General features: G+C 39.0%; 2 protein-coding genes across 5 annotated transcripts; both read right to left on the reverse strand.

Moving 5' to 3' along the window:
- Positions 1-547: 547 nt before the first annotated feature.
- On the reverse strand, positions 548-12,162 carry LOC133856965 (probable glucan 1,3-alpha-glucosidase). Its single transcript, XM_062292035.1, has 6 exons — positions 10,420-12,162; positions 4,045-4,318; positions 3,716-3,851; positions 2,651-2,861; positions 2,332-2,538; positions 548-1,125 (listed from the first exon to the last, which is right to left on the reverse strand). The coding sequence occupies exons 1-6, from the start codon at positions 12,010-12,012 to the stop codon at positions 757-759; spliced, it is 2,790 nt and encodes a 929-aa protein (XP_062148019.1). The 5' UTR covers positions 12,013-12,162; the 3' UTR covers positions 548-756.
- An 18,089-nt stretch (positions 12,163-30,251) lies between these two features.
- Positions 30,252-57,572, reverse strand: LOC133857335 (uncharacterized). Of its 4 annotated transcripts, none has more exons than XM_062292560.1 (10): positions 57,048-57,572; positions 56,569-56,666; positions 56,424-56,469; positions 47,444-47,526; positions 47,297-47,355; positions 47,064-47,125; positions 33,996-34,055; positions 33,698-33,730; positions 30,520-30,585; positions 30,252-30,431 (listed from the first exon to the last, which is right to left on the reverse strand). In XM_062292560.1, exons 1-10 carry the CDS (start codon positions 57,546-57,548, stop codon positions 30,384-30,386), a joined length of 1,056 nt encoding a protein of 351 aa, XP_062148544.1. In that variant the 5' UTR covers positions 57,549-57,572; the 3' UTR covers positions 30,252-30,383. The 4 variants fall into 4 exon arrangements, with proteins under 4 accessions (XP_062148544.1, XP_062148543.1, XP_062148547.1 ...); XM_062292559.1 differs by having other exon boundaries at positions 47,291-47,355; XM_062292563.1 differs by lacking the exon at positions 47,064-47,125 and having other exon boundaries at positions 47,291-47,355; positions 47,448-47,526.
- Positions 57,573-60,948: the final 3,376 nt, after the last annotated feature.

Here is a 60,948-nt window from a genome sequence, read left to right on the forward strand (position 1 = left end):
GGCAAAACTCAGCTTTTATACACATATATATATATATATATATATATATATATATATATGATGTGCATTTTATTTTCATGGGTGTCACACCTTTTTTATACATGGTTAAATTTCATACAAGCTTATGTGTTCCAAATCCGTGGTCAAATGGAAGGAGAGGGGAGATACTTAAAGAATTAAATTGGAAGTGAGCTGCTCCCGACTTTGGGAAGCACAAAACGAGGTAAATTATCGAAGGGTGCAATTCAACCTATAAGTACGATTAATAAAGCAAACCGAAGCAGCACAGAATATTAGACCACCTCCTGCTGCCCCTGCTTTTGAAAGTAAATGCGAGTAGAGCTTGCCGATGGAATTTGCAAAATCGACTTCCACAAATTCAGCTTAACAAGCGAAAATAGTAGTCGAGGCTTGTACGATTCAAATCCAAAGATTTTTTTTTTTCTTTCTTCGTAGAAACAAATTTTTAAGTAGCTCTTTGATTCTGATTTAGAAGTACCAAGGAAAATATTAAGTTAGTAATATCACCAAAGATACTACAGCATGGGGGATCCAATCGCTTTCTCGTACCTCAATCCGCCAACAAAATTAATGAGTGGAAACAAAGGAAATTGCCTATGGAATTGGCTATGTGCATGTCTACAAATAGTAACATGGCCTTTTTTGTATCAAGTAACTGAAGTTGCACCTCTAAACATAGTCTTGAGTTTTCAGATTTCCCCATGTCCACTCAAAGAGTCCTGAACTTGAATGTTCTTACAAAATTTTTATGGTCCATTCATCTCCAATCCGGACACCAGGCTTGCGGATAGTTACAACGGCTGAGCCACGTCCCCATTGAAGCCATAGTGGCCCCAATTCAATGCTAACCTTTTGATTTGTTGGCTCAATTAAAGCGCTCTTTGGCCCAGGAGCATGTCCTAGCAGTACAATCCTCTCAACAACAGATTCTGAAGAAAATTGGGATTTACCGGGGGAAGTGGTTGCTAGATTTACAGACGTCAGTTTGCCACCTGAGAACACAAAGCGGCGATGAATGTAGGCACCATGCTCAAATTCAAAGCTTTTGCCATCATCAACATAGAGTTCGCCTTCAGCTTCTTGGGAGCTATTAAGAGCTATCACCTAAAGTAGACACGAGAAATTAGCAATAGCAGTCCCGTATGATATTAGTAAAGCTAATAGCTTGAGATAAAAAGAGTTGCTGTTAGCAACAACTGTTGTTATTAGCGGAAGTCATGCAGAAAAGACAAATGCTTCATCATTGAGAAATGGATTCGAAGCTCCAAGTTCCACATCATTTTCTGAATCAAGTGTAACCGCTTAATGGTTCAATGATTATTGCAATAACCAAAGAAAATCCACATGTTATTCAATCTTTCCCAGATTTCAATGCAAAGATGCATTAACAAGCACCATAATAATTGAATAAATGTGCAAAGTGACAGTAAGGACTAGTTCCAAAACCCAATAATTTTTCACGATCTTAATCCATTTTATAAACCATAATTAATAAAGTGATACACCCTTCAAACAAAAGTTATAACATTTTAAAGAGCACCTAACATTGATTACTGCTCAGAAAATGATCAGTATCTTGTTTGTCCAGAAAACATTACTCTTAAGACAGCTTTGACATTTTCTTGTTCTTATGTCAAATATGAGAGGAAAATTAGCATTCAAAATTTTTTGGGCCTCTTTGGAGAATTACCACATTCAACCAGTCAAAATATTCGACCCTGCTCTCATAGTCAGTGAAATAATTAGTAAAAGACACTTTTTCATATTTCCATGTACAAGACAAGGCTTAGGTATGGGCACTAGATGTGTCCACCACATGACGTCTAAAACCCAATTTTGCATAGAATTCCTGCTAACTGAATACATCAAATCTCGAAGCATGCACCAAATTCAACTAGCCACTTAATGAAGACTAAACCTGATTTCTCCCATGTAACTGCAGAATGTTGATACTTAAAATTCCTGTGTTTAACAATCATATGTTTTCTGAAGTGGAAAGCAGGCACGACTACTTTATTCTCCATTAATAACGTACCCTTTTATTGTTGTAAATGTATCCTCAACTCTTAAGATACAATAAACAAACCAAAAGTTAAGGCCTGACATCTATAACCAATCTCTTAATATTTGAATGGAAAATATGAATCAGTCACATGCCAGAAAGAATAACACTATGTTTTTCTAATTTTCTAAGCGGCCTGTTCAATTTTAATTAGGCTTCTCATTAACGGTAAAGTTTCCTTATCCACAAGAATAAATATTTATTTGTGCTACTAATTTAGGTAAGTTATATCAGCATCGAATACATACCAGAGTGTATGGATCATTCACCATCTGTGTGGAGCTCCGCCGAAACCGGTCTTTCCTTGATATGATGGTTCCGGCCCTTTGGAAGGCGGGAATACTGTCTTCTGAGACAGCCAGCTTGTGGGTCATGCCTCCCTTATATGCAGTTCCACTTCTCAGGTCATACCAGGATTGTTTACCAGGTAAATACACTGATGCGTGTTTAGCTCGCTGAGAAGGTATCCAATAGTTTAGTTTGTGATAGCACAAAATGTTAAGGAGACAAGAGGGAGGATAACTTTCTAATTAGATATAACACTAAAATATATGGTCACAGCAGTACCTCAGTATAAATCCCTTGCACCATAATACTGTTTCCAACCATGAAAGCCTCATCATTGCTGAAAGTAGCTTCCTCAGAAGGGAACTCCATCCATAATGGACGGATAACAGGAACACCACTACTGTTTGCCTCTCTGAATAATGTGTAGAAATATGGCAGCAATGTGTAGCGGACATGTATGGCATCTCTTATAAGTTCTGTATTTCGTTCTCTGCAGTGATGTAAAAGACAATGGGTTTATTATATAAATAACAAATCTTTACTTATCCAACAAAACAAAAACAGCAGATCTTTAACACTGGGCTGGCTGGAACTGAAACTGATGCACACAAGGTTAGAATGACTAAAAGTTGTTATTAAATTAGATGCCCAAATTGAGATATTTGTAGCATATGCAACTTCAAACATTTAAAATGAGGTTTTTAAATGACTTTGGACAAGCGCTATTCAACTCAAACACTTGGTCAAAGGGTACCGGACAATAATTAAACACGTCTGCTCAATTCAATTTGAGCCTGCATAATAACCCCAAGAGTCCATGAAGATTATTATTCTAGGTATGAAACATTCTAAAATAACACGTTAGCTAAAAACTTTATCTCCCTGCAGTCTTTATATTCATTTACAATTATATTCTCCCAGATAGAGTAGATCATGTTATATCATTGAACTGGTATGTCTTTATAAGTTCCGGAACACCAAATAGAGAGTAAAAAATGTAGAAATGCAAACAAGGCTTAGTACACTGTCTAAATAACTTTCTTGGCAGAATTTCCATGGAACAAACTTTTTTAACAGATCAAATAACGAAATATAGCATACTAGACAATGCCATCATGGCACAGTGGTCAATGCATCAATTGGGTGGGGTTGAGCCATGCTTCTCATTCTCACCATTAACCAGCAAAGTCTATGTACTACTAACAGTACTTTGGTAGGAAAATTGAGTTACTTAAGTCTTGAACAGTATTCTAGCAAAAAAGAAAAAGGGAGCTTTTTCTTTTCAAAATTTCTTGATAAGTAAGAGAAAGGCAAACTTTGCTTGAATAGAAGCAGACATCCTACCCAAATAACCATGGTTCACGTCTTTTTGTGTCATGATGGGCATGGCCTCTAAAGAAAGGATAGTAAGCACCTAGTTGATACCAGCGAACTAATAATTCAGGCTCAGGATTGCCAAAAAAACCACCAACGTCTGCACCTGCAGAAAATCATACCAACAATCACCATTTGTAAGAAAAAGAAACCTTCTTTTTTTTTTGAATTGGCAAGTAAAACACACCCAGTGGGTCTTAAATACATGACCTCACTCTTCCCCTCACACTTGCAAGCGAGGAGGTGCTATTTGAGCAAGAGCTCATTGGGTTTTCTTTAGACAAATAAATCAAACTTACCAGAGAATGATATTCCAGTAAGACCAAGTGTCAAAATCATTGGGACTGAAACCCTGAGATGATCCCATTCCGCTGAGTTATCTCCCGTCCAAACTGCTCCATGCCTTTGACTTCCAGCAAATAATGCTCTTGACAAAACAAAAGGCCTATCCTTCCCATCTCCACGTTTTACAAGCCCATCAGCTGTTGCCATGTGGAAGTAGTAACCATAGGCATTATGTAGCTCCCGATGCTCAATGCCTCCATAATGCAAAGCATCTCTCGGCATTGTCAGCTGGTCATAATAAAGTTAAGGCATAACCTTCAAAATTTTCTGAGGGAGCAGTATTATCTTTTTTTTTTTTTTTTTGATAAGCAAAAATTTATTGAAAAAAAAAAAAAGCGTAGTATCTTCTAAGTACACAGGTAGTATACTCAGGAGAGCCAAAGCTAACCCGCGAAAACTCAACATCAACCACAAAAACTAAACCCTAGAAACCAAAAGAACACCCAAAAAATAACTCACAAAAGAACCCAAACAAACGCACCCACAAAATAAACCAAGAAAAAACCACCTAGAAACCGAAAGAGAACCCGAGAAACAACCCACGAAATCCACCAAGGCATACAAACCTACAACATGTGGGCCTTGCCTTTTCTACACCTAGAAGAAGCTTTAACATTGCCATAATTGACGGAACGTTACAGATTCTGAAGCTCCCTCTTTTTTTTGTTCTTCTAGCGCTCAATCATCTCGCCCCAAATAGCCCTAAACTTCTCGCCTTGATCCTCATTCACCACCCACTCCGCAGACACCCTCTCCCAAAGCTCATCAGCCTTCTTCCAATCATCTATCTCCCAATTGTGGTCAAAATCGACAAGCAGATCCTGGGTTTGGGAGAATCCATTTCCTTCAATGGATGAAGGAACAATGCATCCACTCAAAGAGGAGGGAGATCCTACCACCCCGACATCGTTTACCTCCCGAGGCAAAGCAGGAACAAACCCTGAGCTGCTAGGCAAAGGGGCATCATCAATTAGTGATATTCTTCAAAATCTATATAAAGATTTTTCTTATCAATTTGCGTGGTCGTGCTATCTTCTCTGTATTAGTCCCATTTTATCAAATGTCTCCTAGAGACCTTGTAATTAGTTTAGATTATCCAGCTTCAACACTAACAAAAGTAGAAAACCTCAATCTCTCACTTGAGCATATGGTCATTTCCTCCAATATAAAAGTAAATTACTGTTTAAAGGTAGTTATGACAAAATAGGAAAAAAATAACATAGGGCCGACATTTTTAATGAGTGATACAATTGACCTTTCAAAAAGAAAAATTCTATATTCAACTCTTTTAAACAACATGATAATGTCAAGATACTCAATTTGTCCCAAAATAGATGGAAGTTTGCCATAAGACACTTTTTAATGAATAATAAATAAATAAACAAAATCTTCCTTAAATGCCCCTACGTAGACAAAGAAAGGTGAGTTCAAATTTGAAAAATAAAAAAGTGTTTCAAATTTAAGAGTAAAAAAAAAATGGAGAAATATTTTCTTTTTTGGAACTCCCATATAGTTTTTTTTTTTTTTTTTTTTTTTTTTGATAAGTAAGAAAAACTCCCATATAGTTTGTGATAATCCAAAAGGGTAAACGCCTCATCTATTTTAGAACGGAGGGAGTAACACTTTTTTTAATGCTTGCAAAACTAAATTCTTCGGTCTCTTCTAGCACTCTTCTAGCACTCTTCTAGCACTTGCCCTTCGAGATCCGAACAAATTTCTGCCACTATATTTAAGAACCAAATATGAAAATTGTAGATTTTGTCTAATCCCTCCTATTAAAAAGAAAAAAGGAACAAAAGTAAAAGGCATTCATCCGAATTTGCATCCGATTGTTTCTATAGTTTTCAAACAGCTACCAATTATCAATTGAGCAAACACTTCTCAGAACCAAAACATCACCTTGAAAAGACACATGCAAATTTACTGGTGCTTCATTACTAGCAAAATTAGAAAATAAGTAGACTCCATAAGTTTTAGCATGTAATTAGCACTTCCTTTGATTCCTATAGAATTGCTAGATATACTGGGCACATATTACTTGCTGGCATGGTGATGGTTTCCACATAATGCACATACCATGTATAGACGAGGCTCACTTTCAAGTAGATAATCTTGGTCCCATATCACATTTTTCATATGAAGATTGTCAATTTAGTACACACCATCGTGTTTCTTTTCCATCTAGGTTGGTTCGTCAGGTTTCTAACCCATTTGAGTTAGTTCATTCTGACGTATGGAATACATTTAGTGTTGCATCCAATAAATTTCAGTATTTTGTCCCCTTTGTTGATAACTACTCTGGTTTGACTTGGTTGTTCTTAATGAAAAATCGTTCGAGTTAATGTCCAATTTCCAGCTTTTTCGCAAAGATATCAAAACTCGATTTAATCAGAAAATTCTAGTGTTACGATTTGACAATGACAAAGAATAAGTTTTGCATTCCTTTTCCTTATTCTTATCTGACAAAGGCATTGTACACCAGAACACTTGTCCTCACACGCCACAACAGAATGGTGCTGTTGAGTGCAAGAGCTAACACTTGCTTGATGTTGCCTGAGCTCTCCTATTTCATATGCATGTACCCAAACGTTTTTGGAATGATTAAGTGCTAACCACATGCCATCTCATTAACAGAATGCCTTCCATTCTCCTTGATGGAGCCTCTCCTTATTCCATCTATAATTTCCTTCCTCTCCAGTCTTCCCTTTGCCTACTAGAGTTTTTGAGTGTTTGTTATGTTCACAACCTTGGACCAGGTTTTAACAAACTTGATCCTCGTTCCACTAAGTGTGTCTTTCCAGGTTATTCACGAACTCATAAGGGCTATTAGTGCTACTCTCCAGTCTTCCAGTGCTACTTTACAAGTGCTAATGTTACTTTTGTTGAGTCTCCATCATATTTCTTTGGAGCTAATTCTCTAAAGAACTATCAATTCGAGTTGTCTTCTCTATCTTCTATCTCTTTTCCGACTCCGAGTTCCTAACCTTCCTCTTTTGTTCACGTATCTTCCCCCCTGTCGTTGCCTCCAGAGGCTCCAGCTCCATTTCAGGCATATTCTAGCATCGACGGCCGATAGCTCCAATGATCCATTGGTTGCAAATGAGTATAAACTATCAAATATCATCCTGATGGTTATGTTGCTAGCCTCAAGGCTCGTCTGGTTGCTAAGGGCTACACTCAAACCTGTGGTGCTGACAATGATGAGACATTTTCTCATGTGGCAAATATAAGATCTCTTTTATTCACATGTTGGTTTCTTGTTGCCAATCTAGACTCTTTATTTATTAGAGGTAAAGAATGTCTTTGTCAATGGTGATGTACTTGAGGAGTTATATATGGAGCAACAACCTATGTTTGTTGCTAAGGGGGAGTGTTGAGGCAGTGTCTGCAAATTGAAGAAGGCATTATATGATCTCAACCAGTCACCAAGAGCATGGTTTGGAAAATTCTCTAAATTCGTAATGGACATTGGTCTCCATCGGTGCCAAACAGATCACTCAGTGTTTCACTTACATACTGCTACTGGGTATATCATACTACTAATTGTCTATGTAGATGAATGGCATTATGATTACTGGAAATGACTTTGGCAATCAACAAACTAAAACAATTTTTACAACAATGCCTTCACACCAAAGATTAGGGCAAACTTTGGTACTTATTTAGAATTGAGATTGCAAGGTCAAAGATAGGCATCAACTTATCTCAGAGGAAGTATGTACTTGACATTCTCGACGAAACTAGATAGTTGGGTGCTCAACCAGTTGATACTCCTAAGGATTCAAATCATAAACAGGTAGGAGAATGGAGAGTTATTCTCGAATCGTAGCAAATACTGTCGACTAGTTAGGAAACTCAGTTATCTCACCATCACAAGGTCATATATCTCATCAGTTAGTGTGGTGAGTCACTTCTTAGAGGCTCTGAAACTTTCACATTGGGACGCTGCTATTCGTATTGTTCAATACCTTAAAAGAGCCCTAGGACGAGGCATACTATTTAGAAAAAATGGTCATCTTAGCATGGAGGGCTTCAGTGATGCAGACTGGGCAAAATCACCTTCAAATTGAAGGTCCACTGTGGGATATTGTACCTTTTTGGGAGGAAATCTCGTAACATGGAAGAGTAAACAGCGTAGCGTAGTTGCAAAATCAAGTACAAAAGTAGAGCATAGGGCTATGGCTCAAACTGCTAGTGAGCTAATTTGGTTACAACACTTTCTTCGAAAGATAGGCTTCCCAACACCTATTCCTATTCCACCATTTTGTGATAATCAAGTTGCTCAATAAATTGCCTCCAACCCTATGTTCTATTAGAGGACTACACACATTGCAGTAGATTGTCAATTTGTCCGAGATGAAATATTGAAAAAAAGTAAAGCAAATTTATTAAACACGCAAGGGACGCAACTCAAGTACCCGGGAAGTATACAAGAGAAAACACCAAGCAAGATTGAGAACAAGGAAAAAGAGCACAAAAGTCTACAAAGTTAGAGGCTTGATGTTGCTTGATGTTCCTTCGGTGCTGGATGGTAGTTTCAGGAAAAGATTGGTTGAGTCTGCGGGTGGTGTCCAGCCTTTCTCTCCTTTGGAGTGGTCTCTATTATGTTCCACGGTGGGGTTCAGGTCCAAGGGGCAAGAGGATAAGACTGGCTTTCTCCTCTGCCCTTGATGAGGAGCATATTTAGGAGGATAAACTTGTGGGTTGAGAGCTTTAGGGGCTTAGGGGTTTGCTTTGTTTTGTGGGATGTTGTTTGGGGCGGGTTGGTGTTGAGGTGTTTGTTTCTCGTATACTTCGTATGTACTATGGGCGCCTTACACTATTATTTATAAAATTTTGCACTTACTTATCAAAAAAACATCAACATATGTTAAATGAATCCAAGAGTACAAGATGCAAGTGTCTATAGGAGCCAATTTGCTCACGCCTTAGATTTCAGGACGCATAAAGACATAAATTGTCTTACTTGTCCAACTGCTAGGAATGCCTGACCTAGACAGGCCAGAGATAAGAGATCTCACATATTAAAAGATGCCAATGCAAAATTTTACAAATCTGAAAATAGGAGCAATAGAAGTATACCCAAATAAGTAAATCTTTTTCAAGCTCAACCAGTTAGAATACAATAGGTTATTCCCCCTGAATCTCATTTGGAATGAGATTCTTCTACATTGGAGGTTCTGCTAGTGCTGAAGAAAACCCCAGCTATTTCAAATGTAATGAGACAAACACTCTATACACTAAGTCAAAACAGCAATATAGGAAATGTTCATCCACTTATTCAAATTAATTCGGAGAAAATATATCTTAGCCCCCTAAACTACCACCACACTTTCACTTACGCCTACAAACTTTAAAAAGTGACATCGAGACCCTTTATACAACCATCACATGTCAAATTATACACCTACGTGTTTTTCTCCCCAAAATACCCTAGAAGTTATTAAAAAAAAATTAAATAAAAAAATAAGGGGGCTAATATGAAAAGGGCCACCCATTTTTGGTATTTTCAATTTTTTGTTAAACTTTTTAATAATTTTAATTTTTTTGTCAAATAGTTATTTTTTAAATAACTTTTAAGGGTATATTGGGGAGAAAAATGCAATAATGTCTAATTTGAGGCAGGGTGATAGTATTCCGCCCCAATGTCACTTTTAAAAATTTAGAGGCGTAAATAAAAATGTAGTGGTAGTTCATGGGCTAAACTACATTTTCCCCAATTAATTTCAATTTGATTTTCAAATGACCTACTAAAAAAGTTGATTATTAATTAAGATCTTATCCAATAAGCCTCTCATACAAAAGAGCCACTTCAATAGAATCAAAATCATTCCAACCTTATGCTCCAAAAATTTATAGAAGATGTCCATTATTTTGAAAAGAAAAAATGTGTATACATATAAATACGTAAATTGGGGGGGGGGGGGGGGGTGGGGTGTTGTTGACGGGGTAAAAGAAACACACAGCATCAAAAAGGAAGAGCGTATTCCTTTTATCCTTCTATCAATGGCACGGAAAAACTATAATAAGGATTCACGTATGCAACTAATTTTAAATGGAAGTGGTTTAGCATGCCCACTATCGGACTGATTAGTTGCATGTATTGTCATACTAAACCCTTCACATATCCACTATTAAGCATTTCAATAGTGGAGATGACGAATGAATTCAATCCCAAGCATTTCATTCATGTTATCTAGCAAAAGTCAGAATACTGAGATGCATTCACAAGCCAGCCACCATCTTCGAGTATTATTCATGACAACGAAATAACCAACCAACAAAAGCATGGAAGAGGAAGAAAGACAGAAGTTAAGCGAGTAGCATACCTCTGGACCATTAAACACAGAGGGCTCATTCATGTCGTTCCAGATATACAGTGAAGGCGTCGAACCAACATAGTTCTCAAAAGAGAACCTGTCAGCCCACCATGACCTAATCTCCGGACTCAAGATATCTGGGTATGACGAAGAACCAGGCCAGCACCACCCATCGAAATCGCTCCCACTCGCATCCTTGACATAATACCCCTTCTGGGTGGCCTCCTTGTGCACATGATACGAGTCGTCCCTCTTAATATGAGGATCCACAATCGTAACCATGTGCCTCCCTTTGGCAGCCAACTTCCCCTGCATCTTCTCCGGGTGCGGGAAAAGCGTCCTGTCCCAAGTGAAGTACCTCTTTCCATCCGCGTGCTCGATATCGAGCCACAGCACATCGTAGGGGATGTTGTGCTCGTCGAACTTGGAATCCACATGCTCAACATCCTCCTCATCCCTGTAATTCCACCTACATTGGTGGTACGCTGTGGCGAACAGCTGCGGCATCGCTGGCATGCCAGTCACACTCGTGTACTGTTTAACGACGTCCTTCGGCCCTGGACCCATGAAGAAGAAGGCGTCCACAATCCCCGCCTCGCTCATCCACAATGTATCGATCCTGCTCTTCTCCGACGGCAGCGCAATCCCCGACTCCGCATCAGCCCACCCGGTTGCCATCACATCAATCTGCATCTCCGCCGCATTCAACCAGAAGAACCCCGAAGTTCCGCGGGACTTACCATGCGAAATCATGAACGGAATGGAGCCGTAGATGCCGAAGGGCGAGTCGTGAATGTATTCGAACACGTCTAAGTTGAACAGCCTATAGGGTTCAGAGTCCTCCAACCCGGGGCCTCTGGTGGGCTTGAGAGCGTGGCTCGAGGCGTGCTCCGGAATCCCGTACACGAAATCGGCGCCGTAGAACGACACGTCGAAGCTGATCGACTGCGGGCCGTATGGCCTCGTGTCGGTGTGCGTTCGAAACCTTTCTTCCCAATCCTCGCCTTCACTCTTCGCTCGCAATTGCTCGAAATCAAACAGGCCGTGGGAATTGAGGGAAATCACGCGATTACCATTGCTCTTCTCGCGCACGTAAACCTCGAAAGGATCGTGGCGGAGAACCGCCTCGTAGCCGTCCGACAAGTACACGATCGAGGAGGGCCCCGCGTCGCCGTTGATCGTCGCCGTCGAAACCCTCTGGAGCCAGAGCTTCTTGCTGGAGAATTCCGGGACGATCACATCGGGGACCTCGAAGCGCTTCTTGGGTGGGCCCAGAGAAGGATCCTCGTCGATCCTGAGCCGTAGGATCCCGTCCTGGTAGGCAGAGAGAGCAAGAATCAAGGGCTTGATTTGGTCAGGGTCTTGCTCATGGTGTGGAGTCTTGGGGACGAGCTTGGCGGTGAGGTCGCCGTTGGAGATGGAGACGTCACGGGCGATGAGGGAGCAGAAGCCGGGCTTGCGGGCACGGGCGTGTTTGCAGAAAGGGGTCTGGTTGCAGTTTCTGAACTCTTCTTTCTTCCAGGAGAGGACTGGGCTGAGGTGAAGACCCAGGACGAGGAGGAGGAGGAAAAAGAGATTGAGGTTTTTCATTGGGGGTTTCATGGGTGACTTGGCATAGTACGGTAATGGAGGAAATTAGAACCCTAGAAATGGAGTAAGAGACGAGGAGGAGAATGGGGATCCGTAGCTGTGGAAGAGCAGTGGACTGCAACTGAGCTGTAGAACGGCTTGTGTGATCCTTTCGGTAAACGGGACCTCCGGATAAAAAAAAAAGTTATTTTCTGCAAAATATTTGAAAAACTACAATTAAATTAATTTAAAAAAAAAAAAAAAAAAAAAAAAAAAAAAAAAGGGGGTAAATGCCTTTTTTTACTTCTTTGCGTTTTTAACAAACTGATTCTGTTTGTAAAAAATAAATAAATAAACAAACAAATAGATTCTGAACTTTTTAAAAGCGATTAAAAAAATATTATTTATTGTTTTACTTTTTCTGTCCATGATTTGTTCAAAATACTAGGGTTAAATGCATTTTTTTGGTACTTGTAATAAGGGTCATTGTCAAATGGCCGCCTCGATTTCAGAAAGTATCATAAGTGATATTTGTCGTTAATTGAAATACCCACTTAAAACCCCCGTTCAGATTTTGTCTATTTTTTTTTTACGGTTATCCATGTCACCCTCTTAACATCGTAACACGTCTCGTATGCCACATTTTTAGGCAAATCAAAATATCATATAACATTATTGTGTATCACAAGTGGTACCTATGTTTTGAATGCTACATATGGTGTAGAAAATAATAATAATAAAAAAAATGTTAAGTTTTAACTCTTCTCCCCAAATCACACGAACTAGTTATCAAGAACATTTGTCTTTTCGATTGTCTTTCCAAATCGACCGATTTTGTAATGGTAGCTTGTGTTTTTACTTTATCTTCCCAAATCGTAAGAATCTCCGTAAACAGATCCAGTGTTTACAACATGTCACCTCAATCATAGCTTGATTTGTTTTGGGTAAGAAAAAGGAAATGCTGGTCTTTGGATTCCAATGATAGATAAAGATGAAGTCATCTTCGTGTTTTTCCTCGGCTTGGTGTGGTATGGAGTCTTTGGCAAAAATTGTGGCTTAATCACACCATTGAAGACTTCATGAACTGAGAAAAACCATGGCAGATGATTTTGCCAATATGATCCAAAGAAGGTAAGTTTTTTTCCCATAAGGGAAAATGTCCATATTGTTGGGATTGTAAGAATTGTTATTGATATGATAAATCTCCAATTTTTTCTCTTTGATGCAGAGAAATTCAGCTTGCCCTTTTTTTCAATGAATGGACCCTTCAACTTCTAATAGCATTTGTGAGAGAGGTCTTACATGTGCTGTTGAAAAAGCTCAACAACCTAGACCATGAAAATGAGACACTCATGGAAACGGTTAAAATCTTAGAGAATGAAAATGTCAAATATATGGACAAAGTTAAGCAACTGAAGATGCAGCTAGAGAAGGAAGGTGACATATACACAGAAAGAGTTTAGTTTCTGGAGAAGGAAAATGACATATATAGGGCAAAAGAGAAAAGGTTAATCCTAACTTTGAAGTTGTCATTGTTGGTTTTTTATATTGCACTTGGTGCCTAACTTTAACTTGCAACATAATTGAGTACTTTGACTATTGTAATATTTTTCAGTTGAAATATGTATTGAAAGTTGAACAATTTCCCTATTGAAATTGTTAGTGTTATGGGCTTCATTCTATTGACAAAATCATTATCATGTAACGATGCTATCTTAACAAGGATAACGTATTTTTTCAAAAGTCTTCAGATATTCAGAATTTATTTCTCTAATATGAACAATGCCTTCCTATAACAAGTATTAGTGTCACAAGCTTCAAGAAGACAATTTCAGAGTTCCAGTAAGATTCTGCGAAGTTTCTAACTCAGCAAAAGTTGGATCCCTTGTTCCCATCTGGACGATCCAGTGAAGCATCTGGATGCCCTCCTGTGTCAAGAAGATTTTGATAGCCTAGCGTGCATCCGTCCGAACGTCAAGGCAACACCATCCGGCCGCTCTTCAGTGTTCGAGAAGAATTCGGATTTCCTTTGCAGACACGGATCAGGAAAGACAACTTGCAATCGTCTGGACACGGCCTTAATATGGAAATGTGTGAAGCGCATTATGGAAATGCAGTTGCACAGTTCATCATCCAGACGCTCTAAGCCTCCGTTCGGACGCTGCCTAGAGAAATCTGAATCAGTGGCAATTTAAGGCTTCTAAGCCTATAAATAGAGGCATCTAGGCATGTATTATTTACAGAATTCGGTATTGAATTCTCTAGAGCTTAGAGAAGGTATTTAGGTAGAAATTGTAAAGATTTGCTAGCTCTCTAAGTGCTGCCATGTGTGTGGTTCTTGTTCGTGTGAAGTCTAACTTAGGGAGGAGCTCCTCCCTAAGATAAAGGAATCCATTGAATACCCTTCAGGTAGGAAACTTGGTTGGGAAGCGTTCACGTTGGGTTATATGTCAGAGTGTAAGGTACAATCGCTACATCGAGGTATATAAGTGTTGCTGCTTTATTACTAGCTTTGTCTTCTGAATAGTGAAATTCTTGGGTTTGGCTGCCCCGGAGTGATTTTTCTCTTAATTGAGTTTTCACTTCGTTAACAAAATATTTGTCTCTTTTAAATTCCGCACTTTGATATTTTGTTACATATTATTCACACACACACACACACTGTAAATTAGAAATCTCTATATTTTTCAAAAATGAGTTGTTTGCAATGATGTAAATGTAAGGCATAAAATGTTGAATACAACAACCTGTCTAGAGCATGTTCATTAAAAGACAACTTGTGTCAACATATAACGTTATTACATCCAATATAGTGTTCGAATGATCAACATTTCAACTTGACATAAAACCTTTACAACATAAGTTACTGTTCAAATGGTAACCCTTGACAAAAAGTTGTCACAAAAAACTATTACATAACCCCACATAGATGTCACATAAAACTGTTCTATAACCCAACATAGATGTCACATAAAAATGTCCCAAAAGTTGTCACACCTATTCTACCACAAAACACACAACAATAGCCACAGTCCTACTGTGTGATTACTTTGACTTGCTTCTGAACTAATGTTAATGTGTTCCACTTCCTGTGAGCCTTCAGCCTGCACTAGCATTACCACAAAATAAAAGTCATTATTCTACTATATTTAAATGAGATAACATGTACAACCATAACCATTATAGTAACCATCATTCCCAAATAATATTGATGATATTGGTCGGATCCCCCTTACCCCTAGGCCTCCTTGGTTTTGATGATATTGGTCGGATGCCCACATGTTGGGGTTCATGCTGCTAACACCAACATTATTACAAAGTAATGCATGTTAGTAGCCACCATAAAATAAAAACAACCTAAGTGTAAAAGAATGAATTCAAAATGAAAAGGCTGCAAAAAAACATACAACCACTCATGTGCCTCTGGGCTCCACATTGTACATGGATTGTACTGTAGGTGAGCCTCCATTCTGCTTGAGTGTCGTTGGTGTTAGTACCAATTCAAACGGGTAAGAATTACTGTAAACATTTACCAAAAAATAATTGAATGTATTTGTTATAAACCTCACATCAATTGTAGTCTTAGGCTTCTTAACCCTAAACCTTTTGGATCACTTCTTCATGTTAGTGTTATGTGGTTGCTTGCAACCTCTAGCATTGTGGCCCTTCTCACCATAGTTTCCACATGTTACATCATACTCATGTCGAGTTAGCTTACATTTTCTTGTGGTTCATTTTCCTCAGGGCCTCTACATCTCAACTTTTTCGGCTCACCCCTTTGTTTCCTACAAAAATGGGGTTCTATAGGTTTAATATCATTATCAATAGACCACTCATTAGGCTTAGGCATATGATGGATCTCTGGAGCATATGACTTCCAGTGCGTCTTCATCAAGTACCACTTACCAAGTTATGTCTCTGGAACTTCCCTATTAGCATATATAGCACAACATGCATGAGGATAGGGAATACAATTCAACCGCCACCTACCACATCAACAACTTCTTGATCTCAAATTGACCACCCTCCTAGGCTCATTCTAATGCCTGAGAAATCCTAAGTTCTTAAAATCATTGTATAACTCATTAATATTGTGAAGGAAACAATGTCAATAAGCTTTTATAATTGTTTTAAGAATATCTCTGAAATTTAGAACCTTCCTGATAAAGTTTCAACCATTTTTTAAATCTATGTTGAATTTTTGAGCTTAAAACTTTGACTGAACTGAAACTAAGTCAAACGGACATAGATTGAGTTAAAAACTAAAGTCTATTATGCTTGTATTTGAATTCTTTATCTTGTTGTAAAAATTCAATAGAAGTCAATGCCTTGACTTTTCAGACAAGTAAAATTGACCATTGACCCCCCTTAAAATGTACCTTTTTGATTTTCATCTTGCTTCTAAAATTGGACTGACAAAAATGTTTTTGAATATACTTGGACCAAATTTAGTAAGCTAAATGCTTCTAGTGAAGATCAGTGCGATTAGAAATCAATTCGGTGAAAGTTGAATTTTACTCAAAAAAAGATGGGGTCTTAAGTTTTCAACTGTCGATTTAAATTAAAAACTATCAAAAAAATATCACCATGCTTCTAGAACATTTTTGTGTGCAGAAGTCAAGAGTAATGATGAATAAATAAAACATCTCAAGATATCACAAAAGTAATCATGAAAGGAAAGAAAAATCAGTAAAGCAAGTACAAATGCAAAAAGTAGTTTAAAGATTTTTTGATTTAATTTTTCAAAATAAACTTTTTGGGTAGATCAAAACTGGGGTCCCTTTATATAAAACTTAAAAAGCAATGAGTATGGCCCATGGTTTTCCCAACCAAAATGGCCAAATCTAATTGTGTGAGATTGGAGTCCACTCCTAAGTTGCCACATCTTCTAGAAAAGTCTACAAACTAGCTTGCCAAGTTTGCGCATGGGCTAGGCTATTTGGGCCTTGTGAAAAGGTATTTGAAGCACCCTTTTAGCCCATAAAAAAGAAAGTACCTATGGATCTCAAAATCAGCCCGATACTAGCTCATTAAGCTCATAAACTAGGAAAAATTGTTTTTAGTAGTTACCTTAAGTTCCAAGGGCTCAAACATTTTTCTTAGGTCCAAACTATTCTCTAAAACTTCAAAAATAAGTTTTAGAATTTTATGAGCCTATTTGATATTGTTTCTCTAATTTACTCATTCAATTGGGCTACATGTGAAAATAACTTCTTTTTTTAGCCAAAAATTCCATTTTATTTCGAGCTTTATAGTAATATTTCATCCGAAATGAATAATATTGACCGAAGCCGTCCCTTATTATGATGCTAATATGAGCCGAAGTTGTCTTCTATTATGACGACATGCATGACATGAGTTTTAGTGATGTTTTACGAGATTTTGTGCCAGACATATTAATATACCTATGAGTCTTAATGGGAAAGAGCATAGGTATATTATTATTCGACTAGATTGCATATGATTTAAGTGATGTCTAGTTTGGATGTGCTCGTATACTTATATTTTTCGAAGTTGTAGAATATATATAAGCTTATATGATCAGGTTTTGCTGTCAATGGTTTTCATATATGATCAATGTTATGTCTTGCCTGTATACTTATATTCTCTGAAGTTGTGGAGTATCTGTATGCTTATGTATGATTAGGATATGATGTCATTGATTTTTATGTTTGGATGTGCCTATATACTTATATTCTCCAAAGTTGTGGAAGATCTGTATGCTTGTATAACCAAGCTATGAGGTCATTGATTTTATACTTAGAAATGCTCGTATGCTTGTATTCTCCGAAGTTGTGGAATGCTTGTATACGAGTATAGCTGAGGCACTTGATATATATGTATGAGTATATAATGTAGTAAGACTTTCCTATTTATGTACCTGTATTTACTCTTATCATCTACGAAACATTTTCAAAACAAAAGTATCATGTTGATAGTAGCTATTATTGTAAACATACGGTAGAAATAAAAGGATTGGCTCATTATGAAAACTAGTGCATAATATACTCCAGAGTTGGTGAACCCATATTTTCACCTATGCGAACGTGGCTGCCGCCACGATTGTGTAGATGTTGATAATTTGGCTGCAAGTACCACAGACGTTGAAGAGAACCATATGGTTATGTACTTGGGATACTACGACTGAAACTCGTCATTGGGGTCGTAGGTTGGTCGGACTCAAATAGTTCATTTCTTGTAAAGACTTTTGTATATGGCTTGTGTCGAATGTGATACGTATTGTGTACAACCATTCTTTTGTGTAATTAATATCTTAATTAAGCTTTAAACAGATAAACAATGTATTGGCTCTGTTGGTGATGTGAATTTTAATTGTACTCGTAAGTGCACGAATCATTTGCAGTTAATGAATTGCAAGTGCGAGGTCGATGCCACAGGAAATTGTGTTTTTGAAAACAAAATTTATATCTAAATCAATCTAATCCTAACCTAGTTCCAAAAAAATTGAGAGATTGATTTTGTGAATAAAATCAAAAGCATAAACAAAATTAAAGTGAATGTAATCAAGTAAAAAAAAGCACTAAGGTATTGGAATCCGCACTCACAAATTCATAGCAATATATTCCCATGATCAATAATATTTTCCAAAGTTCTCACAATAAATCTTAAGTATGTTTTACTTTTGCTTCAAATATTTAGGGATAGTTGCACCACTGGTCCTTGAGGTTGGCCTAAATTACAAATCACTCCCTGTGGTACTATAATTACAAATCACTCACTGAACCAGTTTTCCGTCCACCAAGTAAACAAAGTCTGTTAGTAGATTACAATACAAATGATATTTAGAGGTTGTCTCACTATTTATATAACATGACAAACTAAAGGATTTTGTTAACTTTGTGGATGAAAAATGGGTTTAGGGAGTGATTCGTAATTATAGTTTACCACAAGGACCGTACCCTCAATAAACTTTTTGTACCAAATAGAGTGATTTGTAATTTAAGCCAACCCCAGGACCAATGGTGCAATTTAAATCAAATCATCAAGTGTATCCGTAAATCACTGTAAGATATTCAATTTAAATCAAAACATCAATTATATCCGTAGAATAAATCACATGATAATAATGTTGCTAATTATAAGCGAAGCTTCATCCTCAACCTTAATTGAGGGTTTAGCCTATCATGACTAAGAATAATATACTAACTTTTGTTACAAACATCAAAATTAAGAGGACTTACAAGAAGAAAGCGTTGCAAGCTAAAAAGAAGATACACGAACAGCCCAAGAAAATTCTGAAATTTTGCTTTCATCCACCCTTTTTACAAGAGAAAAGAGCATATTTATAAACTAATTTTTTGCTAGGTTTCCCCTGATACTCTTTCCTTAGTAAGACTCTTGTACGCTGTCTTGGCGCCCAGGTATGGAAAGAATTTATGCATGGAAAGAATTTGTCTTTATTGGTGCTGCTTTTTGTGCATGGGTCGCGTGGAATCAATGCTGCTGAACGTCCTCCTCTTCTCGTCCACGTTGCTGCCAGGTTTGGAAAGAAAGATACGCGTTTGTGCTGCTATTTCCCAAAAACAAAACCCATGTCTCTCGGTCCCTACATTGGAAGGAAATCTGTGCCTGTATATATATATATTTTGACACCCGAAAGTCGGTGCTTCCACACTTCCACTCTCGTTCTTTTCAGTGCTCCAGTTCTGGAAAGAATCTAACACATGCATGGCTCTAGCTCTTATTAATCTTCCAGCAAAGACGTGTATCGGTGCTCCAATTATGGAAAGACAAATAGTATATTCGGTACTTGGTTTCCTGGACAGAAAAGTCCACGTACGTGTGTTTCCTTTGGTTGCTGCCCAGTTTTTGCATGGATTATGTGCTGCCCAGTTCAAGTGTCTCCTTCGTTAGGGAATTTTGGTGCTGCCTTAAGGAAATAAATCATGAGCTGCCTTTTTTCTGTCAGCTCAAGTCCAGTTTAGGCTTAAAGTGCATGGCCCTGCACTCCACATGCGTTTCAGCTTAAGACAAAAATTGTCTTCAAATCTTCGTGTGTCTTGGACTTCTCTCGATCCGGTTCTTCATGGTCAAGTCAGGAAAACGTGTGTTTTGGATGGACTGCATGTACATATATATATGTGTCTGACTAGCTATGGAAAGAATTGTGAGACGTACTTGGTTCTCACGCATGGGTTCGTCGAAAGAAGCAATAATCTCCGCATGGCATGGCGCCGCCTCTACATTTGTGTTTAAAGAGAAACAAAAATATACTCAAGTCCCTTGCTCCGCACGACCTGCTTTATTTCCTTCCCGCAAACATAATACTAAGGAAAACGTGTCTTCGATCTATTAATTTTATTGCAATACAACAGAAATACCGATGTTCTCTCTCCAGGACCTGCAAAACATTAAAATACCAAAATTGTTCAAAACATTAGAAAATAACAAAACTAAATGTTTAACAAATGCAAATTAAGGAGTCCAAATATGCAATATTTGGCACTCATCAAATACTCATAAGCAAAACAGTAGGCTATCGTGGGAGAGACGATTAGCAAAACAAAATAAAAAACAAAATCAAAGCAAGAAACATAAGTCTGCTATCGTGGGAGAGACGATTGTATTTAGCGTATGCAACAAGCCTTTTCAACCCCTAGGATTTCCTAGAGGACGAGTGAAGTCTCGTAAGGGTTTGCCAAGAATGATACTCACAAACATTTTAAAGTACTATGTCGTTGTCAAACAATGACTTCTACACAAACACATGGGTCAAACATCATGAGTACGCTTAATAAAGTGAACATCACAATCACACCATAAGGACATCAAAAATCAATCAACTCATAGCTGGAAAATTAAGACAATTCATGCTCAAATGAGTGCAAAGTGAGATTAACATAGACTCATGAGGTTTCAATTTTTCTCAAAGTTTGTGTTCCCCAAAATTTATAGGAATTTTATTAGATGAAACAACCAAGACTTAAATTAAAATGTACATTTTTTTTTTTAATATTTTTTTATAGGCTGTGCAATGCTTGACTCCCTTAAGCTTTTTAATTGACCTATGTAACGAGTGTTGGGCCAGTGACTCCCAAACCAGATGGTTTTAGGGCACTAGATGTAAAAACATTTCTAAGGGCTTAATTACTCAAGTCAAAAAGGCTACGAAGTCAAACTAACCATACGATAAACCAAATTGAATTTCTCATCTTTTCACGTAAACACTCAATGCTTAGTGAGGCAAGAGGCCCAGTTACTCAATGAGAATTCAAACTGATGATATTATTGTTTTTTCTTTTCTTTTCTTTTCTTTTCTTTTCTTTTTTTCTTTTTTTTTTTCTTTTTTTTTTTTAATCTAAGCTAAGGTTTCATCAATAAATCATCCTACAAATTTCAAGATTCACATTTCATACCTCACATAACCAATGCTAATATGCTTATGATAATCAATTTAAACAAGTGATGTCTCTCAAATCTAACAGACGAGTCAAAAGATTCAGATTTCTAATAGCATGCAGTATTCAACATGTTAAACAAACCAATGACATACAAACCACTGTTGCGATATAATCATGCTCAATTAACAACATAACACAATATATATATATATATATATATATATATATATATATACCGAATGGGCAATGCAAGTCAGGTGTACCATAGAAGAACGTTCCCCCAAACTTGAATAACACATTGTCCCCAATGTGACTAGAAATACATTACCGAATGGGCGATGCAAGTCGGGTGTACCGTAGAAGAACGCTCCCCCAAACTTGATGGAAGACACTTGTCCTGAAAAACACAAGAAAAGCAAACACACAAACAAAATAAAATGATAAGGAAATAAAGGGAAAGATGGATTGCCTCGCACAAGCGCTAAGTTTACTGTCTTTAGCCAAACTCAGCAGATGAGGATTAGTTCGGATAAGTCGGGTCCTCCAAGGGCATTTCTTCAATCTCAGGGATCTTCAACTCCAGAAACGGTTTCAGCTGTTTACCATTTACCTTGAAAGTATTTCCATTCTTTGGATCATCTATCTTAATGGCTCCATGAGTGGAAACTGTACAAACTGTGAATGGTTCAATCCATCGAGAATTAAGCTTGTCTGGGAGCAGATGTAAACGTGAATTGTATAGGACTTTCTGACCAACTTCAAAAGATCTTCGCAAAATAGTTTGGTCATGAGCCTTCTTCATTTGAGCTTTGTACAGCTTAGCAAAGTCATAAGCATCATTTCTCAACTTCTCTAATTCATTGAGTTGGAGCTTCCTTTGAGAGCCGGCCTGAGTGAGATCAAAATTCAGCTACTTGATAGCCCAATATGCTAGATGCTCAAATTATACAGGAAGATGACAAGCCTTTCCATACACAAGTCGGTAGGGAGACATGCCTATCGGAGTCTTGAATGCTGTCCGGTATGCCCACAGTGCATCATTGAGTCACAGAAACCAATCCTTTCTTGTCGGGTTCACCGTCTTTTCTGGTATCCTCTTGATTTTTCTATTGGATATCTCAACTTGACCACTTGTCTGAGGATGGTAGGGGGTTGCAACTTTATGAGTGATACCATACTTCTTTATGAGTTGCTCAAAAAATCTATTGTAGAAGTGCTTCCCCCATCACTGATAATGGCATGTGGTCTCCCAAAACATGCAAACACATTGTCCTTCAGAAATTGTAGCACAACTCTATAATCATTGGTTTTGCAAGCAATGGCCTCCACCCACTTGGAAACATAGTCAACAACCACTAGGATGTAGATGTTGGTATAAGAGTTTGGGAAGGGTCCCATGAAGTCGATGCCCCAAACATCAAAAAGCTCTACAACCAGGATCAGGTTCAATGGCATCATGTTTCTTCTTCCAATACTCCCCAATTTCTGGCATTTCGCAAGCTAAACAGTAGGCATGGGCATTACGGAAAATGGGGGGCCAATAGAATCCACTTTGAAAAAATTTCTCCACGGTCTTTTTAGAACTGAAGTGGCCTCCAGATGCATGATCATGGCAAAATGAGAGGACATTTTTCTGGTCACTCTCAGGAATATATCTCCTTATAATTTGATCTGGGCAGTAGTTGAATAGGTAGGGATCATCCCAAAAAAATTGTTTTAACCGAACCAAGAATTTTGACCTGTCATGCCTGGTCTAATGGGAGGGCATCTGGCCGATGACAAGGTAGTTCACGATATCCGCAAACCAAGCTGCAGGAGTCTAAGAGATATGCATAAGTTGTTCATCAGGGAACGTCTCAGCAATGGGCACAACATCTTCAATGAAGTCAACATTCAGCCTGGATTAGTGGTCTGCTACCACATTCTCGGAACCCTACTTATCCTGAATTTCAATGTCAAATTCTTGCAGCAACAGGATCCACCGAATGAGACGAGATTTAGCATCTTTCTTAGACAAGAGATACTTTCAGCAAATACGTCTAGATAATTGCACGCCACTGGAATATCTTCCAACTTATGCTCAGCTTTCGATTTTGCCATCACATATGCTAAGAATGCTAATCCAAGTAGACCAATACTTTAGACCCTAGTAAATACGATCTAAACTTATCTAGAGCAAAAATGACAGCCAACAACTCTTTTTCAGTGGTAAAGTAGTTAAGCTATGCGTCATTTAGGGTCTTGATGGCATAGTAGATGACATGAGGAAGCTTTTGCACTCTCTACCCCAACACGGCTCCCACAACATAATCTGAGGCATCACACATTATTTCGAACAACACATCCCAATTAGGTGGCTGAATGATTGGTGTGGAGGTTAAGTTCTTCTTCAGAATTTCAAAAGCAGCATGGCACTCATCATTGAAATCAAATGGAGCATCTTTTGCAAGCAAACTGCACAAAAGTCTCGCTATCTTACTGAAGTCCTTGATGAATCTTCTGTAGAACCCAGCATGTCTTAGAAAAGACCGAATCTCTTTCATTGTCCGCGAGGGCAGAAGGTTGGAGATCAGATCCACCTTGGCTTTGTCAACCTCAATACCTCTGTGGGAAATAACATGTCCCAAAACAATCCCCTGGTTTACCATGAAGTGACATTTTTCGCAATTTAGAACCTAGTTCTTCTCCTTACATTGTACCAACACCAAGGTGAGATGGTGCAAACACTCCTCAAATGAAGATCCAAAGACTGAGAAGTCATCCATAACTATCTCTAGGTGACGTTCAACCATATGTGAGAAAATGATGATTATGCACCGCTGAAAAGTAGCAGGTGCATTGCAAAACCCGATAGGCATACGTCGATAGGCAAACGTATCGAAAGGACAAGTGAAAGTGGTATTCTCTTGATCTTCGGGATCCACAAGAACTTGATTGTAACCAGAGTAGCCATCAAGGAAACAGTAGTAAGCATGGCCAGCCAATCTCTCCAACATCTGATCAATGAAAGGTAGAGAAAAGTGGTATTTCCTTGTCGCAGAATTCAGCTTTCTGTAGTCGATGCACACTCTCCATCCCGACTGAACACAAGTTGAGACTAACTCATTCTCCTTGTTTTTAATCACTATAATCTCCACCTTCTTGGGCACCACATGAATGGGACTCACCCATTTGTTGTCAGAGATTGGGTATATGATTCCTGCTTCCAAAAGTTTGATCACCTCATCTCAAACTACCTCTTGCATAGCTGGATGCAGCCGTCTTTGTGCATTTTCTTCCAGATGGATCTTGTGCATCACCATTGCAGGGTTGATGCCCTTTATGTCTCCCATTGACCACCCTATGGCTCCTTTACGTTCTTTCAACACATCCAACAATGGTGAAGCATCCTAGATTGTAAGTCTCAGCAAAAGGTCCATTTGTTGGTTTCTTATAATCATTGAAGGCATTGACTTGCTCCGGTGGATATTCAACACCTGTTGACAGAGATGGACAGTTTTGAGTAAAGTGCATCGGGCTGGCGCATAAAAAACATACGTCAGCTTGGTAAATATTTGCTGCAGTTACTGGCTTGTACAGAGCAATGGCTTCAACTATATGCATGATATCCTTGAGTTGTCCCTTGATATCTTTATTGTCCTTCACCTCATAGAGTCCTTCCTTCTTGGTGGTGGTGGAACATTTACCCCAACAACTTGAAAAATCACATTGTTGTGAATTATCGGACATTTCATCCAGAGGCTTATAAGCTTATTCCCCTGTAAGATTTAAGAAACCGCCATCATTCATGGACTTGATCATGTAACGCTCCAGTTGAGTTAACCCATTGTAGAGAAATTGAATGAGCCTCCAAGTCTCAAAACCATGGGGTGGAAACCATCACAGAATTTCTCCCAGCTATCACAAAATTTCTCGTCCTCCTCCTGACTGAAACTGCTGATCTTTCGACGAAATTCATTAATCCTCGAGATTAGGATGAATTTGTTGTAGAACTTGGTAAGTAGAATTTCCTAGGAGGTGTTGGATCCAAGCATGTTGGAATGTAATCAGGCTTTCGCCTTACCACTTAGGGAAAAGGAAATAGCCTTCGACGCATCGACTCATCTGAGAAATTTTGAAACTTGAAAGTATTTCACCTCTCAAAAAATTCCTTCACATGAACGTAAGGATCTTCATTCTCTAGACCATTGAAAGTAGGAAGGATTTGAATTACATTCGGCTTCAAATAAAAATGAGTAGCATTAGTAGCAGGCAACATCTGTAGGATGGAGTGTTGGTAGTGATGGGTGCAAATAATTCCCTGAGGGTCCTGGGTGGATCCCCATTCCCAAGCAGTTCTCCCATCTCAACAGACTTTTCTGAATCAGACTCAAAACTTCCTAGCAATCTTAGATTCTCTCTAGCTGTTCTTTCGATCTCAGGATCAAAAGTGGTAAGTTCCAGATTTAAAGATCTCCGTCCAAGCATAAACAAAATGCCAAAAACTAAAATTTAATTAAACAGAAAATGCAAGTAGGGTAAACAGAATTCTCCACGGACTCATGTTCGTACCCAGAGAAGTGAGAGGGGGGGGGGGGGGTGTCATACGAACACTCTTAAGTCCCAAGACTTTCCTAGCTAAAACTTGCCTAGACACTTGGATAGAGCCATAAGCCCACACTAGCAATTTTTTTTATTACAAGATAAAATAAATAAAGTAAAATAAAAAAAATTAAAACTAACATAGAAGCATAAAACAAAACAAAAAGACCAAAAATTAAAAATTCACAGAATGGACCAAAAATAAATTTTGGCAAAATTTTTGCAACTACTGAACATATTGATGATGCCTAAGTGATGTGAACCCGTGTGATTGAACTCCTTTAAACCCACAATCAAATTGAAACCTACCCAAGAAAGCCAAGAATTAAGTCAAGAAGATCTAGACCCGTTGAAATCTTGTTTCAAGAACCTAGATTTAGTTAGAACGCCACAAAGGGTTTGCCTTTGATAAGTTCTTAGTTCAATCAAGAACAAGTAGAGAAAACTAAAAAGTTTTCTATGAAGAAGAACTTCATTCAAATTCAACTTGTCTTACAAATGCGGTTACAAGTCTTTTTAAAACCTCTCTATGAAATCCTAAACCTACATCAATTAAAAGACATAAGTTGAACATCTTCAAACCCAAAACATCCTAAACTACACTTTTATAGCTCATAAAAGAAGTCCACTTAATGAAATAAATAGGCCCAAAAGCCTACAACCATAGAAACATAAAAATAGGCACACACGCCTATACTTAGTGAAATAAAGAGTTTACAATAAACCACTAGGCTATGCCGCCCCCATCTGTCGCTTGTATCACATGGATTAAAGTTGGTTCTTCTTCTTTCAAGCCCATCTTGAATGTTGGGGTCTTGCTCGATAAATTTGTAAACTCAGCCCAAGTGGATTGCACCAATCCTTGCATTGCTTCATTGATCTTCTTCGCTCTTGACCTTGTGATTGGCCCATCTGGAACTTGCAAGGGATCTTTAAGATTCAGTCTACCATGGGGCCCATCATTCCCCCTCCCTCAAAAGGATTCGACCTCGAATCATCACCTGCATCATAGGGAGAAAGATCAGAAACATTGAAAGTAGCAGAGACATTATATTCACTGGGAAGATCCACTTTATAAGCATTATTATTAATTTTCTCAAGGATTTGGAAAGGTCCATCAGCTCAAGGATGCAATTTAGTTCTTCTATGGGCTGGGAATCTTTCGTTACACATGTGAACCCAAACCCAATCTCCTGGTTCAAAGATGACACGCTTTCGCCCTTAATTGGCTTGGGAAGCAAACTTTTCATTCTTCTGTGCAATTTGAAGACTTCTCATGAATTGACTTCTCCTGTCATTAAACCAGCTACAATCCAGTAACTTCTAGCTCTGGCCGTTCACTTTAACTGGAGCATCAAACAATTAGACATCTCCAATGCATTTCTTCACAGTTTCCTTGATGAAGACGTCTACATCGAACAACCACAAGGTTTCGTGGACCGTCACTTCCCTACCTATGTGTGCAAATTGCACAAGGCGTTTTATGGGTTAAAACAAGCTCCTCGGGCTTGGTTCACCCTACTCTCTCTCACTCTTTACTTGAACTTGGCTTTTCTAGCTCTCAAGTTGATCCTTTATTATTTGTTTATCATACTAAAGGTTCTCACATTTTCCTCTTAGTCTATGTCGATAATATCATTGTCATAGGTAACAATGTGGCAACCATGCAGTCCCTCATTGCCAAACTTCAAGCTGACTTTGCCATGAAGGATCTCGGCCCCCTCTCCTACTTCCTCGGCATCCAAACCCTTCGGACTCCACTGGCCTCCATCTCTGGCAATCCAAATACATTCAGGACCTCCTCAACCGTGTTGGAATGGCGGACTCCAAGCCATACTGAACTCCCTGCATTACTGGCTCCAATTCTAGGTTTGATGGTGACGCACTGCCCAATCCAACAAAGTATTACCACATTGTCGGTGCCCTCCAGTGCGGCACCCATACTCGCCCAGACATCGCATACTCTATCAATCGACTTTGCCAGCACATGCACCAGCCTACTTCAGTTCACTGGACAACCGCCAAAGGGTCCTTTAGTACTTGAAAGAAACCATTGACTCCGGCCTTCATTATACCAAAGGCTCCTTCACTCTCACAGGCTACTGTGACTCGGATTGGGTCGGCAACCTCGACGATCGCCTCTCCACCACTTGGTACGGCATCTTCTTCGGCCCCAACCTCATTTCCCGATCTGCCAAGAAGCAGCACGTCGTCTCTCGATCAAACACCGAAGCCGAGTATCGCGCCATCTCTCTCGCTATAGCTAACCTCTACTGGCTTTGCATGCTCTTCCATGAATTAAAGTTCTCCTTACTTTCTCCACCAACTATTTGGTGTGATAATTCTGGGGCCCTAGCACTAGCAATCAATTCCGTATCACATGCCCACACAAAACACATCGAGGTGGACGTTCACTTCATCTGGGAAAAAGTTCTCAACAAGGATATCCAGCTTCGCAACCTTTCCACACTTGATCAAGTTGCAGACCTCTTCACCAAAGGCCTCACCGCCGACCGCTTCTGCCTCCTCCGTGACAAACTTCCGGTTATCCCTCCTATAAGTTTGTGGGGGGGGGGGGGGGGGGGGGGGGGTGTTAAGGATAAGATAGTCAACTCACACAACACACCTGGATCCTACTCAGAAGCCGCCAAACCCTACACTACAGCCTCAACCTCACTTGGTGATAGCAGACAAACCCTAGAGCCGTCAGCCATGATTCAAGGAAGACTTCCTAAATTAGACAACAGAATATCCGCATCATATCAAACCTACAACGGCTAGCATATCTCATATTCCTCTCAACACACACCAACGACTATATTGCCTTTAGGACAGAATACTACTTACTATATTTACCCCATGTAATTATAGAACAAATTTCTGTAATTGTAGAATGCCATATACACGGCAGCCTATGCAATTCAATATCAAACCCTAAGCATCAAGTGCTTAAGGCTTTTTACCCTAATATTCTTCTAAGTTTACACTGTAAACTTTGAGACAAAGCAAAATATTTGTACATAAAGTAAAATATATTATTTTAAAAATAATCTTCAAATATTTCGTACGATTCTTTCTATTCATGGGCTGATCTTATTCAAGAAATAATCTTAAAATCTCATGCCTGATTTTCTACAGCATCAATCTTGTATAGTGAATTTGTGATTCTTTGCTTACATGCTTTAGCTTATGACATTTTTTTATAAATTTAATTAATCTATTTCAGAACTCCATTTTCTATGATATTTTGTGTTACGCAGCTTATTTAGTTAACTTGTATTTCATTTTTGTAACCGATTATTAACTTATATTTCATTTTTGTTCCCATCGGTTACTGAAACTAAACAGCACACCTACATTTTTTATAAAGAAATTTATTTGCAGGCGTCTGTGAAATTTGTACTAAATTGAGTCCGATTCAATTTGCAGCAAGCCAAGAGTGATGTTGCAGTTGCCTTTGGAAATGGTGGGCTTAAATAGTGCAACAATTTATGGCTAACAAAAATGTATTTTGGACTTTTATGAAAAATGATTACCGATTAATAACCGGGCTTCAATAACCGCATAATTGCCAACGGCGGTTACGTGCTAACTAGCCTAGTGGTTATTTAAATATAAACAACCGCCTAGATCAGTTGCAGTTATAGTTAGGAGGGAACAACAATCGCAACCACAACCACTTGTATACTCCTAATAGTATCTGATGATAATACTTGATCATATATGATCTAACATTATTGATTCCAATGCTAATTACTTAATTTGAAATTATATGAATAAGATTGTATATGATTAAGTATTGAAATTGTCATTAGATTATATGATTAAGTATTAGAATTTAGAGCTCTAGTAATATAAATATATTTTAGAAAGTATTAAAACTTTCTATTGTATTTATTGCCATTAAGTATCGATGGAAAGAGAGGTTCATACCCTGGCTTCCTATCGATATGGTGACACGATATTTCGGATTTTGGCAAGATACCGCATCCTTCCAATATCACCAATATTTTAGAAATTCAACTCTTGACTCAGAAAGTAGAAAGTATAAGGAGCTATGACAATGCTTTTCTTGCTTCGTTTCCACTCCTTGTTTGTACTTTCTTGCATCATACATGCCTCCATTATGAGGACTCTTGCCAAGCAAAATATACTGAGAGTATAATAAGACCAACGCAACTCATCTCATAGAAGCATGAAGACATGAACACATCAAAATCGTGCATTTGCTCAACACATCAAACATGCAGACTAAATTTGTATTATATACAAAAAGAGAAACAATCATATTAGTACTTCTAAGCCGCCCCCCCCACCCCCCCACCCCCCAAAAAAAAAAAAAAAAAAATTCCCGCCTCTTGTAGTGAAGTATCTTCCAAATTGAACACTTGGTGCAGCCTCCTATAAAGATGACAAAACAAGCCAATTTGACGAACTATTGACTTAAGATGATCCATCTGGTTATCTTTCACCTAACTTCAATGATTCAAGAAGAGCCGACTCTTCCTCCTGCAATTTTGATCAAACAAACCAAAGCATTCATTTAGCCCAACATCAGTACGAAAAGAATGAGAGTTTGCAAAAGGCTGAGACATACCACCAACGCATTAAATTCAGTCTCCTCGTCTATTGCGCTTATAATAGCTGGGTCCTCCAGGAGATCCTGTTTCAAAGAATAAAACCAGTGTGCTTGTAAGAGCCATCATCCATTAATCCCCAGTTCTTCAAGACCTTGTGTGAATGCTAAATTGGTATTGCTCAAACACAGGCTCAAATGGCACTTCTTCCCCCATAAGAACAGGGTGGAGGGTGAGGTTGTAGGTTTATGACTCACTATGAGCTTGTTTAACTTATAGAAAAAATATTTAAACACAAACAAGTACTTTATTCAGCAGGCAATTCTTCCCGAAACCTACTGGGAACAAGCAGCAGAACATCCCAAGTAATTAAAGATACTTGGACACACAGTGCTCTACTGAGTAGAGCTCAGAAAATCCAAAACATTCTTTGGGTAGTGGAACTGAGGCCTAGAATGATACTCATACACTATTGCAAACACTTTCAAGTTCTGGGTCCAAAACAACATCTAGAAATGAACTAATCTGTTATGGTTTTATGCTAGGCAAGCACAAACTATACGGCGAAATACGTGCATGTGTTTTGTGACCAGAATGTTTAGCTGACATATTCCTACTGTCGCTTGTGATGGCACTCACCATCAAATGGTTAAATCAAGATGCTCATCATTTCTAAGCGGTGGTGGGTGGAGGCGCATCACACTAGGCTTCAGGTTCGGTCTGTCGAGTGAGCTCTGGGATGTAGTCTTCGGTGAGCTCTTTCTTTCGAGAGAGAGTAAGGTAGATGGCCGGATGGCCGGAGATGCCTTGTTTTAACCGTTTTGGTGAGGAGGCTAAAGAGTTTGAATTTTTGGTGAGGGAAGGGCCCTCGGTTCTTATGGTTGGAGGAAAGGAGGACGGGCCAATCTCATGTTGCGTTTCTAGGTTCGCTATGTACTGGGTGGTTGCTTTCTACAGTGGAGGAGCTGGTACGCTTCTCGGGTTCTAAGGCTTTCATCAAGAGTTTTAGGGAGGGGCTGAAAGTGACTTTCTTTCAGAGAGGTTCGAATAACTCTGGCCAGTTCTTGAAGGTGGCGGTGTATGCGGGGGGTGGCCGGAGAGGTCTTATTTTAATCTCTAAGGAGCGTGATGGGTGGGGCTGGAGTCGCTTTGCCGCTGAACTGAGCAATGGTAAAGGCTTTTTTCAAATCCATGGTGGGTTCTTCCGCCGTATTGTTGGGTTCACCGTTTGGTGTCCCCTCTCCGAGGAGGAAGAAAGATGGGTCAGGGCTGGGTGTGGTCGCAGCTGATGGGGAGAGGCCCTTTGGGGTTGTGGTGCTCCATCGTATGCAAAGGTGGTTTACTTTGTGGGTAGCTCTTCGGCTTCCTGTCGTGTACAGGATTTTGGGTCAGGAGGCAGACCCTACTCTTCCTATGCGAGGTCCTGATTCAGCCCTGATGGAGGTGCGATCGGCGGTGAACTGCTACGATCTGGAGATGCATCTTCTTGATCCGCTGGGTACGTTCAAACCGAAGGTCTTCATTTGTAATCCGCTGGGTAAAGACCCTTCTGACGCCCAACAGTGGTCCTCTGTGCGAGGCAACGTTGCGTGCCCTGATGGAGATGCAGATTTTGGGGCAGATGATTTGCAGGGAAAGGAGATGTTGCTTTCTCTCCTTGTGGCGTGGATATGTTACCTCGTGAGGCTGAAGGCCTCTATTGGCCTGGCTTTGGGGGTATTCTGGAAGGCTTGAAGGGCTTTGGGTCTCGGACTTCTCTAAATCCCAAGCTTGTTGGGCGTCATAAGGGTGGGTGGTGTTGGGCGTCCAAGCGCAAAACCAAGTTCCAGCACAAGTCTAGTTTGAGTAGGGTCATCTTGCTAGAGGTCCCAGCAGGCATAGATGGCCGTGCTTCCGACGAATGCATCTGTAGTGGTCTGACAGGATGGGCTTTTGCCGGCTTGCTCTGTTGTGTCTCCTCCTAGGCTGAAGACAATTTTGCTTGCAACCCAGCCTTCGTCGGAGGCTGTTATTGTCCCAGGATCCGCGTGTGTTGGCTCAGACATTGCCGATGATAATCCCCAGCAATTCATAGGCCCTTCACCTGAGCCTGTTAAGTCTAAAGGCCAGAGGCGCTTGAAGAGGGAAGTTAACCTTCTTACTGTGGCTGTTACAGCAGAGGGGAAATATGGTCTGCCTTTGGTCCCAAAGATGTCGTCTGTTGCCGGAGCTATCTCTTTGCCTCCGCTTAGGTCGATGGTTTCCAGGTTTTTGCCGGGTTTGTCTTATTTCTACTGTCTCCATCCTTTTCAGCCCTCGGGTGTTTTTCCTTAGTCCCCCCTGTCAGTGGCTGGTTCCCCTCATACTGTCCATGAGGTGGGTGAATCTTCGAATTGGGGTGCTTTGGTTGGGATAAGGGATGGAGAGAATCAAGAGATGGGGGATGATGGCTACTCTGAGGTAGTGCTTAGTGCGGTGGGGCTCGCACCCTCTCTTGGGCTCTCCTTTGGGGGGAATGACAAAAGGCTTCTGGAGCTGTTTTCTTCCCTTGAAGTGGGACAGCATCGTGAGGTTGTGGTTCTGCTTCTATACCAAAGGGGAGGAGGGAGCTTAAGAATTTGGAATGCTCCATTAACTTTGATGCTAGAGGCAGTGGCTCAAGTCAGGGTAATGGGTGTCTCTTTTTTGGGCTTCTCTTTCTGTTTTTTTTTTTTTTTTTTTTTTTTAAAAAAATATTATTTAATTTTATTTTTTTTGGTATTCCTTGTGTATACTTCATGTGTACTTAGGGGCACTTCACGCTTTTTAATGATATTTGCTTGATTAACTAAAAAAAAAAAATGGTTGTCACCTGCCATAACTAACCTCATTAATGTCATCCCAGAGTGAAAGCAGGCACTTCTCCATACCACTGATCTTACATTACAAGCAAAGTAATTATGACCTCAAAACTTTGTATACTAATTTTTAGTGGAAACCAGGGGGTGCCCAAAATCCCCACAGCAACGACGTAATCGGTACAGAAGTAATATTTTGAAGAACTGAGAATGGAAAAAATGATACTGACATAAGTAATGTCATGATCGAGAATGCAAACAAACATATAATCTCTATGCAGGCAAGAACATTTAAACTCGGAATGAGATTGCTTAGTAAACAATGTTTCTTCTGAAATGAATGCAATTATTGCTAGCTAAAAGAAAGAATGAAATTGCTTACATCATCCGCAATTTGCAACACCCCATTGTGATTCTGCATAAATAAAAAATCTGTATTAGCTCTGTTCCCAAGTAATGCATTATCTAGGCCTACTCTTAAGCAAACCATATGAATCTTTCAAAAATACAAACAATTTAGCAGACCATATTGACAATTCTTTTTTTTGGCTGAGGGGGAGGGGGTTACTTCTTTTCTTTTCTTTTTCAGAGCAAGAGGGGACAAAGTGTGATCAATCAAATGGAGGTTCAGCTTGTGTAGCTAGTTCCCTTCAACAAGCATAATAAAATTTAGAAGGTACCTTAACAGCCACAAAAAGAAGCGGATCGGATGGTGTGTAAATCATGTAATGTGCACCATCCTGTAACAAAAGAACTACAGATTAAAGAGGCAGGGAATAACCAACTAAGCTCATAACTACAGACGGTCAGTCATCACATACATGCACATAAATATATCTAGAAAGCAACGATACTAACATGAGATATGAGTAAATGTGATACAGCTATGACAATACAAGAAATCTTTAAAAACTAGGATATTATTAACACAGATACGATAATTAGGTAACTATATTTTGCGAAATCTAATGCTAATTTTAGGCTTAAAAAATAAATATTCCCTATATCCACAATAGATAATGTGCTTTTTTTTTGGCTATCTTAAAATAGATGAAAGTCTTCAAAAATAAAAAAACATTTATTCTTTTTAACCTACATATTGCCCTGTTATTTGATCATGAAAGAAGAGGAGAGAGAGGGGTGCAATTGATCATGAGAGAGAGTCAGGATGAATTGTGAGACACAGATTAGCACTGGCGACAAGGCTCTGATGAGAAAAAGATACAGATAGCACAAAAGAGATTTGAGAAGTTCTTTTTCTTCTTTCCCTCAATTTAAGGAGTAGCCATATCCCTCATGTATCATTAGCATATTCATACCTTTTAGTTTTTATTTTCCAGACAAGTATCAAGCACAGACACTCCAGGTATTTTGGAGTATCCATGATAGAAAAATAGATGCAAAAAACGTTTCTTGCCTATAAGGATGTCAAACCCATATAATAGAATGGCATGAAAACGCTACGAAACTGCTAAAACTATACGACCATCAATGATATAACTAGTGACAAAACAAATTTCTCTTCTAAAAATCATAGCACCTACTCTTTTAAATAAATTGTTCCCACTGGACACTAAAATGCTGCAATAGGACAGATTTAGGAGCTGCAAACAGTTGAGAAAGAAGTTAAGGTTGTAGATTGAATTAGGGTGTCAAAGGACCAAGCTTAAAGAAAAAGTGTTGCAGCTTGAAGAATACTGAATACTGGAAATTTCTTGCAGCAGCTACTTAAGGTATTTGAGCATTTAGATTGAAGACACCCATGGCATCTGAGCTTCAATCCTGAACAAAAAACACTTCTATGTCTATGTATACTTTACTGAAGAAGATAACAGTTGCATAGAGAAAATATTGATATGTTAACAATTCCCACAAAAGGATGGATATTTGCAACTCAGTTGCTCCAACTTTAAATTCAAAAAAGGAATATACACATCTGTCCACAAATGAGGAGAGAGAAGCAGAGAGGATGCGAAAGGGAGAGTCATGTCAAAATTTATATCCACAGAAGTTCGATATATTTACTAGTGTAGATTGTAGTCGTTTAAACAAACACTGCAATGGTGAGGTCCTCGTTTTGGTGGTCTGTAGAGTCTTAGGATTTCGACTTGTTGGTGGTGGGTGGTTCCACAGGTATTAGGATTTGTGAAAAGTGCAAAGGAGTGATGAGGTCCATCCTCTTGGACAAAGGTGAGGCAGATTGGTTGATCAAGTCCTACGACAAACTGGTAATGGTAAAAGACTCAAAGAGTTTTTTGGAATCAATCCATATCTGGCTTCCCCTGTAGGAATCAATCCATATCTGGCTTCCCCCGTATCCTTGCACGGTAATGCTCCAACAGGCATGGCTAGTTTTTGATAGTAGAAGAATACAAGGGTAGGAGAAGCAGTTCCATCTTAGTGCTGAAAGGAAGATGTCGTGAAGGTTGGGAATGCTTCGGGTTGGAGCTCTGTTTAGCCACCCACCAACTTCATGCTGGTTAGGTCAGCTTCACGAAGCAGCTACGTGCGCCGAAAGACCCACAAGCTGTGACAAAAACAGAGACAAGGAGGAGCTTTGCAGAGGTTTTGGCGTCATCTCTGCTGGCATTGGAGGAGCCTTTTGGTCCTTCCACTCTGCCGTTAGCAAGGGTCTCAAGGTGGTTGGAATATCCGACCTAGTCAAAGACGATGACAGCCACGTCTGCTCTGGAGAAGGGCTTTCATGCCCAGGCGAAGGTTTCGGAGAAGGGTTTCCAGCGAAGGCAAAGGCCCCTCTTCCTTCGCTTCCGGCGCTACATCAACGTCCCCCGACGAAGACAGCCACGGTGAAGGCAGCAGCTCCGTTGAAGGCAATTCTGGAAAAGGAAGCTCCGGTGAAGACAACTCCGACGTTGTTCTCTGCTATGCTGGAAAGGGCAACTGTCACAGCTAAGGGAAGGGTGACTAACACAGGCTCTCCTACGTTGTACTCTGTAGCACGCAAGACCCTTTTTGGTGAAAGTTTTGACCTAAGCAGCTTGAGAAAGATGTTAGTGAGGCTACAAGAGGAAATTGCGTGTCTATCAGGTTTAGCCTTGTTTGAGTGTGGACCATTGGGTAGCGGGTCTAAACCTTCCGATTCTCGCCCCAAGCCCAAGACCCGTGTCCCAAAAGAGCCTGCTTTCCTGGCTTCAGAGTTCCCCGGCCCAAATCCAAAAAGACTACGGATTTTCCACTGGCCCCAATTCCTTCAACGCCAGCTCGTGACCCAAAAGGGAAAGCCGCCATGGTCTTCCCCTTGACCGGCCCAAGTTTGCATTTAAGGCCAAGGTCCTCTCGAGTCCCTGGCCCATCCCAAATCCCTCATTTTCTCTAGGCTTAGGCGTGGGTCAGCCCATCGACCCAGGTGCCTCTTCTTCACTAGAGGCGTTTTCACCGGGCTCAGACGCAGGTCTTCCGCCCCCAGACATTCGTGTTCCCTCCCCGCCTTGATCGCCGGCGACCGTGTCACCTAGGCCTGCTTCTGGCGACCCAGTCTCTTCTCCGCTCTAGGTGGCCTTGGATCCCTCAGTGGGGAAGACCCTTGTGACTTCGGTGGCTTCCTCTTCGGCAAGCCAGAAGCTTCTCCTTCCCTATGGGCCCGCCGACCCAAGTGCCGCATCTTCTTCTTTGGAGGTGCTTTCATCGGGCTTAGACGCGGATTTGCCGCACCTAGCCGGTCATGTTCTCACCCTGCCTTGATCTTCGGCTACCGTGTCACCCAGGCCCGCTTCTGGCAACCCAATTCTTTCTCCGCTCCAGGCGGCCTTGGATCCCTTGGTGGGGAAGGCCTTTGTGGCTCCGGTGGCTCCCTCTTCGGCAAGCCAGCAGCTTCTTCCCAATGGGCCCTCCAGCAAAACAACAGAGTTGCCTTTGGATTCCCCAGCGTTCCAGGATCTTCCCGGCGGGCTCCCTAGCTCTCCCCTCTCTATTCTTCCTATGATGGGTGAGGGTTGGGTTACCTCCTTCCTCCTTCAGCAATTGCGTTAAGGTCTTAATCCTCACCTTTGATTGTGTTCTCTCCTCCCTCTCCAGTAGTCTCTCCCCCCCCTCTCGGTGGTAGGTGGCTTAGAGATGGAGTTATCGCAGAGGCCAAACCCTCCCCCTTGGCTTGCTACCCATCAGCTAAGTTTAAGCGGAAGGTCGGGGAGAGATCTCCAGATTGGGTTTTGCAGTTGCTAGAGGAATTTAGTCTCTTTGTGGGCCTTTCTTGTGATGGTCTTAAAGGAAGACTTTCAACTCTGTTTTGAGATATTATAGCAAGTAATGAAGCTCAGGGCGTGGGCTCTTGTTCGAAAGTGGGTAAAAATGGTGTAAGAGAAATTAATGGTTTGTTTAGCTCCATCAACTATGACGCTCGCAGTGGTAGTGTTCTTATAGTAGGAACAAGGGGAGGATTCAAAGAGGTTTTACATAAATCCCAGGTTGACTTCTTGGGATGTTAAAGGGCTGAATCAAGGTGGCAAGCGGTTGGAAATCAAAAATCTCCTTAGACAGTGGAAGGCTGACATCATATGCTTGCAAGAAACTAAATTTTTTGATAAGTAATAGCAATTTATTGAAAAGCGCTAAGGGGCGCAACCCTTATACACGGGAAGTATACAAGAGAACCCTTAAGCGGGTCGAACAGAAAGTAAATTTAAAAAGTCTACAAATTGGAGCTTATTTCTAATAGTATTGTGAGAAGTTTGTGGGGGTGCCAGTTTCTCGATTGATGTTATCTTCCTTCTAGTGGGGCCTTCGGTGGTATCCTGCTCATGTGGGATAGGAGGGTTATGGAAAAGATTGAGGTGTGTTTGGGGGAGTACGCAGTGGCTTGCTCTTTTAGAAATATTGAAGAAAACCTAACTTGGGCTTTTGCCGGGGTCTACAGTCCTAATCTCGATAGTCACCGAAGGTCTTTATGGGACGAACTGGCTGGTTTCCTCAGTTGGTGGGATTTACCTTGGTGCATTGGTGGTGATTTCAATGTCATCCACTTTCCCTGCGAAAGATTAGGAGTCATTCGTTTTCTCCAGCGATGACAAAGTTCTCTGATTTTATTTCAGAGCAAGGTCTCACGGACCTTCTCCTTGTAGGAGGGTCGTTCACGTGGTCCAATAACTCCTCTTAGTCTAGGCTTGACAGGTTTCTTGTTTCTCCGGATTGGGAAGCTAGATATCCTGGGCTCTTCCAGAAGAGGGTTCCTCGTTTGTGCTCTAACCACTTTCCTATCCTCCTCGTTTATGGCGGCATCCAAAGGGGGAAAAGACCTTTTAAGTTCAAGAATATGTGGTTGCAGGAAGAAGGTTTCGTGGATAGGGTGAGGCTTTGGTGAGCGTCTTATTCCTTTCAAGGCTCCCCTAGTTTTGTTCTTGCTCAAAAATTGAAGGCTTTAAAGGTCGACCTCAAATTATGGAATGAACAGGTGTTTGGAAATGTGGACTCCCTTAAAAAAGGTCGTCTTGAAGATTTGCGCACACTTGTTAGGCTTGAGGACAAGAGAGGTTTAGACTCTAAAGAGCTATTGAGGAAAAGCCTGATTGCTAGTGATCTAGAAAGAATTATTCTCCAAGAAGAAATTAGTTGGAGACAAAAATCCAGGGTTCTTTGGCTAAAAGAAGGTGACAAATGCACAAAGTTCTTTCATCGGATTGCAAACTTGAACAGGAGATCCAACTCCATAAAATCTTTGTCTGTTAATGGCTCAGTCACTTCAAATCAACCGGCCATCCGAGAATATATTGTTCAATTTTATGAGTCTTTATTTTGAGAGGAATACAACTGGAGGCCTAGGTTGGATGGCCTTGCTTTCAACTCTTTAGCTACGGAGGAGGCCTCTCAGTTGGAGCTTCCTTTTGAGGAAAGGGAGGTCCTAAAGGTCGTGAAAGGTATGAACCGATATAAGGCTCCAGGTCCCTTCCCCATGGCTTTTTTTCCAAGACTGCTGGAACGTGATCAAATCTGATATCATGGGAGTCTTTTTTGATTTCCATGCTCATAGCAAATTTGTGAAAAGCCTCAACGCCTCCTTCATTGCCTTAATCCCCAAGACTCCTGGGGCAACTGATCTCGCGGACTTTCAGCTATTAGCCTCGCAAGTGGTGTTTATAAGATCCTTGCTAATAGAATGAGTAGTGTTATGGAGAAAATTATCTCAAAGCCACAAAACGCATTTGTTAAAGGTAGACATATTTTGGACTTAGTCCTCATAGCCAACTAATGTTTGGATAACCGTATCAAATCTGGTATTCCTAGGGTGCTTTGCAAGCTGGATATTACGAAGGCTTTTGATAACATCAACTGGAAGTTCTTATTGTACATGCTGAAAAGATGTGGTTTTGGGGAAAATGGGTCTCTTGGATATCACACTGCATTTCTTCAGTGCGCTTCTCTGTTTTGGTTAATGGTTCTCCGTCCGGCTTCTTCAATAGTTCTAAAGGGCCAAGACAAGGCGATCCTCAATCTCCACTACTTGTAGGATTTTTGACCTATAAGTTCAAAGGTTCTAGCAAATAGTTCCAACTTTAGTGTTAGGGAAGATTGTTTCTATTCTCAGACTACATTTATCTAGGGGAGGCAAATCCTGGACTCTGCATTGGTGGCTAATGAATGTGTGGATAGCAGGTTTCGTTCAAGAACACCGAGTATTATTTGTGAATTGGATTTGGAGAAGGTATATATATGATCATGTAAATTGGGAGTTTCTGCTTTATTTATTTGAGAGATGTGGTTTTGGAGAGAGATGGCGAGGCTGGATTGCTCATTGTATTTCTATTGTTTATTTCTCTATCATTATCAATGGGTCGCCTTCAGGGTTTTTTAGTAGTACATGAGGTCTACGGCAAGGGTATCCTTGTCTCTGCTACTGTTTGTGTTAGTGATGAAGGCCTTAAGTCGGATGATTTTGCAACGGTGGAAAGTGGGTGACTTTCTGGGTTCTCAGTGGGATCGAGAGCTCAAGAGGAATGATGGTCTCATTTATTATTTGAAGATGATACTTTAAACTTTTGTGACCCTAATGTTGACCAATTCCGAGATTTGAGATGTTTGCAGCTGTGTTTTGAAGTAGTTTCGGGCTGAAAATCAACTTGCCTAAATCTAAGATTGTTCCTAGCATTCTTTGGTACGGTGTGGCTTTACTTCCTATAAAGTATTTGGGCCTTCCGTTGGGTGCTAAGTATAAGGATTCTAATATTTGGAATAGCATTATTGAGAAGATGGAAAATAGTTTAGCGGGGTGGAAGATATTGTATTTATCTAAGGGTGGGAGGTTAACATTGATTAATAGTACTCTTTCGAGTTTACCTACATATTTTTTGTCTCCCTTCCCTATTTCAATGGGAGTGGCTAATCGTTTGGAAAAACTTCAGAGGAATTTCTTTTGGGGAGGTATTGGAGATGAGTTTAAATTTTATTTGGTTAATTGGTCTATGATTTGTTCATCGAAAGTTTCAGGGGGTAGGAGTGAGAAATATGTTTTGGTTCAATAAAGCTTTGATGGGTAAATGGCTACGGAGGTTTGCTATGGAAAGGGATGCTCTTTGGAGAAAGGTGGTGGCTATTTTTTTTTTATAAGTAATTGCAATTTATAAAAATAAGCGCAAAGGGGCACAACCCTTATACACGGGAAGTATACAAGAGAACCTTTAAAAGAGACGAACAGAGAATAATTTTAAAAAGTCTACATAAGTAAAAACATTCAAGCTATGATGGGACGCTATCCAAATATATAACGTATTGAGCAACCGCTTCCGTAGCTCCACCATAGATGTCTCTATATCTTCAAATAGCCGCGCATTCCACTCCCTCCAAATACACCACAATAAGCACAGAGGAGCTAACCGCCGTTGCTATTAAATATGGGAGTATGAGTGATGGTTGGTGCTCTAAGGAGGTTGGGGTTCTTTTGGAGTAGGAGTATGGAAATGTATTAGGACGGGATGGGATGTTTTTGCAGCTCATGTGAGATTTGAGGTCAGGGATGGCTCTAAAGTCTTGTTTTGGCATGATGTATTGTGTGGGGAGTTACCTTTGAAGACTCTTTTTCCAGAATTGTTTCTTATTGCATGTGGCAAGGATGCATGGGTGGAGGAGAATATGCAGAGACAAAATGGCACAACTCTCTGGAATAATTTGTTTACTCGACCTATATATGATTGGAAGGTGGAAGTGGTAACTAGATTTTTTGAGATGTTGTATTCTCTTAAAGTAAGGTGTGAAGGAGAGGATAAAATTTGTTAGACTCCAGGGCGAAGAAAATCCTTTGAAGTAAAGTCTTACTATAAGTATTATCTAGTCCTATACAGTCTTCTTTTCCGTGGATTCTAAATACAGCAGCCTATGGGGACAGCGGGTGCTGCTCTCTACCAACAACTGCCTTTGGGGTAGGGGTGTGGAAGAACATTAGAAAAGGTTGGGATTCTCTCTAGATTCACTAGATTTGTTGTGGGGGATGGTTCCAAGATCAGTTTTTGGCATGACTTGTGATGTGGGGAGACGGCTTTTAAAGTAGCTTTTCCAGCTTTATTTGGTATTACTCGTGTAAAAGATGCCGTTGTTGCGGATAATTTGGAGTTTTTGGGCGACTCCAACAAGTGGAACGTGAGCTTTACTAGGGAGACTCATGATTGGGAGGAAGATGTTTCTGTTTCTTTTTTCCAGGTGTTGCACTCAGTCAAAGTGAGTAGAGGCAGTGAAGACAAGTTGTGGTGGGTCTCCTCCAAAAAAGGTTTGTTCGAGGTCAAGTCCTTTTACTCCTTTAGCTTGCTTTGGAAGTAGTCACTTTCCCTGAAAAAGCGTATGGCGCACTCAAGCTCCCTCAAGAGCTGCCTTCTTTGTGTGGTCTGCGGCTCTTAGCAAGATTCTTACCTGGACAACTTTAGGAAACGGCATCTAATTGTGATAAACAGATGCTATATATGTAAAAAGATTGGGAAATCCGTGGATCATCTTCTTCTTCATTGCGATGTGGCTTCTGCTTTATGGAGTTCACTCTTCAATTGTTTTGGGATGTCTTGAGTTATGCCCAAACAGGTTATCGACTTGCTTGCTTGTTGGCGGTCCTCTGGAAGGCCAAGAAGCACTGTGGTTTGGAAAATGGCAGCTATTTGCCTCTTTTGGTGCTTATGGAGAGATAGAAACAATAGTAGCTTTAAGGATTTGGAAAGTACCTTGGAAGAGATTCTATCCTCGTTCTACCTTACTTTGTACTTTTGGACTACGGCTTATGTCCACTCTTTGTGTAAAGACCAAGAAAATAAATAGGGCATTTAGCAATTAATAAATCATGTTTATTAAATAGATGTGATTTATAATTATATTCTAGGCGATAATATTTATATTATTGAAATAAAATAAGTCTAAGATAAAATAATAGAATTAAGATGAATAATAATTATAGTGGGTTCTAGTTGAATAAATAATTAATCACATTAGCAAAAGTGTAGTTTAATTAAATGTGGGATCGAATGTTAATTATTAAATGATAGATATAAATTTAGATGGGGTCCTACTGTAATTTGAAATAGTTGAGGGATTTAAAAATAAAGAAAATCATATCCTGCCACATGTCACCACCGGATTGTCTAAGAGAATATTACCTCATCTTCTCCCAACCACCAACATGGTGACAAGTGTCCCACTTCTCTCTCTTCCTTTTCTTTCTTTTCCTTTCTTTTTCTCTATGTTCCCCTCACCTGCATGTCCCTCACTTCTTTCTTTTCTCTCTTTTCTCTTCTCCATCTCACGCTCATCTCTTCTCTCCCCCGTTTCATGCAACCCCTCCCCCTCTTCCATTTTCTTTCTCTTCTCTTTTCTTCTACACACCCATACACTGAGACATAGAGAGATTGAGACCGTGAGAGAGAGATCCAGCCGAGAATGAGAGACGATCCATTATGACTGTGAGAGAAATGTTGAGATGCGGAAATGGAGAGAGAACCCTAGTGAGGAAGACGGATTCTTGACCGTGGGTGGTGCGATTTTGGAACTCGGTGGTCAAGCCACCGTCAGGATGTGGTGGCAGCAGCTGGGCCGTGAATTCCGGCCCTATTCCGGTGAGATACATCTCTTCGTCTTCTTTGATTTTTGCTTGGATATTCCTGATTTTTGGTAGACTGAATGGGTGTTTGGTTTGGGTCTTCTTGGTCGTATGATATATGTGATAGATTATGGATGTTCTTGGGTTGAGGTAGCCGAATGGAACTTGTGGTGTTGTTGGTGTTTTGGTTGGATAGACCGAATGGGTCTTCCTCTTTGGGGTTTTTGTATCAACCGGTTGGAGTTTGATATTTGGGGATTTAGTTACAATTTCTGTTCAGGGTTTCTGATTGCAAAATTTGAGGGGGGCTTGGATTAATTTTCTGTTTTGGTTAGATGCGAATTTAGGGTTAATTTTGGCCCATTGTTCTGTGTTGATCGATTGAATTGGTTCGCTTGAAGTCTTTGATTTTTGGTGATTTGTGATTTTGGTTATGGTTGGTCAATTGGCCTTTGGATATTAATTTTGTGGCTTAGATGGCAATGGCCGAATGGCTGGATTTTTGGGGTATTAAATTTGGCTTCTCTTTATGGTGGCCAAATGTGATGGCTTAGTGATTATGATGAAGTTTGGAAGTTTCTTTGGATGAGTGGGGGCTAATTTGTTGTATGGATTGGTTTGAATTTTAGGGAAAGCATGAGGAAGAATTTGAATATAAAGGGTGTGCTAAGACAATATGGTAAATGAGTAAAATGAATAAATTGATATGAAAGGATGACTGAAAGTAAAATGTTAAACATTAGATTCTATAAATTAATTATCGGAATGTTTACCTAACTAGAAATAAAGTAGGGGAATAAGTAAATAAAATATATGTAAGAGTATAGCAAATAAATGGAAAACGTAAAGGTTATAATATGGAAATCATAGCTCAATATAAAGGAATTACTAAAGCAATATTTTAGTGTGCAAATCGTTAAGGTTCTATAAACTAAAATACCCGGATGTTTTGTTAACTAAAAGATAAAGTATTAAATATAATAGTAGATGTATTTAAAGGTTAAGAAACGAAATAAACACGAACCTAAAATCAAGGCTTAACCTAATAGTAGCTAATGGTGCCTAGCTAACTTTACAAGCGGGTAATGTGACGTGTGAGCATGCGAGTAGTTTATGTTTCATAGAATATAGAGTTCAATAGCTTAGTCTAATATCATATATGTTTGCAGGCTCGTAAGGTGGAGACTTCAATTGTTCTTCAATGGTGAGTTCAAGGTAACTAGAACGTTGGGGATATTCGAGTCAAGGGTCCAATGCAGCTAAGGTGAGTATTCTACTCACTGAGGAACCCTAAGAACTTAAATTTACGTATTGTTGTGTTTGGTTGCATTTATGATTATAGAATTTGTTGGTGAAGATATATGTAATTGAATTGTGAGTTATTGAATTGGGAATTGTGATGATAATTTGATATTGATAGTGTTTGGTTGTATTTATGACTATGGAAATTGTTGATAAAATTGTTTGTGATTGAGTTGGGATATATTGGATTGTAAATTGTATGGATAAATGGATATTGATGAATCTTGGTTGTATATGGTTATGGAATTTTGATGAAGATATGTATTGATGATGGAGTTGTGAAGTGTTGAATTAAGAATTATGTTTTTTTTTTTTTTTTTTGATAAGTAAGAATACTTTATTAAAGAAAGCGTAAGGCGCCCCTAAGTACACAGGAAGTATACACAGGAACAACCAAAGCTAACCCACTAAAACCCAAAAGAACCAACAACACCCGAACCCCTCGAGAACGAAGAAAAGCCCCAGAACAAACTACAAAAGAAACCAACTAAGAACAAAACAACCCACCACCCACCCACCAAAGCACACAAACCTACATCATGTGTGCCTTGCCTTTCCTACTCCTAGATGGAACTATAGCATCACCATAATTGAATTATGTTGAGATGGTTGAAATTGATATGTGAGAATTATTAGGGATTGAATAACATGACGTTGAATATATATATATATATATATATATATATATATATATATATATATATATATATATATATAGATGTATGTGGTGGAATTGTGGATGTGTGTAAAAGGAAAAATTCTTTGGACATAATGGGTTAAATATGAGTTTGTTGTGGAATGTGGTATGTGTTGAAAGAAAGATGTTTGGAAATACACATGTGATGATATATATATATATATATAGTGTGGATGCTTTAGTATTATGATAACCATAGTTGATAGATGGTAAGTCCAATGTTGTAGTATCTAGCACAGTGGTAGGCCATAGGGCAGTGACCATTGGCTGAGATGAGTGGTAGGTCAGAGGGTAACAGCTCTTGGCTGAGATGTGTGGTAAGACTACCATTGAAGTGTTAGCACACGTGATATGTGTGCCCTGCGAGTCGTAACTTTAAAAGCGGTGTTGATGGTAAGCCTAGCATTGAAATGCTAGCACTTGTGAGATATGTGGTAAGCCTAGTATTGAAGTGTTAGCTCACGTGAGATGTGTGTCCTGCGAGTTGTAGCTTTACGGGCGGTGTTGATGGTAAGCCTAGCATTGAGTGCTAACACTTGTGAGATATGTGGTAAGCCTAACATTGAAGTGCTAGCTCACGTGAGATGTGTGCCCTGAAGGTCGTAACTTTACGGGCAGTGTTGATAATAAGCCTAGCAATAAAGTGCTAGCACTTGTGAGATATGTGGTAAGCTTAGCATTGAAGTGCTAGTTCACGTGAGATGTGTGCCCTGTGGGTCGTAGCTTTACGGGCGATGCTGACGGTAAGCCTAGTATTGAAGTTCTAGCGCTAGTGAGATGTGTGAAACTTTGTTTATGGTATGCGTGGAATATTGTTAGTAGAAACCGTGATAACATACAAGTGTGTGATGAACAGCGTGACTTGTACTTGATAATGTGTTGTTGTGTGAGCTTAATGATTTGTGAATAATGCTGTTGAACCCTGCATGCATTTATGTTTGTGTAGATTGTATACCTAGTGAGTTTTATACTACTGAGGCCTCGGCACTTCTTATTAAGGTGGTGAACTCACACTTTCACCTATACGGATGTGGCTACCACCGCAACCGTATAGATGAAGCTTCTTTGGATGCAGGTATTGATGATTCGGAGGACGACTCCATTGCACACTATGTGGAGTACTACGACTAAGCACGTTGCTTGAGTCATAGGGGTGTCAGACTCGGATAGTCCCTTTTGTGTATTTTTGTATATGGCTAATGTGACTTGTAACACGCAGATGTAGCTATTCTTTTGTATGCATAACTTATGCTTAAGCCTTAAACAAATAGACATTAATATGCTCTTTTGTGCAATGGACAGTTTATGATTATGATGTTAACTTCCGCAGTTAGATTTGTATTCTGCTGCATATATTATGTAACTCTGATATATCAGGTACATGTTAAGAAATGTGTACTATGAGTTGGCTTAGTGACACGTAGTCATGCCACTGTGATGACTCATTTGTATGTTTATAAAAAATAAAATAAAATAAAAAGGGTCGTCATACTTTGTCTTTTACTTTTGCTGACTTTCATGCTCGCTTTTCTCTTTCTAACTAGGTGTTTCTTTGTATACTCCCAGTGTACCAAGGGACGCCTTACGCTTTTTTAATAAGATTGATTTCTTACTTATCAAAAAAATAAAAAAAATAAAAATATTTTTCACATATACAAAATATACAAGTTTGTCTTCATTTCTTAAAAACTTAAGAACTGTTCAAAGAATAGATAGCTATCACAATACCAGATGGAAGCATGTGATTTCTACACCCTCGGTTGGCAAGCCATCTATATCTTGCCCATCATCTGCAAAATAGTAAGTATCCTATGATAAAAGACTACCACACAAAGACCTTAACTTGAAAATTGTTGAATATGATCATATTCTAAGAAATGGGAAGAGGGTAGACAGGTCATATAGATAAACAAAACACACTTATATGATTCAGGGAGTTAAAGAGAAACTGTTGCCTGTACGGAAATCGAATATGCCATCTTCTGAGTAGCAAAACCCTCCACGTGCTGTATAACAAAATCTGATAGAAGGCAAAGAAAGAACGAAATGACATACAGACATCCAGGAGAATAGTGAAGTTCCAAATAAGCAAATCTACACCATCATACCCACTATGTACAAGATGCATATGTATTTTGGCAAGAGCATAAGCAGCCGATGGAAGAATAGCTTCAACTTCTTCATCGTTGACCTAAAATGCAGAATATATGATTACAAGGATGTGGAATAGGAAGCTTACAAAAGAAGAGGAAGACAGTGAAACATTGCTCAATAGACCTCAGTGCTAACTACTAAAAAAAGTCTTTTTTTTGGGGGGAGGGGGGGACTGGTAAGCTATGAGAGTTTTCAACTAAGACCCAATTCATAATTTTTTTTTTTTTTTGATAAGCAATGCATAAAAATGAAAAATGAATTGCATCCTTGTAATTTGATGATCTATAAAACATCCCTAAGGAATTACTGGGTCATGTTTGAGCACAAAGAATTGCTTTGTGCCAGCCTGTAGCCAATAGACTTTTTGGCCTCATTAAAATAAAATGCGTAATTGATTCTTCCATAATTGTTCAGAAAATTATACCCATGGGAGCTCATTATTCATTTTGAGTTCATGTAGGAACAAAAACAGAGAAGTGGTTCCTGTTTTTCCACTTTTTGAGAGACGTGTCCTTCAACTCGTTCTGGGCATGGGATGTATTTGTTGAACAACAGAATGTGTACTGTTGACCAACAGAATGTGTACTGTTGACCAGATGAGACATCTGAAAAAGAAAAATTGAAAGCCTTTTTCTTGCTTCGTTTACATGCTTGTTCTATGAGTTGACTACTCAATTGCGGAATACTCCTTAATGTGTCATATACTGGTTGCTCGAGGCTTCCCCAATCGAAAGCTGCAGCAGTTGGGGAGTTTCAAGAAGACCAATGAGTGCCCATTGATCGAGATGGGGAGTTTACCTTTGCCTTCTTCTTTCCGATTGATCAAGTAAAATTAAATCCAGCAAATGACGTTCTTAATGACTTATTTTGAAACTAAGATAAGTATTATACAACTGTCAACTGGTAATTAAAAGCACATGCACCAGATACTTTCTGTAAAGAAAATTCTCAGTAAGGACTCAATACAAAATAGAAATTGTAATAGCTTCAAAAGCATTAGGTCTTTTTTCTTCTTCTTCGTCTTCTTCTTTTCTGTTCTTTTAGCTTTGGGTCAATGATTGCATAAAATAACAACACAAGGCAGCATAACTTTAAGTTTCAGTTACCCATCATATATGATATGGTCATGATTTCCATCGAAGCCTAAATTTCTCAGTAGAAATGAAAAGAAAGAAACCTCTTCTTGGATAATTAATCAAGCATACCCTAAGTCCATAAGAGAATTTCAGAGGTAATCCCCAACTTTTATGGATAATAAAAGTCAAGCTATCTTAAAAAGCTATCATAACCCTTATTTCTAAGAGGATTGAAACAGTCTTGACGAAATGGAAGGTGTATGGAGATTTTAAAAGTCAATCATGAGTTTTTGGACATACCAAAAGGTGGTCTTGAAGATAAATAAAATGATTTAGAGAAAGAAAACTCCTTCGGTGATGTTGGAACCGCAAAACATACAATATGAGGCAGACTGGAGGATCAGTTGGTGCTTGCACTTAGAAATGAGGATGAACAAGTTGTCAAAAGTTGTCATGTGGATTGGGATTTGCCAATTTATGATATCTACCCTAATGATGAAGTTGATGGGGTAGAGGTAAGAAATAGAAATCCTACAGTACTTAGTCATGAATTTATTCCAAAGTATGATGCGTGCTATGCATTTGATGGGTGTCCTAAAAGCTAAAAGTGATAAATATGCCTTAGAAGTTCTCTTAAAAACTTAGGGTTTGCTTGATTAAGCACCCAAGGAAGCTCTTTCCTTTTCTTTCCCCCCTTCAAAGAAGCTTAGGCTTCAATGGGAATTCAAAGTAAATCTATGTCTACTTATGCACCTAGGAAATGTCAGTTGGTATAAGAGCCAAAGACAATCCATCACATTGCAATAGTAAAGATCACAAAAGTTGAAAGCTTAACGAATTGGAAAGTTGTATGGAGGAAGACAGTCATGAGTCTTTGAGAATAATGGAAGATGGTCTCGAACATAGAGACGTGAATGAAAAGACCAAGACACCCTTACAAAACCCTACTTATATTAGCAGAGATGATACCTCTAAATAATTGCTACAGCCCCTTGAACATAAACTTTTTTTTCTTGTGTATTGCATCAGTCCAGTCAAACGGAGCTCGAGCTTTGGATTTTTTCCGTGAGCCCTACTAGAGATTGATGAATTAAGCTCGAGTCGAGTTTGAGTTGAGCTTGATCCCACTATAAATTCTATTAAACTAAGCCTAAGCAAGACAAAGCTCGGCTTGCTCGGCTCGTTTAAACCACAAGCACAAGAAGTAAAGCAATGCTTAAAAAAACCATGAACACCAGGAACAGCGAAATAAATATGCTCTAAATTGTCATCCTGAGGAGCGGTTTTGGGGGGAAATGGCGTGTACATGGATAGCTCATTGTATCTCTTCAGTGCGTTTTTTTGTTTTAGCGAATGGCACTCCCACCGGTTTTTTTAGTACTTCTCGAGGTTTGAGATAGGAAACCCTTTGTCTCCATTGCTGTTTTTTATTGTTATGGAGGCTTTGGGTAAGACGATCTTTGTTACAGTGAGTGAGGGTTAGTGGTCTGGCTTTTCAGTTTGTCAATGTCATGTAAGTTTTGGGTAAGATGATCTCTACTGTAGCGGCCGGGTGGGGGTGGGGGGGGGGGGGGGGGGTTGGGGTTGTTGTCTAGCTTTTCTGTGGGGACTGAGAATGATGGTGGGATTGATATCTCTCATCTTCTGTTCGCAGATGACAATTTACATTTCTACGGGCTGACCCAAATCACCTCCGTCATTTGTGATATATGTTCTTATGTTTTGAAGCTGTCTCAAGTTTAAAGATCAATTTGGCTAAGTCAAAATTGGTTTCATGTTGGTAATGTCAATACTGTAAAAGGTTTGGCTAGGATCTTGGGTTGCAAGGTCTCCTCATTGCTTATGAAGTACCAAGGTCTTTTGTGGGGTGCTTCTTTTAATGCCAAATCTATTTGGGATGAATTATTGAGAAGATTGAGTGTCGTTTGACTGGTTGGAAGTGATTATACTTATCTAAAGAGGGTAAGACTACTTTGATTAAGAGTTCATTATCTAATTTGGCTACTTCATGTCTCTATTTCTCGTCCCGACTAGCATTGCCAAGCGAATTGAGAAGTTACTGTGGGATTTCTTGTGGGAGGTATGGGTGAAGAGGTCAAATTTCACCTGTTAAGCTGGTACAAGGTGTGTTCTCCGATTTCAGGCAGGGGGGATTTGGGGGTTTGAAATTTGCTCATGTTAACCAAGCTCTTAAGGAGAAGTGGTTATGACGTTACACTTATGAGAGAGGCTTTATGGACATTGGTAGTGGACTTTAAATATGGTATTCAGTGGGGTGGGTGGTGCTCCAATGGAATCAACGAGTCGTATGGCGTTGATCTCTAGAAATTGATTAGGAGGGGTTGGAATGAGTTTTCTAGATATACTAGATTTGAGGTTGGTGATGGCTCCAAGATTAGTCTTTAGCATGACTTCTGGTGTTGGGAGCAACCCCTAAAGGTAGGGTTTTTGAACTTGTTTAGCATTGCTTGCTTTAGGGATGCATCTATGGTAGATCTTTATCAATTCTCTAAGGGTTAAATATTATTTAGCCTCCTCAACTAACAACCATTTTTTATAAAACACCACGAACCGTCAAGTATCATGATTTGACCATTCAAACTACCAATTTGTTACAATTTAGTAACATCGTCAATGTTGATCGTTAAGTTGAAAAATCAAATTTGACCGAAATGTTCTGAAAATACCCTTATTTTGACCATTGAAAAACCAAAATTACCCTTTGTCTTTATTAATTAGTAGAAAAAGACTATTTTTCATTCTTTTTTTTAATTAAGAATAAATGCAAAATCAGTCTATACAGTTGGCCTAAATTTTAAATCGATTGTTACAGTATAAAAAATATGGATAAATGCAAAATCAGTCCTTTTAGTTAGTCTAAATTAAAAATTGATTCCTATCATATAAAAAATAATTCAAAGGTTCTCGGGGTACGCCAAAATAACAATTTAGTCTATGCAATCAAATTCTATCAAAACACTTGATAGATTCCATTAGTGTGCCACTTAACCACCAATAGAATGATGACACGTGTCACTTTTAATAACAAAAAATATTAATATATTAAAAATATAAATATATAAAACTTAAAAATTATTTTTTATTAAAAACAAAACAAAGGGGGTGGCCGCGCGGCCACCCAATAGGTCGATGCTGGCTTGAAGGCCACCCCTTACTCTGGGGTGGCTCGCATGCCACACCCCTCCCCTAAGCAGGTGCCATCGGCAGCCACCCCCTTTCCTTTTTTCTTTTTTCTTTTTAATTTTTAAGTTTATATTTTTTATTAAAAGTAACACGTGTCATTATTCTATTGGTGCTGACATGGCACACTAATGGAATCTGCCAAGTGTTTTAACGGAATTTGACTGCAGGGATTAAATTGTTATTTTGGCCTATCCCGATAATCTCTGAATTATTTTTTATACCGTAATGAGCGATTTGTAATTCAGTCCAACCACAGGGACTGAGTTTGCATTTATCCCTATTTGTTATACTATAACGAGCGATATGAAATTTAAGTCAACCACATAGACTGTTTTTGCATCCCTAGATTTTTTTTTTTTCTTTCATTAAATAAATAATCTTTTTCTACTAATTAATAAAGACAAAGGGTAATTTTGGTTTTTCAATAGTCAAAATAAGGGTATTTTCATAACATTTCAATCAAATTTGATTTTTCATCCAACAACTTAATGGCTAACATTGACGGATGTGACTAAATTGCAACAAATTGACAGTTTGAAGAGTCAAATCATGACACTTGTCAGTTCGTGGTGCTTTATTAAAAATGGTTGTGAGTTGAAGGAGCTAAATAATATTTAACCCATTCTCTAATGCTCTCCTCAGTCGAATGTTAATTTTTTAAGAGTAGCGTATGATTGGGAGTTAGAATTCTTTCCTTCGTTTTTTAATCAGTTGTATTCCATACGATTGAAAAAGGGCGGTCTAGACAAGCTTTGTTGGAACCCTTGCAAGAGAGGGTTGTTTGACGTAAGAATATACAATTAGTCCCCCCATGATAGCACCCATTTCTTTGGAGGAATATTTGGCAAAATAAGGCCCCTTTGAGAGTGGCTTTCTTTGCTTGGTCAGCCACTTTAGATAGAATTTTCATGTTGGATAAGTTAAGAAAGCAGCATAACATTGTGGTATATTGGTGTGCTTGTGTAAAAAAAGTACGGAAAACATTGATCACCTTTTTCTCCATTGTGAGACAGATAGTGCCTTATGGAACTCTACTTCGATTGTTCGGTTTAGCGTGGGTCATGACTCGTCGAGTGAGAGATCTCTTCGCTTATTGGAGAGGGTACTCTGGTAGCATAATTGTTTGGAAAATGATTCTCCACTACATGATTTAGTGTAATTGGAGAGAAAGAAATGACCAAAACTTTGAAGACAGTGACAAAATAGTGACAGAGTTAAAGGCCTTCTTCTTCAATACCCTTTTCCATTAGATGGATGCTAATGATTATTTTCTTTTTTTCTTTTTTTTTTTATAAGTGAAAAACCAATCTCATTAAAAGTGCAAGGTGCCCCTTAATACACTAGGAGGATACAAAAGGTATCGCCTAACTAGAAAGAGAAAAATGAACAAAAAAATCATTAAAACTAATCGAAAAATGGGACACATAAGCCATAGTCTAAAGAAACAAAGTGTGGTAAAAGGGGGATAAAATCTCCTTCGAGGTCTTGTCCAAATCCTCAAAGCTCCGATTATTTCTTTCTCTCCATAAACACCACAAGAGGTAAGTAGGCACCATTTTCCACACCGTAGCACTTCACAGTCTTCTAGAAGACCACCAACAAGCAAGTCAATGGCGTCAAGGCATGACCCAAGACATCTCAAATCGATTGAAAAGAGCACTTCGCAAAGCAAAAGCCACATCGCAATGAAGAAGAAGGTCCATGGACTCCCTAGTCTTCTTACAATTGCAACATCTATTTATCACAACAACGTGATGCTTCCTAAGATTGGCAAAGGTCCTTTCAAGACCTGCCAACCATGCAAAAAATGCTGCCCTTTAAGGGGATTGAGTCTGCCTAGGGGTGTAAACGAGCTGAGCTACTCGTGAGCTTACTCGAGAACGACTCGAATAAACTCGACTCGTGCTCGAATCGATTATTAAATGAGCTACTCGTGAACACGAAAATCAAACTCGATTATTAAACGATGCAAACTCGTATAAACTCGACTCGACTAAAGCTCGTGAACCCGCTCGTATAAGGATCGACTCGTTTATTAAGGCTCGACTCGTATATATATATAAAACTAGTTTTATAATATAGTATATTAATAAATAATATACTATATGTAAGCATAAAGTAATAAATAACAATAGTTATTATTTAGTATATATTAATTGGTTATAGGTATATAAAATAATAAAAGTGAATAATATCAATAATTAATTATTAGTCATATGATATAATGACAATTTGTATACTTAATCATATTATTCATGTTATATAATAAGATGATATGACTATATGATCATGTAATAATATAACATTGTGTCATATGACATGTAAATATAAAATATGCAATCACTTTATTATATGTTATGAATTTATCATTAAATACTTAATAATCATTACATCACGTGATCTAAGATCTAAGATTTAAGATCATACGAGTTGTTAAATCATGTTAATACATTAAATATGCTATCATATGATAATACTTAGATCGTATGATCATATAATATTAGTATTATTAGTAGGTAGTTATGAATTATGATTTATGACTCATAAATTCATAATGATCAATTTGACCATATTTAATTACTTATTATAGATTCATAGATAATTGTAATTCAGATTCTAGACTCATTGGCAATTGCCTTATTGTTTGCTTTTATTGCAAAATTCTAATACATGCAAGTGCATATTATTTTGAAAATTTGTGGTTTAATTTTTAATTTTTTTTTTGTTGCTAAAGTCAATAATTTAAATTATGATACGAGCACTCGAGCTCGGGATCAACCAAAATGGCCGAGGCCGAGCTCGAGCTCGAGCTCGGACAATAGTTTTTGTTATGCGAGCCGAGCTCGCACAAAATTTTTCAGCTTGTGTCGAGCTCGAGCTCGAGCTTTACTGTTTGTTAAACGAGCCGAGCCCGAACAGGCAATACCCGCTCAGGATCGGCTCGTTTACACCCCTAAGTCTGCCACACACTCTTCCAGGGAAAGCAAGTACCTTCAAAACAAGCCAAGGAGAAGAAGAAAAACTTAACCTTGAATAGACCTTTTTCAAAAGAAATCCACCAAAGCTTATTTTCGCTACCTCTTCTAACTTCAATTAAATGTGACACCTAAAAAAAAGAAGCGAAACATCCACCTCCCATGCGCCTCTATGGCAAAACTCACGTTTCACTGGTTGGAACCGCCCAAAAACTCCAAATTGTCCGCAATAGAGGCATCCTTTACACAAGCAATACCAAATAGAGATGTAAAAGCTACTTTGAGAGTCGTATCCCCACACCACATATCATGCCAGAAGCTAATCTTGGTCCCATCTCCCACTTCGAATCTGGTACAACTTGAGAAAATCACCCGGCCTTTCTAACATTCTTCCATAACCCCACCCCAAAGGCTCCTGCGGGCTCAAGGAAGCACCACTCACCCCATAAACTGCCATATTTGGAGTCCACCACAACTCTACACCAAACATCTCTCTCAATCCCATAGCGCCAAAACCATTTACCTAGCAGAGCGTGATTGAACACCTTCAAATTTTTAATACCCAACTCTCTCTCAGAGACCAATGAGCAAACCTTAGCCCAGGTAACTAGATGATTTTTAAATTCTTCACCTATCCCTCCCCATAAAAAATCTTGTTGGAGTTTCTCAATACGATTAGCCACACTGGCAGGAATGGGGAAGAGAGACAATAAGTATGTAGGTAGGTTGGAAAGAGTGCTCTTAATAAGGGTGACCCTACCACCTTTAGACAAAATCTTTTTACAACTGGCCAATCGACGCTCCAACTTTTCCACAATACCATCCCAAATAGACTTTGCCTTGCAAGTAAGAAGCCCCTAGGGGAATACAAAGATACTTCGAAGGCAGAGAGGAAATCTCACAACCCAAGATGCCAGCCAACTTGTCCAAGTTATCCACATTACCCACAGAAACCAAAACAGATTTGGCCAAATTAACCTTTAAACCAAAGGCCGCTTCAAAACATAATAAAAGAGCACAGAGATGGCGTAGATGATTAGGGTTGGCCCCACAAAAAATTAAAGTATCATCTGCGAACAACAAGTGTGAGATATTCACAGCAGGGGGCCTAGATCCCACAGAGAAGCCTAAGAGAAGCCCTCTGTCAACAGTAGCAGTAATCATGTTGCTCAAAACCTCCATGACTATTACAAACAGAAAAAGAAACAGAGGATCACCCTGTCTGAACCCACGAAAACTACTGATGGAACAGACTAGAGAGCCATTAACCAAGACAGAGAAGCATACCAAAGAAATGCAAAACACTATCCAAGAATACCATTTCTCCCCAAAACCACATCTTCTCAGCATGTACAATAGGAACTTCCAGTTGATTTGGTCAAAAGCCTTCTCAATATCCAGCTTGCAAAGCAAACCAAGTTCACCAGATTTTCATATTTCTAATTTTAAGACTTTTTTTTCTTTTTTTCCTTTTTTTGGTTAGGTATTTCTCTTGCATAATTCTTGTGTACTGGGGTGCACCCTCGGCTTTTTAATGAATTTTGATTACTTATAAAAAAAATAAAAAATAAAAACTCCAGAAAATGTTCCAGCGTCAAAACTTGGAAGATCATTTATCAAATCAAGTCTGAAAAAAACCAAAACTAAACTAAAAATTTAAGGGGGAAGAATAAACATACGGCTGACCACCCATCAATGTTCGTGCTCTTTAAAATCTGTACAGGCCTGCAGTAATTATTTGTTGGTTAAATGTCAAGGAAAAAGTAATATAAATTTGAATATGCCTTCTAAATATACGGCATGCATAGAAGCAACATTTCTTACGTGTCAACGGGGCACAGCAGCATGCATTCATTCCCTTGAGAACTTCTGAACACTCTCCTTACAATGCACTCTAATGGAAGATTATTAGTAGGATCAACCTGTCCATGAATTCTTTAGAACCTTCAAATTTATGAATCCAAAAAACCAACAAAAGCATAGTAGTCCATAACTTCTTACAACCGGTTTCATAACAAAGTAACTTATCTACAACCAGCATTACTCCATTTTTTTAATAAACAATAATAGCATTGAACGAAAAGAAAACAGTTCTCACTCTTTTTTCAAATTTTCACCTAACCCATCTTTCGTTGATGCCACAACGCTCTATTCATCCTTTTATACTAACCAGTGAACACACAGACAAAGTAGGATAGTTGGGCTCCAAATCAGAACTGAATTGGTGGAAGAGCAACAAACAAAATAGAAACACAATAACCAAATGACGCAAACAGCAACATACGAAGCATGAAATAACTCACAACGGTGGCAATTCGCTTCACCGGATCAGAAGCCATCACAACCCTCCCATGATCATCCACCACGAACCCTGCGGGCGGTTTAGGCAGCGGCATCGGCTGATACGGCAAGGACCGCCCATCGGAGCTCAAACCCCCCTCACCATCATCACCATCCACATCATTATCAACAACACCCAAATCACGCACAACCTCAACATCGCTCAGATTCAAACCCTCCGAACCACCGCCACTGGCCTTGCTCTTTTTCTTCTTCTTATTGGATGGTCGTTTCTTGACCGGACCAGTCTGGGAGTTGGCGGCCCGGCAGAGAGTGAGACGGAGCGTGGCGGTAGGGCTGGGATATGGGATTGGGAGTGAGATTGAGGTTGGGAAGGGAAGGAGTGGGTGGTGGTGGAGGTGGAAGGAGAAGAAGGAAAGGTTTGAAGAGCGCGCTGCTGGGCTGGTGGAGATTGAGGAGGACATGGTTGACTGTAGTGTGTGAGTGTTGGTTGTTAATGACATGGAATCTGAGAATGGGGAGGTTGAGCGGTAGAAATGGATATTTTGTTGACAAAAGATTGGAGCCGAGGTTTAACGGGCTAATAGAATGGGTCCCACATGCTTTGTTATACCTATGCAGAAAGAGTAATTATACTTGTATATTAAATGTAAATAAAAAATGAAGTAACTTTTAAAATTATTATTTGATTAATCGCATGCCTCTTAGTAATTTTAAAAGTTACTCTATTTTTTTGTGAACACTTTGATAAACACTTAATGTACATGTAAAATTACTCATCCGAAAGAGATATGTTATTGCGATATTTTATTTCAACACTTGTTTTACATCTTTACATCAATGCTAATGTGGTTTTTTCTTTCTTTCTTTCTTTCTTTTTTCCTTTTTTTTCTTTAAAAACAAAGATAGCGTCGAGGAAATTAGGTCATTTTCCCCCAACACTGCTCTCTCTCTCTCTCTCTCTCTCTCTTCCAGCAAACCAATTGGCCAACCGTTCCTTTCTCCCCGCGTCTCATGAAACCCACCAGCACCGTCTCCACCGACCTGCATCTCTTTCTTGTTCATTTTTCACCGGTAGTAAAATATGTAACTCTCTCTCTCCAACTCACCAACGTTTGGAGTTCAGCGTGTCTCTCTCTCTCTCTGATGATGCGTTGGCCGGCATGTATCTCTATCTCTAAAGGGAACCCATTTTCGGAGGTAATTGAGTATTAGAGTTTTGGTTCTCCTTTTCTAGAATATTTCATTTTGGTTATGTAAAATTTTGTTTTGGTGTATATTGTTGTAGATCTGCTCTGTTTGCTTTTGATTTCGGTGTTCTGAGAACGGGAGACCCGATTTGTGGAAACCTATAGATTGCAACTTGCACAAGTTCTTATTATAATGTTTATTTTCCTTTGGTTTTAGCACTCTTTTGTTACAGAGAAAATAAGGGAAGAAGGGAATGAATTTTAATTTTGTGCCTAATAAAGGAAAGAAATTGAAATATTAAAGGTTTGTTTGGATACAAGTCGAAAACGTTTTCTACTTGCTACAGCGTTTGCTTTTTTAAAAAACAAATCATATTTTATTTAATTTTAAAAAAAAAAAACAAATCATATTTTATTTAACTTTTTCTAAACAAATCATATTTTATTCAATTTTTTCTAATTTTATCTCACAAAGTCAAACCTCGAAATTCGCGCACCAAATAAGAATTGAATTCTGATTTCAAAAATCGAATACCTAAACGTACTATAAGAATTTCAAATATTTAGGACCCTGTTAGAAATAGAAAAAAGAAACATCTTGAACTACTTAAACACTTGTGTTAGGCACATTAGTTTTTGATATTTTGTTTGAAGTACCCTTATGGTTATAAAATAAAAGTGTTATTATAAATTAGATTTTTTTTTGGAAGGCATAGGAGGCTTAGGAGCTCAAATGAAGGAGCATAAAACAGTCTTTTATCTAGTTATGACTGAATATTCACATTCAGAAAGGACGTTTTGAACTTCTTTAAAATTACATAATACTGTAGAGAACAAATCTTTTTTCTTTTTTTATTTTAACTTACACTAGGATAGTAATCTATTGAGAAATTTTGTCAAATTTTGTTGGTTAAGGTTGGTTGTTCCTTTTTCTTTTTAGATAGACTTGGTGCTCGTAATTTACCGATCATAGTCAAGGCTTTAAATGTAGTTGTTTATGTTGTACTATACTGTTTGGCTAAGACATTAATTGTTCTTTGTTTATTGCATTTGGACTTTTTAGTTTGGGAACCCATAATACGGATGAGCTGCAAAACTCAACTTTTGCAACCTTTAATGAGATCAACACACATCATCTCAACACACACTAGGCATTAGACATAAAAACACCGCATTTTTTTTTTCCTTTCTTCCTAAACTAAGTAACTATCAATTTCCTTTTTGCGCAGGAGCCTCTTGCTCTATTGCGCATTAAGTTTCCTGAGTGAGAGGGAGAATTGGTTGCTGTAAAAATGATTTCGACGAATTGAGACTATGAAGTTTCATAGAAACTTGCAGTTAGGGCTGGCAATTGTTGACATGACTAGCGAACCCGATACGAACCCGACACAAAATTAAAGGGTTAGGGTTAAGCTTAAAAGGGTTGACCCGTTAGACCCGTTTAATAAACAGGTCATTAAAGAGTTAACTCGTCTGACCCACGGGTCAACTTGTTTAACCTGTAAATTATTATTATTATTATTATTATTTTAAAAAAAAAAATTAAAAAAACACTAAGTTTTAGTTTCAACCATTACCATTCCATAACTTCCATCAATGCATCACGGACAAAACCATCAAAAATTCAAAATGCAAGACATACCATTGTAACAAATAAAACAAAGCAAACTGACTATTTTGACTTTCAAGTCTTTCACTTTTTCTTTTTTTCTTTTTTTCTTTTTAAAGAAAAAGTTCACTTTTAGTTTACAATTTTTCACCCAATTTCGTTCCTTTCAATGATGTGAACCCCGTCAAGAATAACGAGACTCAACAACGAAAGGGAACCCAAGATCGTTCTATGAACAGATTCGAATGGAAGACCTCGACCCGTTGTTTATGACAAACAAGAACCTCGGTATAAGGAAGACGCCACAAACGGTGGTGGAAACTCCGTTTGATAAGTCGAGATGAACGCCACGGGAAATCCCGATAAGTTCGAGTAGTTCTTCAAAAAACCAAAGAGAATAAACCTCACAAGTTTATGAATAATCAATGTCTGTCTTTTTCTTTACAACCACATGCTTAAATAAGCTTTACAAAAGGCTAGCAAGCTCTTTATCCCTACACAATCTCTTGCGGTCCAAGCAATTATTTGGGCAACAAACCCATTACGGAAAACTTAAAAATATCAAATCAAAATATACTTAAACATCTAACTTGAATAAGGCATGAAATCGTTCTAAATATGGTACTCTTCATATTTCCATGCCGGTTCACCATCAATTATCTTTGTGGTCCAACATATTTCCATGTCAGTTCACCATCAATTTATTCCGCATCAATTTGGTTTAGATTTCCTGCGATTATTTTCTTGCCAATTCTTAGCCTTGACCGGATCCTTCTAGAACTTGAATCAAGGTGACAATTCTTTGTTGCCCGCGTGGATCATGCTCAATGGGCCTCCACGAATTTGCTTGAGCTCATAACTCTTGGATGAGTCCGTTGAGCACATCCTTGAACTTCTTTGCTCGTGCTCTCGTAACCGGCCCAATTGGTACTTGAACGAGATCCTTCGAAGCGGTGCCTTGATCTCCATCACTTTCAAACTAGAGTTTTTCACTTTTTACTTTTTAGCTTACATTTTTCATGCCCTGCATGAGTAATGAGTTGCATGATTGCATGTCACAAGTAGAACGGCAGAACCTGTTGGAGTCTTGGGACTTGGGTGACG

Source organism: Alnus glutinosa, chromosome 14, assembly GCF_958979055.1.
Source record: "Alnus glutinosa chromosome 14, dhAlnGlut1.1, whole genome shotgun sequence".
Taxonomy (NCBI): Eukaryota; Viridiplantae; Streptophyta; class Magnoliopsida; order Fagales; family Betulaceae; genus Alnus; species Alnus glutinosa.

Excerpts from the sequence above, each read along its gene's own strand:
- LOC133856965 (XM_062292035.1), bottom strand. The coding sequence starts at position 12,012 with ATGAAACCCCCAATGAAAAACCTCAATCTCTTTTTCCTCCTCCTCCTC. Across the intron at positions 4,319-10,419 it reads CTGTGTTTAATGGTCCAGAG|CTGACAATGCCGAGAGATGC; the intron begins GTATGCTACTCG and ends TATTATGACCAG. Across the intron at positions 2,539-2,650 it reads TGCAAGGGATTTATACTGAG|CGAGCTAAACACGCATCAGT; the intron begins GTACTGCTGTGA and ends ATACCTTCTCAG.
- LOC133857335 (XM_062292559.1), bottom strand. The coding sequence starts at position 57,548 with ATGTCATTAACAACCAACACTCACACACTACAGTCAACCATGTCCTCC. Across the intron at positions 34,056-47,063 it reads AAATCACATGCTTCCATCTG|GATGGTGCACATTACATGAT; the intron begins GTATTGTGATAG and ends CTTTTGTTACAG. Across the intron at positions 30,586-33,697 it reads TGTTGCAAATTGCGGATGAT|GATCTCCTGGAGGACCCAGC; the intron begins GTAAGCAATTTC and ends TCTTTGAAACAG.